The sequence below is a fragment of the Hevea brasiliensis genome, chromosome 2, assembly GCF_030052815.1.
Source record: "Hevea brasiliensis isolate MT/VB/25A 57/8 chromosome 2, ASM3005281v1, whole genome shotgun sequence".
NCBI classification, from domain to species: Eukaryota; Viridiplantae; Streptophyta; class Magnoliopsida; order Malpighiales; family Euphorbiaceae; genus Hevea; species Hevea brasiliensis.
In genome coordinates this window covers 3,943,636-4,014,245 of record NC_079494.1, presented here as the reverse complement: position 1 = coordinate 4,014,245, position 70,610 = coordinate 3,943,636, and the positions used below count along the sequence as shown (strand labels likewise).

General features: G+C 33.5%; 5 protein-coding genes, 3 long non-coding RNA genes and 2 pseudogenes across 15 annotated transcripts; 5 read left to right on the top strand and 5 right to left on the bottom strand.

The window, feature by feature from the left end:
* Positions 1–14,973: 14,973 nt before the first annotated feature.
* LOC110638086 (probable methyltransferase PMT28) lies at positions 14,974–21,701 on the bottom strand. Of its 2 annotated transcripts, XM_058132702.1 has the most exons (9): positions 21,132–21,701; positions 20,044–20,956; positions 19,813–19,962; positions 18,905–19,175; positions 18,676–18,768; positions 17,930–18,104; positions 16,164–16,406; positions 15,882–16,076; positions 14,974–15,495 (listed from the first exon to the last, which is right to left on the bottom strand). In XM_058132702.1, exons 2-9 carry the CDS (start codon positions 20,914–20,916, stop codon positions 15,297–15,299), a joined length of 2,199 nt encoding a protein of 732 aa, XP_057988685.1. In that variant the 5' UTR covers positions 20,917–20,956; positions 21,132–21,701; the 3' UTR covers positions 14,974–15,296. The 2 variants fall into 2 exon arrangements, with proteins under 2 accessions (XP_057988685.1, XP_057988682.1); XM_058132699.1 differs by having other exon boundaries at positions 20,044–21,701.
* A 144-nt stretch (positions 21,702–21,845) lies between these two features.
* On the bottom strand, positions 21,846–27,411 carry LOC110638087 (DUF21 domain-containing protein At1g47330). Of its 2 annotated transcripts, XM_021788520.2 has the most exons (12): positions 27,131–27,411; positions 26,528–26,604; positions 26,338–26,421; positions 26,121–26,234; positions 25,893–25,979; positions 25,568–25,707; positions 25,388–25,475; positions 24,308–24,381; positions 23,932–24,119; positions 23,217–23,482; positions 22,785–22,831; positions 21,846–22,236 (listed from the first exon to the last, which is right to left on the bottom strand). In XM_021788520.2, the coding sequence occupies exons 1-12, from the start codon at positions 27,306–27,308 to the stop codon at positions 22,020–22,022; spliced, it is 1,560 nt and encodes a 519-aa protein (XP_021644212.2). In that variant the 5' UTR covers positions 27,309–27,411; the 3' UTR covers positions 21,846–22,019. The 2 variants fall into 2 exon arrangements, with proteins under 2 accessions (XP_021644212.2, XP_057988690.1); XM_058132707.1 differs by lacking the exons at positions 26,121–26,234; positions 26,338–26,421.
* Positions 27,412–30,310: 2,899 nt separating this feature from the next.
* Positions 30,311–31,944, top strand: LOC110638117 (uncharacterized; annotated as a pseudogene).
* Positions 30,364–31,084, bottom strand: LOC131171970 (uncharacterized). The gene is made up of 2 exons (XR_009142668.1): positions 30,939–31,084; positions 30,364–30,845 (listed from the first exon to the last, which is right to left on the bottom strand). It is a non-coding gene; the product is annotated as an uncharacterized LOC131171970 (long non-coding RNA).
* Positions 31,945–32,560: 616 nt separating the features above from the next.
* On the bottom strand, positions 32,561–37,172 carry LOC110638116 (uncharacterized). Of its 3 annotated transcripts, none has more exons than XR_009142667.1 (7): positions 36,786–37,171; positions 36,596–36,703; positions 36,366–36,496; positions 36,125–36,225; positions 35,866–35,925; positions 33,430–33,543; positions 32,561–33,083 (listed from the first exon to the last, which is right to left on the bottom strand). XR_009142667.1 is itself a non-coding variant. In XM_058132685.1 (7 exons), the coding sequence occupies exons 1-6, from the start codon at positions 37,108–37,110 to the stop codon at positions 33,442–33,444; spliced, it is 834 nt and encodes a 277-aa protein (XP_057988668.1). In that variant the 5' UTR covers positions 37,111–37,172; the 3' UTR covers positions 32,561–33,083; positions 33,430–33,441. The 3 variants fall into 3 exon arrangements, 2 of the variants coding, with proteins under 2 accessions (XP_057988668.1, XP_057988671.1); XM_058132685.1 differs by having other exon boundaries at positions 33,430–33,550; positions 36,786–37,172; XM_058132688.1 differs by lacking the exon at positions 33,430–33,543 and having other exon boundaries at positions 36,786–37,168.
* A 5,495-nt stretch (positions 37,173–42,667) lies between these two features.
* Positions 42,668–48,731, top strand: LOC110638074 (uncharacterized). 3 transcript variants are annotated; one of them, XM_021788494.2, is made up of 18 exons: positions 43,162–43,308; positions 43,541–43,631; positions 44,389–44,684; positions 44,759–44,836; positions 44,945–45,165; positions 45,584–45,676; positions 45,770–45,853; positions 46,022–46,138; positions 46,415–46,520; positions 46,593–46,655; positions 46,780–46,833; positions 47,042–47,099; positions 47,202–47,278; positions 47,487–47,557; positions 47,810–47,870; positions 47,956–48,015; positions 48,120–48,182; positions 48,440–48,731. In XM_021788494.2, exons 3-18 carry the CDS (start codon positions 44,418–44,420, stop codon positions 48,560–48,562), a joined length of 1,596 nt encoding a protein of 531 aa, XP_021644186.1. In that variant the 5' UTR covers positions 43,162–43,308; positions 43,541–43,631; positions 44,389–44,417; the 3' UTR covers positions 48,563–48,731. The 3 variants fall into 3 exon arrangements, with proteins under 3 accessions (XP_057988650.1, XP_021644179.2, XP_021644186.1); XM_021788487.2 differs by lacking the exon at positions 43,541–43,631 and having other exon boundaries at positions 42,671–43,308; XM_058132667.1 differs by lacking the exons at positions 43,541–43,631; positions 46,022–46,138 and having other exon boundaries at positions 42,668–43,308.
* A 974-nt stretch (positions 48,732–49,705) lies between these two features.
* LOC131171967 (uncharacterized) lies at positions 49,706–51,124 on the top strand. Its single transcript, XR_009142665.1, has 2 exons — positions 49,706–50,558; positions 50,789–51,124. It is a non-coding gene; the product is annotated as an uncharacterized LOC131171967 (long non-coding RNA).
* A 2,837-nt stretch (positions 51,125–53,961) lies between these two features.
* On the top strand, positions 53,962–57,026 carry LOC110638112 (uncharacterized; annotated as a pseudogene).
* A 264-nt stretch (positions 57,027–57,290) lies between these two features.
* Positions 57,291–59,246, top strand: LOC110638091 (uncharacterized). The gene is made up of 3 exons (XR_009142664.1): positions 57,291–57,495; positions 57,657–58,602; positions 58,681–59,246. It is a non-coding gene; the product is annotated as an uncharacterized LOC110638091 (long non-coding RNA).
* A 482-nt stretch (positions 59,247–59,728) lies between these two features.
* On the bottom strand, positions 59,729–64,929 carry LOC110638090 (probable LRR receptor-like serine/threonine-protein kinase At2g16250). 2 transcript variants are annotated; one of them, XM_021788523.2, is made up of 5 exons: positions 64,194–64,929; positions 62,024–64,102; positions 61,804–61,932; positions 60,876–60,898; positions 59,729–60,667 (listed from the first exon to the last, which is right to left on the bottom strand). In XM_021788523.2, exons 2-5 carry the CDS (start codon positions 63,976–63,978, stop codon positions 60,066–60,068), a joined length of 2,709 nt encoding a protein of 902 aa, XP_021644215.2. In that variant the 5' UTR covers positions 63,979–64,102; positions 64,194–64,929; the 3' UTR covers positions 59,729–60,065. The 2 variants fall into 2 exon arrangements, with proteins under 2 accessions (XP_021644215.2, XP_021644214.2); XM_021788522.2 differs by having other exon boundaries at positions 62,024–64,096.
* Between the last annotated feature and the right edge of the window lie 5,681 nt (positions 64,930–70,610).

Sequence of the window (70,610 nt, the reverse complement as noted above, 5' to 3'; positions counted from 1 at the left end):
ACTCAAGCCGTGACTACCCATCCTATCCATAGTCCACACCACATCACACGCACGCCAACGCATGCACACTGCTCCAAATTACCACAACAACATACATGACACTTTCACAATTATGAATGCAACAAAAATCGTGCCTAGGATTTATCTACATAGATATATGCATATAAGTGATGCATGGGCATGCTTAAACATATAATAATATCGAAATTACAATTAAAATTAATATTTTACTCACAGACTTGACAACGGTCACTGTGGCGGCTGGGCGAAGGAAGAAGGCTGTCCCGGCTCACCTGACAATTACATTACAATTATTTAATATAATTGACTCAATACAAATCAAGAAAAGACCAAATACGTCCTAAGTCGTGCCGAAAATCCGGCAGAGTCTCCCCTATACCTAGGACCTACCCAACCTGTAAAAGGGCTCAAAACACACTTCTATATTCGCAACTCATATATCCACAATTCAATCACATCACACAGCCCCTCCTGGGCCCATCAAATCAGTCATCCATCATAATATGTAAAATTTCAATTTAGTCCTTATAATTGATCATTTTTGCAAAAACTACCCAAACAAGCTCTAAAAATACTAAAAATTTGCCCTGCGTTCCTTAGCAATATTACTAGGCTATTGCAAAAAGAATCATAATTTTCTGAGCTACCAAGAATATTTTATGAATTTTTTTTTATCCTATTTAAGCACTAGAAAATTACAAAAAGCAAGGTTCGGGTTTACCTTTGCCACTCGACTTCGAACGCGCCGATGTCCGACAATGGGGGTAGCCAAAAACTCGGTCCAATTCGGAGACTTTTACGTAACGGTCCTGTCGCCGGAATTACGCACTCGACAACTGTCGAATTTCCGCGAAGTGAGGATACCTGCACGAAGCTCACAACACGGGGGTTAGTACATAAATTTTTCGGAATTTTCTAAGCTCATTTAATGCTCGTAAAAACACTGCGAAATTCTGTGGGACCCACCGTAAAATGGTGTCGGAAAATTTTGAAATTTATATCCCCGCGAAGCTCTCGACGAAGTGGAGCGCTCTGGTACTCTCGGTTTTCTCGTGGGTTCTCGGTTTGCGAGAAATCTAGCCTGAAAGTCAAAATGGGCTAAAACTTCCCGGGCAAAAATTGGACAAACCGCTCAATGGATTTCGGTGTTCTTGGTGTCTATGGAAAGCTCTCGACGAGTAGATGAGTTTAGACACAATGAAGGAACGGAAGCGTGAAAAACACAATTTTATACCATTGAATTCAAAAATTTTCACCTAGGGTCACATGCATCATACAATATTTATTTTTATCTATTTGATTTCAATGATAAACAACATATTAAAACTCTTTTAATATGTTTTTTGATCTGTATTTGCCATTTAAGATTTTAAAATTAATCAGATTAATTTTAGAACCCTAGATTAAATCAAGAACGATTACACTAACCTCTTGATGTGCTGCAGCGTGTCTGCGCCTTTGAGATTCGTCTTCAGGACACCAGATGTTGTCCCTCTAGCTTTTCCACACCAAGAACACCTATGGCAGCCCTTGAACAGCTTCTAAAGCCTTTTTTATTAATTAGAAATTCAAGTTCTGCCTTTTAAGAGATTAGAGATGTAAACAGGACACTAGAAACAATTTCTAGTGTTCTTAATTCAAGAGATTGATGGCTAATCTCTTTGAATTGATGAGAGATGAAGAGAAATAGCTGGAGAGGCTCAAAGTGGCGTGACAATTGAGAGGAGAGGCTGCTGGTTATGTTTTCTTTTCATAACCCCACTTAAATAGCTAGGTTAACACATTAAACCCTAGCCACATGTCACCTTTTGATTAGCTCTAGGTTTAAGTGACCCAATCACATTGTGCCAAGTGTCAAACCTATATTTAATCTTGATTTTAATCATCTTACATGATTAAAAATATTTGGCAAGCTTATGTGTTATGCCATGTGTCACCATCTCATGGTGCCACATGTCACAATCGTGAAATGACCAAAATGCCCTCAGATCTTAATTTTGAGTTCTTAACCCAAAATAATTATTTTCTTCTTCTAATTAATTTATATCAAATATAAATTAATTAATTAATCTCTATTAATTAATTTCTCATCAATTAAATTTATATTTAAACACTTTAAATATAAATTTAATTTATACTACACATCCAATAATCTAGATTTGGTTTCAAGTCATGCTAGGGACTTTGCAATTTAATTGCAAACCAAATCTATTTAATTAATCAATTAAACTCTTTAATTAATTAATTAAATCATATTTAAATAGGTGATAACTTGTGTATGTGTGTGACTTACTAGGCTCATCACTAATTGGCAATGAGACATGATATCAACTCTTAATATCATCAGAACTCTTTCTTACCATAAATGATTTCTCTAAATCATTTTATGAACCTCATAGACCATGGTTAACACCTAGCATAGCATGCCATAGCCACCCAATTAGTAATAAGGTTTACCTTAAATGAACCTATAATCATATGTTACCATGCACTAGAATCTCTTTGTTACAAAATCCCAACTCAAGCTGGAGTCATGGTTTATGTCAAACTCCATTTGCTATGAATATTATGTTCTCTTTTAATTCCATTTCTTGATTAAAAAGATTTTCTCATCGAAACTCTTTTCTCAATAAATCTATCTGTCTGCCAGAACTTGAAACATCAAGAACAATTAAATGAACATAGGATTTTATCTCTATTTACTTAGAGGAACAGATTCCATCTTGATCAACACCTACCTCCATATATAACTAGTAGGAGCCAACACATGCCCATATACCCATACACAAGACAAGTATGAAAGCAGATCAAACTCAAACTACCTATATACAAAATAATTGTGCTATCTCGTGTCTAAAGATTATATGCACCGATATGATTTATGACAAAACATTGACAAGAGTAAACTCCATGTGCTTGTCATAAGTGTCACTGGTTCGGCCTACTTATCATTTATAAGTGCCTATCAAGTTTGTTATATGGCATGAGACTCACCATTCCATCTTATTTATATCTCATATAAATAACTTGGGAACAAACATGAATACAATCTTTCTGGATAAGTCATGTCCTTATTATGAAGTATCCTCGATTGTGAACCTATTTATGATACTTTGTGCTAGAAATATTGTCACTCATATTCTTAACAACTTAAGAATAATATTTCTAACAAAATATCAATGGACCTTTTCTATTACACATAAATATATTATGTAAACGGAAAAGTGGAAATGCCTTTTATTATTAAAAATATGTACAAGATACATACTAAATGATATGCTCTAGGGCATACTACTAACAATCTCCCACTAGCACTAGAGCCATTCATTACAATATCTTAGACCTATCTTCTCAAGATGTCGGTCTAACTGAGTCTGTGACAAAAGCTTAGTGAATGGATCAGCTGGATTTTTCAGCTGATGTTATTTTTCTGCATGGCTATATCGCCTTGCCCAATTATATCTCTGATAATGTGGTAGTGCCTTTCTATGTGTTTGGATTTTGGGTGAGACCTTAGTTCCTTAGCCTGTATGACTGCTCCATTATTGTCACAGTGTAGTGGAACTGCTAACTCAATGGAAGGAACTACTGTAAGTTCTATCACGAACTTCTTTATCCAAACAGCTTCTTTTGCAAAGATCTCGATGCAAAGAATATACTCACCTCGTGAGTGAAATCTGCAGTCGTGCTCTGTTTGGAACTCTTCCAACTGACTGCACCTCCATTACAAATGAACACATATCCAGAGGTAGACTTTCTATTATCGATATTTGATTGGAAATCAGAATCAGTATAACCATCAAATTGCAAGTCTCCACCTCCATAAATCAAGAATAAATCCTTAGTTCTTCTCAAGTACTTAAGGATATTCTTGACAGCTATCCAGTGTTCCAAACCTGGATAGGATTGATACCTGCTAGTCAAACTAACAGCATATGTGATATCCGGCCTAGTACACAACATTGCATACATTAAACTTCCAATAGCCGAAGCATATGGAATCCTAGCCATCTTATCTCTTTCTTCAGGTGTCTTTGGAGACATCTCTTTAGAAAGATGGATACCATGTCTCACTGGTAACAATCCTCTCTTGGAATCAAGCATGTTAAACCTCTTTAACACCTTTTCCAAGTATAGACTTTGGGATAAACCAATTATTCTTTTCGCTCTATCTCTATAGATGCGAATCCCAAGAATATAGGTTGCCTCTCCTAAGTCTTTCATGGAGAATGTATTTGACAACCATACCTTTATAGTCGTCAACATACCTGTATCATTACCCATCAACAGTATGTCATCCGCATATAAGACAAGGAAAGTGATAGCACTATCACTAACCTTCTTACATACACATGGCTCATCCTCATTTTTGATAAAACCAAAAGATTTAATGGCTTCATCAAAACGGATGTTCCAACTCCTCGAAGCTTGTTTCAACCCATAAATGGATCGCTTTAGCTTGCATACCTTGGAACCATCTTGAGATTCAAATCCCCTAGGTTGTTCCATGAAAATGTTTTCTTCAATGTATCCATTGAGAAAAGTCGCTTTTGACATCCATCCGCCAAATCTCATAATCATAGTATGCAGCTATTGCTAATAAAATCCTAATTGATTTAAGCATGGCAACAAAGCAGAAAGTCTCCTCATAGTCTATTCCTTGCCTTTGGCGAAACCCTTTCGCTACTAGCCTTGCCTTATAGGTCTCTACCTTTCCATCGAACCAATTTTCTTCTTGAAAACCCATTTGTTCCCTATAGGTACAATACCTTGGGTGGGTCAACAAGATCCCAAACTTGATTCTTATACATGGAATCAATCTCGGATTTCATAGCATCAATCCATTTTGAAGAGTCTATATCTGATATAGCTTCTTCATAGGTAAGTGGATCATCTCCATGATCTACTTCTTCATGAGTAGACAACTCTTGTTCTTCTTCATGAAGAAAACCATATCTCACTAGTGGGTGAGATACCCTGGTTGTTCTACGAGGAACAGCTGTAGATGTTTCATCAATGGTTATAGGTTGACTAGATGGATTTATATCCATCTGATCTGTTGGTTGGTCAGAATTCTCCAATTCTAACTCTATTTGCCTTCCTTTGCCTCCTTCTTGGACAAATTGTTGTTCAAGAAATGTGGCATCTCTACTTATCACAACTTTTGTGAAGTAGGCAAATAAAATAATATCCAAAACTATCTTTTGGATATCCAACAAATCGACCTTTTTCTGATCTGGTCTCCAATTTATCGTTGTTCACTTTTGATATGTGGACAATCCCAAATCTTAACATGCTTAAAACTTCGCTTTTCTTCCATGCCATATCTCATAAGGTGTGGAAGAAAGCGATTTTGATGGAATCCTATTCGTAATATATAAAGTCGATTCTAATGCAAATCCCCAAAAGGAGATTGGCATATCAGTATAGCTCATCATACTACGTACCATATCCAATAGGGTACGATTTCTCCTTTCAGATACACCATTCAGCTGTGGCGTTCCTGGAGGAGTCAGCTGAGAAACAATGCCATGCTCTCTCAAGTATTCATCAAATTCAAGATTTCAAATATTCACCTCCACGATCCGATCGAAGAGCTTTAATATTCTTTCTGTTTCATTTTCTACTTGATTTAAATTCTTTGAACTTTTCAAAGATTCATGTTTGTATTTCATCAAATACAAATACCCAAACCTTGATTTATCATCAAAGGTAATAAAATAATGAAAACCCCTCTAGCCATTTCTTTAAATGGACCACATACATCACTATGTATTAGCTCCAAAATATTTTCAGCTCTTAGCCCTTGTCCAACAAAGGGTGATCTAGTCATTTTGCCTTGAAGGCAAGATTCACAAGTTGGAGTAGGCTCAGAGCCCAATGAGGATAGAATCCCCATTTTCTCTAATTTTGCAATCCTATCTTATGCAACATGACATAACCTTAAGTGCCAAATATATTTTGAACTTGAGTTGGTTTTCACCATGGCATTGTATTCTTTTAGATCACTTGCATTCAATTTGTGTTTGTCATTATTATCCAAATAATAAAGACCATCATTCATATAACCCGAACCAACATATTTATTTCCAAAATAAATATTGCAAACATCATCTGTGAATCAAATTCATAGCCATTTCTAGTCAAACTAGATATAGAAATGATGTTCTTAAAAGCATCAGGTACATATAAAATATTATCCAAACACAAAACATGTCCAAACATGTAAAAAGATTTAGATCCTATGGCTAAAGCTTCAACAGTTGAGCCATTGCCAATCCGGACTCTAATATCTTGAGAACGCAAGTCGCATCGCTTGCTAGTTCCCGCATATCATTAGAAATGTGAGAACCGCACCAGATCTAAAACCCAAGTGTAGATGAACTATAAGTATCATCAGAATCTAAATAACAAGATATGGACATACCTTCCGAAGGTGTATCCTTCTTGTCCTTCAGAGAAGCAAGATACTCTGGGCAGTTCCTTTTCTAGTGCCCATCCTTTTGGCAGTGGAAACACTTTCCTTTGCCTCCATCAGCTTTAGTCTTCCTTTTCTGTTTAGCTATTTTCTTGGAAGGACCAGGAATATGAGGTTTCTTTTTCTTATTGCCCTTCTTCTTGTTGGACTTTCCAGCAGAAGAAGATGCAACCAAAGCTACCTCTTTTCCTTTATTGCCTTGCATATTCTTTTGGGCAATAACCAGCATGTTGAGTAATTCAGCTAAGGTGCATTCCTGTTTAGTCATATAGAAATTTGTTACAAAATTCCCAAAAGACTCAGGAAGGGACTGAAGGATCAAATCCGTTAGTAATTGGAAATCCACGTTGAAGTCAAGATGTTCCAACTGCTCAATCAGCCGAATCATCTTGTAGACATGATCCCCAACATTCTATCCCTCAGACATCCTCATGCGGAATAGCTGCCTAGATATCTCATACCTAGCATTTCTGCTGTGCTCACCATATAACTCTTGTAGGTGAAGGAGGATCTCTCTTGCACTCTGTATGTTTCCATGCTGCTTCTGTAACTCATTACTCATGGAAGCAAGCATGTAACACTTAGCTCTCATATTATGCTCCTTCCACTTGTCCAAAGTTTCATGTTCCTCTTGTGTGGCCTCTGGAGGTAAGGGACCAGGAACATTTGAGTCTAGAACATATCCTATATGTTCAAGGTTCAGGACAAGTTTCAAAATTTTTAGCCAATCATAGAGATTAGGTCCTGTCAACCTATTGCGATTAAGTATTCTTGCAAGAATATATGGTGGTGGTTGTTCTGTGCTCAATATTATCAGAAAATTAACTGCAGAAAATAACCAGATTAATTAGTAAATGTATCATGTAATTAACCAAATATGATTATGGTCTTTTAATCAAATTGGTCCTCCCACTAACTTAGCGAATCCTACACTTCCAAAGTAGAAAACGGAAATCCTAGTTGGATGGATTTCTAGTGGGTGATTGAATTCTTATAATTCTATTGATCATCCTCAGGTACATCCATTATTGGAATTACAATAAACTATAAGTGAGCAACTCCTTGCCCATCACATCTCATGTGAGGTTCAATCCTTTACCTAGCCCCTAATGCTCAAAATCTCAGGTACATCCATTATTGACTTATCTTATATTAGTTAAGTTGATCCCATTGAGCCAGTAATTATGCAAATAATTTTAATGTCCTCAGGTACATCCAATATTGGCCACCAAACCATTTACATATTTACAACATCTCATGCTTAACAATTATTCTTAAGAAAATCTCTTAAATTAATTGCATCTCATGCAACTATTTAAAATTTCTTAAAATAATTGCTCCAATGGAGGGCTTATGTTATAATTACTTTAATTATAGCATTTCCAACTTAATCATTTGTTTGGAAGATTTTATAGCCATCCTAATTACTATTAAGGTCTCACTTTGCACATTATCCATTTAGCATGCATATATCATATAATTGCATACATTCCCATACATCTCATGCATTCATGGATAATCAGTAAATATGGTATGATCATGGACTTTCTAAGGGATTCAATTCTGAGCCACCAAGAATTGAATCAGGGCATTCCTAGGTGCATTTCATTCATTCATTTTACAAGAGTTGCTGAAGGAGTACATAATCAACACTTGATATTGAATTCCTCCCACTGGTCCCACCAATGCTCTTGACCTCCTTGAACTTCTTGCAATCCAATATTACATAGTAATCCTTGGCATACCAAGGCGAATTTACAAGAACTTAAATAAATGAAATTACAACCCAAAAATATTACAAACTTAATAATACATGCCCAAAATAAATTAATTAATTTACAATCCCAAAGAAACATAAAAGAAATAAATCCAATCACATTGGTCTTTTATAGTCCATGATCATCCATCATGCATATCACTATTTAACAATTAAATAAAACATACATACTTAAATTAAATTGAATATCTCATATTCAACTTAAAAATCCAGATTTGAATATGATTCAAATAAATTTAAAAATTCAGATTTGAATCACATTCAAACAACTTCAAAAATTCAGATTTGAATCACATTCAAACATTTTTTAAAAAATCAGATTTGAATCACATTCAAATATTTTTTAAAAAAATCAGATCTGAATTTTATTGAATCAATTTTAAAAAATCAGATTTAAATATGATTCAAACAACTTTAAAAATTCAGATTTGAATCACATTCAAACAACTTTTAAAAATCATCTTTGAATCACATTCAAACAATTTTTAAAATTCTGATTTGAATCATAATTTAATTGTGTGATTAAAACAACTAATTAAACACTTTAATTAGTCAAAGAATAGGCCTTAGATCATACAACAATTGCAGAATTAAAAGCCAAACCTTGAACCACCCATGGAACCATTGTTGCCGCCACCATTGGTGGCTTCACCATGTGTGACGCCACACCTCATGATCCAACCAGCAATGAATCTCTTGATCTCATGATCAAACACACAATTAAATTATATAATCAACAATCTAAATGGCAAATATAGTGGCTCTGATACCAATTGAAGGAACGGAAGCGTGAAAAACACAAGTTTATACCATTGAATTCAAAAATTTTCACCTAGGGTCACATGCATCATGCAATATTTATTTTTATCTATTTGATTTCAATGATAAACAACATATTAAAACTCTTTTAATATGTTTTTGGATCTGTATTTGCCATTTAAGATTTTAAAATTAATCAGATTAATTTTAGAACCCTAGATTAAATCAAGAACGATTACACTAACCTCTTGATGTGCCGCAATGTCTGCGCTTTGAGATTCGTCTTGAGGACACGGATGTTGTCCCTCTAGCTTGTCCACACCAAGAACACCTATGGCAGCCCTTGAACAGCTTCTAAAGCCTTTTCTATTAATTAGAAATTCAAGTTCTGCCTTTTAAGAGATTAGAGATGTAAACAGGACACTAGAAACAATTTCTAGTGTTCTTAATTCAAGAGATTGATGGCTAATCTCTTTGAATTGATGAGAGATGAAGAGAAATAGCTGGAGAGGCTCAAAGTGGCGTGACAATTGAGAGGAGAGGCTGCTGGTTATGTTTTCTTTTCATAACCCCACTTAAATAGCTAGGTTAACACATTAAACCCTAGCCACATGTCACCTTTTGATTAGCTCTAGGTTTAAGTGACCCAATCACATTGTGCCAAGTGTCAAACCTATATTTAATCTTGATTTTAATCATCTTACATGATTAAAAAACATTGGCAAGCTTATGTGTTATGCCATGTGTCACCATCTCATGGTGCCACGTGTCACACTGTGAAATGACCAAAATGCCCCTGTGTCTTAATTTTGAGTTCTTAACCCAAAATAATTATTTTCTTCTTCTAATTAATTTATATCAAATATAAATTAATTAATTAATCTCTATTAATTAATTTCTCATCAATTAAATTCATATTTAAACACTTTAAATATAAATTTAATTTATACTACACATCCAATAATCTAGATTTGGTTTCAAGTCATGCTAGGGACTTTGCAATTTAATTGCAAACCAAATCTATTTAATTAATCAATTAAACTCTTTAATTAATTAATTAATTAAATCATATTTAAATAGGTGATAACTTGTGTATGTGTGTGACTTACTAGGCTCATCACTAATTGGCAATGAGACATGATATCAACTCTTAATATCATCAGAACTCTTTCTTACCATAAATGATTTCTCTAAATCATTTTATGAACCTCATAGACCATGGTTAACACCTAGCATAGCATGCCATAGCCACCCAATTAGTAATAAGGTTTACCTTAAATGAACCTATAATCATATGTTACCATGCACTAGAATCTCTTTGTTACAAAATCCCAACTCAAGCTGGAGTCATGGTTTATGTCAAACTCCATTTGCTATGAATATTATGTTCTCTTTTAATTCCAGTTCTTGATTAAAAGATTTTTCTCATCGTAAACTCTTTCTCGAATAAATCTATCTGTCTCTGCCAGGAACTTGAAACATCAAGAATAATTAAATGAACATAGGATTTTATATATATTTACTTAGAGGAACAGATTCCATCTTGATCAACACCTACCTCCATATATAACTAGTAGGAGCCAACAGATGCCCATATACCCATACACTTTACAATTATGTAAGCAGATCAAACTCAAACTACCTATATACAAAATAACTGTGCTATCTCAGTGTCTAAAGATTATATGCATCGATATGATTTATGACAAAACATTGACAAGAGTAAACTCCATGTGCTTGTCATAAGTGTCACCGGTTCTACTACTTATCATTTATAAGTGCCTATCAAGTTTGTTATATGGCATGAGACTCACCGTTCCATCTTATTTATATCTCATATAAATAACTTGGGAACAAACATGAATACAATCTTTCTGGATAAGTCATGTCCTTATTATGAAGTATCCTCGATTGTGAACCTATTTATGATACTTTGTGCTAGAAATATTGTCACTCATATTCTTAACAACTTAAGAATAATATTTCTAACAAAATATCAATGGACCTTTTCTATTACACATAAATATATTATGTAAACAGAAAAGTGGAAATGCCTTTTATTATTAAAAATATGTACAAGATACATACTAAATGATATGCTCTAGGGCATACTACTAACACACAAGACCCGGTCCGATTGGTGGTCGGATCGACCGAATTTTGGCCGGGAAGACGAACGGTCGCGCGCGCCAGGGAGGGGCGTTCGCGCGCGTTTTCCGGCATTTTGGGGCGGCGGCCACAGCAGTGGGGAAGGTGGGCGCACGGTGAGTCGGGGAGGTGGGTGGCCGTGAGTGGAGGAGAGAGAAAACGGGAGAAAGAGAGAAGGAGGAGGAGACGCGAGCGGGAGAAAAAGAAGAAGGAGAGGAGCCGGTCCGATTCGATCGGTCCGATCCGGTCCGATTCGATCCGGCTGGTTCGATTCGGTATACAAAATTTTAAATTTTTACTCTGTCTCGGGACTGAAAACGAGGTCCAAAAATTCCGAAAAAATTTCAGAAAACTCAAAAAAATTCGTAGACTCCAAATATATTTTTAGTTTTGCCACGTGGTCTTTAAATAAATTTTTAAAAATCATCAAAGTTTATATTTTCGGAAAATCGAACCCGATTTTTAAAATCCGAAAAATCTCAAATAATTTCTTAAAATTTAATAAAATTAAAATATCAATAATACTCATAAAATAATAAAATTTAAAATTTTGGGGTGTTACAATAATTTACTAAATTCTAAAATATTTTATAATATAATCAATAATTTTGTATAATTTTGAAAACAAAATTATTTTATTTATAGTAATATTTTTCAATAAAAACAAACAATAAAAAATTTTAACATAATTTAAAGAAATATTATAAAAATTTTATTTTTATATGATTTAATATAATTTATTTTATTTTGACAGTACATATGTAAATCATTTCAAATTATAATTTATAAAAATTTCTCAAAAATTTTATTTTTAAAAATTATATTGCAAGTTCAATTTATTTCAATCAAGTTATTTAATTTCAAAAATAATTAATTTGAATGAAAATTTTTATTTAAAATTTAATTCTTATGGAATATTTATAAATTATTGATGTTAAAATCTATGTCATGCTTATTTTAATTAAAATCATTTTTTATATATATACTTCAAAATTTAAAAAAAAAATTAATTTTATTTCATATTATATTTTATTAACATATTAAAAAAGAGTGTAATTTTACTCCTCCTAAGAACATTAAAACTACCCTCTTGCCTCATCTTTTTCTCTTTTTTCCTAATTTCTATTTTAAATTATATTTTTTAAACTCTTTAATTAATTTTTACTATTCTTAAAAATATTATATATACATATAATTATTTTTCTCATTTTAATTTTTTATTTCAATTTCAATTGCTTTTAAACTATTTTAATTATTATTTTTTCATTGAAAGAATTTTAAAATAATTTTATTTGTAATGAAGTGAAATTCACTGTTTTAATAACAATGTTGGAATTATTTTACCTTGATGAGTTTCTTATTTTTATTGTCTTTATTTTTTAATTTTTTATTTTATTACTAAAAGATAGAGTTTTTTTTTTATGATATATAGAGATTTTTTTTAAAAAAATTTTGTTTGATATATTTTGGAATTTTTGAAATTTTACCTTTTTTTTCCTTGAGTCTCATTTAAATTTTTTATTTAGGTATTTTATTTTATTAATTAAAATTGAAATTTTCATTTATTTATTTATTTTAATTTTAAATCATCTAAGTGTTCATATATGAATTCTCTTAATTGTTAATTATTTTAAATTATTTAAGTATTAAATTTATGTTAATTATTATTATCTTTTTAAAATTAATTTTAAAATGATTTTATTTAATAATAAAATAAATTTTAATTTATATACTCAACTCAACTCAACTAAGCCTTTATCTTAAAAATTTAAGGTCGGCTATATGGATTTGCTTTCTCCACTCTAAATAATTTTGGGTTAAATCCTCAGAATTTTGTAATGCTTCAAGGTCATGTTGTACGACTCTCCTCCAAGTCAATTTAGGTCTACCCCATTTTTTCTTTCTATCCTCTAACCTAATTTGCTCTACTTGTCTAACTGGAGCCTCCGTATGTCTACACTTCACATGACCAAACCACCTCAATCTCCCTTCTCTCAACTTATCCTCAATTGGTACCATTCCTACCTTTTCTCTAATACTCTCATTATGGACTTTATCTAGTCTAGTATGGTTACTCATCCACATTAACATTCTCATCTCTGCAACTCTTATCTTAGACGCATATGACTCATTCAATGCCCAACACTCACTACCATATAACATAGCCGGTCGTATAGCTGTACGGTAAAATTTTACTTTCAACTTATTGGGAATCTTGCGATCATATAAAACTCCTGTGGCACGTCTCTATTTCAGCCATCCGGCTTTAATCCTATGACTAACATCTTCCTCACATTATATTAACGAAATATCATATTTTCATTTAATTATAAGAAAGTATAATAACAATAAATTGTTCATTTATTTTAGTAATATTTTTTGCACTTATGATTTGTTATAAATACTGCTTTAAAATAATAAAATTTTGATTAATATTATTACTCTTTTGTTATAATATTATACTTAATATTATTATTATTATGTAAAAAATATTAAAAAAAAATATGTATTTTTTTTATGAAAACTATTTCGAGTTGTTACTCTATTAAATGTGAAAATTTGATTTATAACCGGCAAATAATTAAATTTACTTTACTCTTAAATTTTGATATAATTTATAATACATTTAATTTATTTTTAATAATTAAAAAATAATTTCAAAAAATATACATTTACATTATTTTTATATACTAAACTTTTTTACCATAAAAATAGTTTAAAACTTTTTTTGTTAAGTTAATTAATTTTACTCTTTTAACTATTATTATTATTATTATTATTATTATTATTATTATTATTATTATTATTATTATTATTATAACTAAACTCTATGAATTAAATATTTTTTATTATTAATATCATTTAGTCTTAAATTAAATTATATACACATAATTAAAATGCAATATGGTGAATGGTTAAACTTTTATTTCAATTGAATTGGCTAAATAATTTTAATAATTTTGGTAGATAATAATTTTATTTATTAGATATAAGTATATTATTTTATATTATTATAAAACAAAATTAGATATACTTTTATATAAATATTTTGTTATATATATATATATAAACCACAGCATCGCGCGGCTCCTAAGCTTGTTATTATCTAATTAACATTTTTTAGTTTTTTATACAACTCAACTCAACTAAGCCTTTATCCCAAAAATTTGGAGTCGGCTATATAGATTCGCTTTTTCCACTCTGAACGATTTTGGGTTAAATCCTAAAAAATGTGTAATGCTTCTAAGTCATGTTGTACTACTCTCCTCCAAGTCAATTTAGGTCTACCCCTTTTTTTCTTTCTATCCTCTAACCTAATATGCTCTACTTGTCTAACTGGAGCCTTCGTATGTCTACGCTTCACATGACCAAACCACCTCAATCTCCCTTCTCTCAACTTATCTTCAATTGGCACCACTCCTACATTTTCTCTAATACTTTCATTACGGACTTTATCTAGTCTAATATGGCCACTCATTCACCTTAACATTCTCATCTCTGCAACTCTTATCTTAGATGCATACGACTCTTTCAATGCCCAACACTCACTACCATATAACATAGCCGGTCCTATGGCTGTACGGTAATTTTTTTTTTTTAGTTTTTTATATTTTAAATAATTATAATTCTTATAAAATTATTTAAATATAAAATAAATAATTATTTAAAAATAAAATTTAGATATAAGACAGTTTTTTGCCTGATCATAGGGGAGTGGAACCCATATTTTGCGTATACACCATATGCACCTAAAACTCAGTTCCCACTGATCCACATATACCAAATAGCATTTATAAAATGAATCCATTCAGATAGATGAATTTGATATTATGTTGGATCATTCACAACACAAATTCAACTCCACCTTCATCTAATTTCAAAATCCAAAGATAATTCAGAAACTCAATTCAGAACTACATGTTACATACGACTAAACCATTGAGAAGGTGATTATCCAATTAGTTGGTTGTTAAATCATATACTTAACTAAAAAATGATGAATCTGTATATTCTTGCTCTGCTATGAAGGCAGCAGAAAAAACTTGCCTTCACCTCCTACTTTCCTTTTGCAGTTATACTCGGAAAACAAGAACTTTATCATACACAGAGATTCTAAGGCCGCCACATGGTTTTCTGGGCACATAATATACCCTCCTTATCTTGAGCATAAGTCATGCGAATCTCCCAATGCAAGCTTTTCAGTATTCCCTCTAGTGGATCTAGTATCTCCACCTTCTCACGTATAATTGCCCACCCGCCAGGCCGCAATATTCTATCCATCTCCACCACAATTGATACTGGATGCTTACACCTGCACATTACATTCAAGGGGTTGAATTGAACAATATTAGAATGCACAAATGGAACATCTCATCATTCTGGCATAGCCTTTCTAGAGATACCAATGTTTCGACAACAAATAAAAGCTGTTCAGTGGATCATGACTAATGTGCATAGAAAGGAATCATTTATTGAATCATGATGCACTATGTATCTGATTGTCTAAATCACATATAAATTCCTATGTCAGAAACTTCCGTGTTCTGTTAAGATTTAGAAACACTACATGGATCATGTTGGCATACTTTGGGCGTGAGCTCATAATAGAAAATGTGTAAAGAATTAATTCCAATACATTAGTAATGAATAGAATCAAAGATAATTAGAGCAAAGGGAGAAGTGAAAAGTAACTTTAACCTGTTCTTAAGCCGTGAAAAAAGATGATCGGCGTGCAAAAGGTCATATGATCTTGGATATGTGCCAAAGGACTCACACCAATCATGGTAGACACCAAAAAACCCACGCTCATATATGATAGGAAGTGTGTCTGGTGCATGGACAGGGACCACATTCATTACCCAAACCTTCTGTTGTGAGAGAGCAGCCGCAAATCTGTATTTCATATGAATGTCATTATGTTCAAACAAATATTTTATATGCAAGTAAAAGGGGATGATAGAGATTATGCAAAGGTCATACCCTCCATTGATGGCTTTCATGTCCATTACATTCCGGATATTTGACCAGTCAATACCAATTCCTGTCAGATAAGACTTTTCAACTATGGCTTTCCAGTGGTTGGTGTCTGAAATCAACTTTTCCTTATCATTTATCCAGTCCGGATAAGTTTCCAGCCTCTTAGGCCATTCTTCGGGCCAATCTGTCCCATGCTGTTCAATTGAAGATGGAATAGTATGCAAGCAACTCTTCATAGGAGCATACCTGACGAGAGAAAGTTGCAATTATCTACCACAAGGCCGGCAAATTTTGATTTGGGATCCAGAAAACCAAAATGAGCTAGGAAGCCATGTATATTACATAACTTAAATAATGCGCCTGAATAAGAAATCAAAATGTTCATGTCTTAGTTCTCAGGAATTCTTTCCCACATTAACAGTCCAATGATATTGTGCTTTCATTCCTATTAGGGTGTAAAACTGCTTCCACCAATGAGAAATAGCTAATTTTATACGTTGGCTGAAATGGGCAGCTAAGAGAGAGGTTATCAAGTCTTAACTTCTGTTACTTCTCCATGAGTGTGATTATATTATAATGATATTCAAAGATAAAACTCATTAATAGAACTAACCAAAGATGGAGTTGCTAAGTTGACTATGTGTCAGACAAAAACAAAACTTCATTTTCCAAGCAGAAATCAAGGGGAGGGTGAGAATTGTTCTGGGCCATGTAAGACAAAGCATACCGCACTCTCCTCAAATAGACAAGGGCCAAGGAGAAAAAAGTATGATGCATCCCGCTACTCATACTAACATGTACAGGAATAATCCTAAGGTGCATCTATTATGTCCAAATCAAATTTGTGATCTTAAATTTGATCTTCGAAATGAAACAAGCTGTTATAGAAAGTCAATCACTATATTATTTCTCTGTATATTCTGTATTCTGTATTCCTATTTAGGATTTCTTATTTAGGATTTCTTCATAATTAGTAGAACACAATTATAGGAATCAATTGTATATATATACCCATGTACAGATTAATTGAAATCAATGAGAATCATCTCTTTCTACATGATATCAAAGCAGGTCATCAATTTAGGGTGACTATTTGTTCTCACTACCCAACTCAGGAGAGACCTTGGCCGCCGATCGGCCATTTCAATCCCGATCAACATCGCCGGCATCGTCTCAACCCCCTCATTCCACCACTGCGTGCTGTTGCCTGATCCAGTACACCATTAAAGGACTTCTGAGGTTTGGCTCTCAGATCCTATTTCGGTATTTGCTTGATTTGTGATTTTGGATTATTTTGCTGCTATAAGCACTTTGGATTAGCGTTTCGGTTAGTTTTCTTTATCTCAACAAATGGCAGACAATAAAAATGTTATTTCTGATGTGATTCCGGTAATGACTAAGATATTTTCACAAAAGCTCTAAATGGAGCTAGGATTGACTACATTTGTAACAAGTTGGGCATGATTAACATCTATGCTCCAACTTGAGGGGGAGTGTTATGGAAAGTCAATCACTATATTATTTCCCTGTATATTCTGTATTCTGTATTCCTATTTAGGATTTCTTATTTAGGATTTCTTCCTAATTAGTAGAACACAATTATAGGAATCAATTGTATATATATACCCATGTACAGATTAATTGAAATCAATGAGAATCATCTCTTTCTACACAAGCAAAGTTTCATGTACCAAAAATCAGCACAAGAATTGATAGCTATTTTGCTTAACAAGAAAATCTATTTTTAAAACAAAATTGCCTAGGCTTACCAGGCTGCATCAGGATTTTCATTTTCCTTGCAAAGAGGTGGATTTTTCTTTCTTCTCAACTCATATATGTCATTTGACTCCGGCTTCTGGTATATTTTAACACCCACTTCACTTACTTCATCAGTTGTATGAGCCAAAATATTCCAACAGATAGATGCTGTGAAAGTGATCATGGCTGGAAAGCAAAGAAGTGTCAGGGTAAAATATGAAGGGAAGGCTTTCTTCAATACATAATGTAGTTTTCAAGAAAGAGAGAGAGAGAGAGAGAGAGAGAGAGAGAGAGAGAGAGTTGTGAAGCAACTAATATGCAAATATAGATAATTAGTCACTTTTTCTTTAGTGCACTGCATCTGGACTAGGATGTTGGAACCCAACAAAATAAAATTTGTTTTAAGTAGTGAACTATGTGCACAACAAAGAAGAAAAAGAATATTAAAATAAATAAATAAAATAAAATAAAAACCTAAGCAGTGGTTTGACTTGATTGTTGGATCTAGCTTGCCTTAGATACAACACAATATTGGAAGTTCTAGATAATGAAGACAGACTGTTAGGTTCTTCTGTAGCAGCCTCCGCCTACAATGTATAGACAAATGGACCAGTTAAGCTAGTCCATCCATCAAAAGAGATGTCAATCTAATGAGTTAAAGAGGTGATACAAGCAATAGTTGTCAAGCTTTTCAGAAAGCTATTTGCTCAACAGAAAAAGAGAAGAATAAGGGCTTCAGAAGGATACAGGAACAAACCTTCTTCCTCTTCAACATTGTCATGTTTAGTTGACAAAATGAAGTATCCACCAGGCCTTAAAATCCGATTCATCTCCAGAAGAAGCTTATCTCCTGAAAGTGTAAATAAAAGAAGTTGCAATGTAAATCCAGCAAACAAATTGTGACTCCTAACAGAAATTAAAGAAAAGGAATAGCAAGAAAGGAATGAAAATGGGAAAAAAAGAAAACAAGATTTTTAAAGACAAACCATGGGAATGCCAAGGAATGTTGCACTCTCCACAGTGAATTGCATCAAAAACACCACTAGGAAAAGGAAGCCTCCTAGTTCCAAAGGGGCTAACTATTGCAGGAAAACCCCGCTCTAGTGCAACTTGGGCTAGATCAACTAGGTCATCCTTCAAGCCAAGTGACAATGTCAATACGTCTTTATCAAGGAGTGAAGCCCCAAAGCTTGAATCTGCACATCCCATGTCCAATACTACACGAATATTCTTTCCCCATTCAATGTCTGGTACCATCTATTAAACGACATTGATAACAGGGATTAGCTGTTTTCCACTTCAGATTTACAACGATATTTGATTTCATTGTTACGAAGTTATTAAAGTCTGTATTACATAGTGGAGAGAGTGGCAATTTTCAGTGAGATGGCCATTTAGGCAAGAGGAAATGTGTTCTGTTTGGCTGTTGCATCTCACAATGCATAATGCTTTAGATCAAACATAAAGGGGGAGAGGCATCAAATGGATGAAACTTCATTGCACAAATGAACTATGCTTGAAGATTTCACTACCAATACCCTCAATACAAGTAGATTAATTGTCTTCGTAATTATTTGTACTGCAATTTGTATACTTTGATAGATGATCTAATAGGTTTAAAGATTGAAAGATCGTCTATGATTGAAAATGGATCAAGTTCTATGAATTTAGTATGTTATATAAAATTTTAATTTAATAGATATAGAGATTTGTAGCATAGATTTTGTAGGTCTCTAAGTCATGTCTATTCCTAGGATAGGATAGAGGGATGGGTGTGATATTAAATGGTATTATCCTAAATATACACTGTTTGATAATAGTAAATGTACATATGGTTGCAACTTAAAGATAGATGGATGTTAGTCCTTGAGATGAAAAATATAGAAAAACTCACCGCTTCAATGGATTCAAGGTAGTGCTGAACTCCACCCTTGAATTCAGATTGGTTTTGGGGAAAGGTAATGTACTTCCCTGACTGCACCAACCAACTATTTTTCTTAATAAATGCATCAAGTTTTGGATGCGCTAAATTTTTATACAGTATCTGCAAACAAATAACGGAACATAGCCACATGAGAACATCAGCAGACCTCAGCCTTCCCTAAAATTCAAGAGAGAAACAGACCTTCAACTTGCTCTCAGGCCAGAGCACAGGAAAGCCATAACCCTCATGAGGGAGTGGAACAAGACACATTGGAGGTGTTCTCGGGCAACTTCTCTCAGTATGCCTATAGCTTTGCAGCCTTCCAGTACCACTCCCAATGTCGATACAAGGAATGTAATTGTGCTTGCTTCTTGTGCTACATAATCTCCAACTATAATGTGCTATTGGATCAAATAAAGGACCCCTTATCTTTCCCCTCTTTCCAGCACTTTTTGACCCACCACTTTCATCTTCCACCTTCTCTGTAGCTTCTTGATCTATTGTTTCAATCAAACCACCTTCTCCTTCCACTTCCCCATTTCCTTCACTTTGACCATCAGTTGCCTCTTCCCTACCATCCACTACTCCTCCCTCCTCCTCTTCCTTTACTGATTCTTCGCTCTCAGATTCCTCTTGCGAATTACTATCTTTTGCCACCCCATTCGGCAACTTTCTAGCACTATCTTTCTTATTAGATGATTCTTTCTTACCCTTTTCCCGAGACTCGTGCTCATTCATAGACGGATAAGCAGACCCATTAATCTTTTTCTCATCCTTTTTCGATTCCAAATTAGATTCAACTTTCACCTTTTGATCTTCTCTACTCGATTCATGTTTTTCTGGTTCCTTCTTTTTAGATTGGGTCTTAGAATTGCTTACCCTATTGTTAGCTGGTACTGGTTGAGCGATATCGTCGAAGCTTTCCCTCTGAATGGTTACTGACGAAGAAGAGGAAGAAGAAGAGAACATAGACCAAACAAAAATAAAGCAGAGACCCATAATCGCTACCGCTGTCACCTTCGCACATAACCCGTAAGGACGTTTCGCGTGGCGAGCAAGCCGAGCTATAGCCATTACTCTAACGCTCAATGTTCTATGCAGTAAATAAGCGGAACTGCACATATGGCAAGTAAATCTACTGACAACTGACAAACCCCACTAAAGGAAAAAGGACAAAACGATCTGTGAAAAATCTTTACGGAATTTGAGTAAAGCAAAGAAAGAGGAGAAGATCCAAATCTGGGTAAGTCATAAATAACAATTTGAATCAAAGGAAAGAATATAATTACCCTTGTGAAGTAAGCAAGGCAAAGCGAACTTCAAGTGCGCAGATGAGGAAAAACAGGTAATGATGAGCTCTCAAGCTGGGTTTGTCTAGTGCAGGCACCTACCCAGCTCATAACTTACCACAGACTCCATTAACCAAATAGATGAGCAAATTCATCTGAGACAATTTTGAAAATTAAAAAAATAATAAAGGGTCAACTCAAGTGAACTTTTGAGTTTATGGATTTTTTTTTTTTTTTTTTTTTTGAGGTGTAAAGGTTTGGGCAGAGCTGCTGTAACCTCGGAGTATTAGAGGACAACTGATCTGGCAACGCGGATTAGGTAACAGGAGAGAGTGCGCTGTCAGCGGATATGACTGTACACCAGATAATGTGCGGGTCTTTTATTGTTTTTGTTGTTTGGCGCTAAACATCGGTATTTGCTCTGACAATGGTAACATGTGATGCTCCGAGATTTCACCAGGTGGCCCGTCGATGGAGAGCTTAGTATTGGACTATTTGCGATTTGCGCTTCATTTGCAATTGCAATCTTGTACATTAGATCGTTAGGGCCCAATTCTAAAGTTCGGGGACGTAGTTCTCTTAGCCCTTTTGACTTCATGCCTTGTCAACAATGATGGGGAGTGTTACCCAAGCTGGAGAATTTTTTTGTATCCGTATGCCTGTTGCTACTCTCCTCAAGTAATTGTTTGTTTGAACAAATTTTTCAAAAACAAATGAAAGTAATAACCTTTTCCTTACATACTTATAGCCCTCAAACCACATTGTTCACATGAATTTTCCGTGACAAGATATATTTATACAATAGATCAACGACCAAGTAATTTAATCCCTACTACCTATGTCCTTGTGACTTGATCTATGTTGAATGTTCTATGATGACTAAATGTATCATTGATCTTTCAACAAGTCTCCTTCAGAAACTTGATTTGTAGTAGGTGGTGAGCCAGCCAACGAAGTGCCAGTTGAGACGGAAAGAGTCGGTGTTGGACCTGTGGATAATGTGGATGTTGGTGTTGCATTGCCTGTGACAGAGGTGCCATAGACAGAAGGCTGTGATATTGAGTTAGAAGCCTTCTCTTGAGATGCATGCATGTTGATCTTTATTCTGCATTTCAATGAAATGTGTCATTTTCCTACATATTCCTACAATGGAATTGCAACACAGCATATTAAGGAATTGAGAGCAGAGAGATTCTCTCATCAATTTGCTCAGAAGGGACATTTTAGTGATTCAGTTGCCCCTGCAGTCTAGCAAAAAGATGAATGAGCCTTTGCTCCTTCATGTTGATGATTAATTGCTCATTTTTCTTAAAAAAGCGTTTAAGTGCAACAAAGCTTGTTACAGAAATAGACAACCAGTTTGGAAAATAGAAATTTGCAAAAATTCAATTAAATTTATTTCTTTTTTGTCAATTCGCATGGTTGGAAACATAATAAGTGAAAGAATTCAATTTTTTTTTTAACTTGAAAAAAGAATTCATTTTAAAAGAAATAGAAATCAGGTGAAAAGTTGTATGATTGTGTGAAAATTCAATTCAATTTTTTTCTTGCATATGATTTATTCCAAATGAAGCCAAAATGAAAAACCCATTGATCTCCAAATTTCATGTATTAAGTGCAACAAAACAGAATAAGGAGAGATTTAATCATTACTTGTTGTGAATATTGACATACTCATCAGTTTCATCCAATATTTCCTCCTGCAAAGACAAAAGTTAGCAGAATGAGATAAGCATGAAAAAAAAAAAAATATATATATATATATACATATATTCAACGAAGGCACAACTACTAGAAGTATGCAACTACAGGCAACAGTGTCTATAAAATTTGGCTTGAGTATGGAGCATATGCCCCTTTCTAGCAGAATAAACTGAAGCTGTACCTAAATCCCTGACCAGGTCTGTATTCAAGGAGATGAAATTTTATCATCAAAACAGCCACTATCATATCATCATCATCCTAAGGAAGGTTTCTATGGAGACCAATATGCACAGCTGGACACTGATGGGTCCAAACCCTTGTTTTTTGCTCCCTATATGTGCCAGGATATAATAAGCTGTGCAATACAGATTTTATCTTTACCTGAAGAAGTTCTTCAATTACATCCTCCATGGTAATTACACCAACAACTTCCTCACCGGATAGGAATTGTGGAATGGGGGAATTCTCAATGTCCAGAATGCAATATGAACAACCTCTGTGACGCTTCTTAAAGGCAGGAGTAGGTGGTGGACTCTTTTGTCTCTGTAGACCTTCATCACTCTTCCCGATAGCAGTCTTAGAATCACGTGACTCCAAACCAGCCTTCATATTCTGGACAGCAGCAGTGGGCCCAACCGAATTATCATCTGGTGGTTACCACTAAAAAGATTATTTCAGCAAAAACAAATCATAATCCTACAGAAAAGAACCGAGATATGCTAGTTTCATATTGCAGTACTAATTTTGATAGTCATAAGTAAGCTATAGTTGAGGCATTAGCCGTATTACCAGTAAGAAAATGGAAGTTTTTTGAATTTGAAGTCCATAGTAAAGATGGACAGAATAATCAGAAATTTTAATTCCACCAGTATTAAAGTGAATTTTTTTTTTTACTCAGGTACTTAAGGACCCAATATTAATCAGTTAAGGACAACGAAATAGGGTCTGGACATCACTGACCAAGGCAAAATTTTCTGAGACTTTTGGCAACATATAGATATTATTTTAAATAATCAGCTTTCAAATCTAACCCAAAAATAGTTACTGCATACAAAGCATTTACAGCCTTCTTCTGTTACTGTTTCTTCATCCTCACCTTTCTTAAATGATGTCTCTGTGCCTCTCTGCTTCTTGCAGCTGTCCTTAAATTCAAGCTGTTGACCGTCTTTGCCTTTCCTTGATGTGTCTGTTTTTGCACTTAAATCTTTATATACAACAGCAAGGTGGCTGTGACCTTTCTGAAATTCGTTCAGAATGTCGTATAGAGGCATGTCTTCTGAAACCCTGTAAAGTGAATGCAAGACCAAGAAAAGAATCAGTAAGGACCTTACTGGTAGCAACGAATAAAGAAGTTCATTCAACCAATTGGCACCAGGCTACAACCAAACTTCATGTTTCAAGCAATAACCCAGTTAAATCATACGTCATTTTCTCATCAGTAAAGAGAAGCATAGAAAATGTAACTGACATACCGAGGAATTTTCCTAATGATCATTTTTCTTAGAGGAACTGCACCTTTTGGATCAACTGATAACAGATTTTTAACCTGCACAAGTTACATAGATAGCTAATTGTTCAAGTGAAAAGCATAAAGAAAACAAAGCGCCAATATAAAATGAACACCTAAAGTTAAACACGAACTATGTTCATGAAACATGCTTTTGCTACAGAACCACCCCCATCGGCTCTTCCAAACAAATAAAGGAAGAAGAAGAGGAAAAGAAAAATTTAAGTAAAAAGTGTTCTTCAGCATGCATTGCTTCAGTTTGATATAATGTTTGTAAAATGTTGCGTGCATCTTATTACAACAGATGAAATCAACTAAAACTTAGCTCCAAATTGGTTTCTGTTATTTTATGGCATTGATCCTCAACTTGGACCAGTTTTCTTTTCCTTTTTTTTTTTTCCAATTTTATTTTTAGTTAACACCATAGATTGGATACAAAAACTTCAGAGTATGATTGTTAGGAGTGATGCGTACATGATAAGGAAAAAGAACCCTACACAAGTTAATATCTAACTTGTAGTTCTAAGCAAAGCACTGCTAAATTATTAATTTTATACAGCAGTATATTACTTCAAGAAAGTTATTTCTCCTAGAGGAATCACTAGCTCAACTGCAAATTATATTGAGAGAACTTAAAGAAATACATATCAAAATTAATGTACTTTGTGGCAAAATGGAAAACCGAAAACCTTTTATGAGATTTAATTTCCCTGTCTGGTTTCCCTTTGCTTTTAACATTTATTTATGTCTCGACAATTATATGTATGTATGCCAAACACTGGGGATGCCTCTTTCTATGTCCAATATTAAGGTGATATGTACATGTTATATATCAACAATATCAGAACACTGACAAGAAGGGGGAAAAGTTCAAGAAAAAGAAAAGAAAATTTCAGATTCCATTAATCAATCGAAGACAAACAGAAGATATGATCACAATTGTTATGTAAGCACAGTAGCTGTAAAAATAAAAGTCAAAATATTATCAACCAGATAGAAAAAAAGGGGAATACAGAATAAGTCCCTACAGAAAGAAATGATATACCAGAATAAGTCCAATTATATTTTTTGGATCTCCTGCATAAACTGGGACTCTACTGTGACCCTTTGTCATTATTGCATTCAATGTGTCCCTACATTGCACAGATAGAGAAACAATGCAGGGTTAAAACATCAGAATGAGTGAAAGATGGCTACAAGAATTAACAAGAATCCACAAACGCACAAATTAAGAGTTGCATCCAGATCAAGCGAAAATGCTTTCGATATGGGAGTCATGGCATCTTTTGCTGTCTTTTCAGTCAATTCAAGTGCCCCAGTAATTATAGTAGTCTCATCATGTGTCAAATCCCCGCCTTTTCCTGCCTATATGATGAAAAAAATGTGTGCACTATTTCAGATGAAAATCTGAAGTGGTTGGACTGGAGTGTGAGGAAAGCATGTTAGAGCAAGGAACAAAAGCCCTAGGTTGGATATCCCCCTTAACATCACTCACTTCTTTACATTCCAAACTAGAAAATTTTGGAAATAGTTTAAGTTAAATTCAATACCTCATTGCCATGAAAATTAACAAAAGTTTTGAGCTCTGCTCTCCGTAAAAGGACAGCATGTCCTTTGCCCAACATCCAATCCAGAACCTGCATGAGACATGGATTTGTAATAATGAAAATAATCCATAAAACTCAAACCCAAGAGGACAATAAAAGAGCCAAATCAGCTAGCCAAGAACATGGCTCATACATAATAAATGCAAAAATAGGATCAAACATTGAGCATACCTTACTAATTGGATAAGAAATGGGGTAGAACAACATAACAAGAACACGAACAAATGGTGCCATTATTGCTCCGACTTTCAAGCCATAACGAGTACATACTGCTTGTGGCAATATCTATTATCGAATAAACAATTACAAAAATATAGAATCTTCTTCATGTATAAAAAGCATATAGCTTCTAACAACTCAACAAAGCTTAAACAATATAATGATCTACCTCTCCAAACATTAGTATGAGAGTTACTGATATCAGAATTGCAGCCCAAGGAGGCACAATCTTGTCCAAGAATATGGGAAGAGCCTAAAGGGGAGAGAAAGAGACAATGGAAGAAAAGAAGTTTACAAAATTAGAGAGACAAGTAGTAAGAACTGTTGCACAAAGCAAACAAAAAACCATCCATTTTTACCTCCATTGCTAAAGAGTTGCCAATCAACAGAGTACATAGCAGAAGATGCTGATTCTTTACCACTGGCAATATTTTAGCTGTCAAAAAAAAAACACATCACAGATCACTTGAGAGTTGAAATAGTTCAAACTTCAAAGTCCATCATAAGTCAGTGAACTGTAAATTTCTTTTCGTTAACAAAGGCAGCACAATAATCGGCCAGCTAGAGAGTCAACTCAGTAGTCGAGCCCGAGTAACCCCAAGCCCCAGTCCCCAACTACCCAAATGATGGAATAATAAAATAATAACACAAATACAATAAAGAACCTTGTGAGTGCCAGCTTGTTGTCCATCGAAGAACCACCTAAGCTTAGACTCGGAACTCAGTGAGTTGACTCGATTGCAAAATTTGGAAAAGGAACTATACAAACAAATACAAACATCTCCCAAATTTTTTGAACAAGGCCATTAAACGAAGGAAAGGAACAATTACAACGCATAGCCACTACACAAAGAGCCGTATTAAGCATCAATTCACAACAATCAGAAGCTGAAACGAGCTTAATTGCAAAACAAGAACAGTAAGATAGAATAGAAAAAGAGAAAGAGAGAATATGTATGTACCGGCATGTATTCGATCCTTAGGACGACCAGAATTCTTGAGGACTTCAAGGTCGACGAGGCCTAAAGACATGAGACCCAGCGTTAGGCCAGCCATGAGGCCAGCAAATACCACTAGCCCCATTATTATGAGCACATACAAGGAGAACTCAGTCCCACAGCAGCCAACGTCACTCGCCATCCGTGTCTGTGTGTTTATCAGAGAAGGAGAAAATTACCTTTTTCACTCCTTTTGTTCTTTTGGAAGTTCAATTAATTCCCTCAGTCTGATCACTCGCAGGATAAAATGAAATTTGCCAGCCCCTTTTTTCCCTCTGGTGGTCCTGTTGGCCACCTTTTTTTATTTTGAATATTTAAAATTATAATATTTTTATTAATAAAATCATTTTTATTAAAATTATTATTAATTAATTAATTATAATTGAACTAGTTAATTTAAGTTAAAAAAATTAAATTATTAAAAAAGAATTAATACAATAAAAGCGAAAGTTAAACGTGAAAGACCCATTTATAAAATGAGGAATAATGCATTTACGCAATTCTGTGATCTTATTAATTTATATTTAATTATTTTTTTCATATATTATGAAAATGCAACATATTATCCAAAGATATTTTTGTAATAATCTCGTTCTTAGTTTTATCGAAACTCTTTTATATTCCATCAACTCAAACTCCTATGTCTTATTAATAAAATAAATTTCAAAAAATAATTTATTTATTAAATTATAAATTAACCCTTTATTTTTTGTTTAGGGTATGGATTCTCACCTATATGCAGTATCAAATATACAATGTGTCAAGGAGTAGGGTTGGAGTCATTGGACCCACTTTAACAAAAATTCTTAAATTCTTACCGGTCCGATGCTTGATGCGAATACGGAATCTCCCGCTTGATCACGTGAATTGTAGCCGTAGATGACAGATCCGTTTCTGTAAGATAATCTGTATCGCTCGATTTAAATAATTGAGAATATTGAGACAAATTCCTACCTAACATCAATCTCAATGTATGGCTATAATTTTAATAAGCTTTTATTTTTTTTATTGAATTATGAGTATAATTTAAATAAGATTATTAATTTTAAAATTTATTTAAAACATATAAATTTAATAATAAAATTATTTATAAAAATATAATTATTTAATTTATTTTATTTAATAATTAAAAATATATCACTATTTAATAGGTATTAGATTTAAGTCTCACTTTCCAGCCTCTATCGCTCTATGAAAAGAATTATTTTAAACAGAACAAAGGGATAAAGTGTGGATTATGCAGCGGGGAGTGGCAACTGGCAACGCAGTTTGTTTGGCGGCGGATGTGGATGTATCCAAGTATATAAAAGTGAAGTGTATTAAACGCAACTTCAAGAAAATCGTGGCGCGGATAAGGAATTCTCTTTTTTTATAGTGTTCCTGTATCTTTAAACATATGAATATATCTATATTTTTCTTTTAATTCTAAAGGAATGTTGTTTATACAAATTTGAGTATGGGCTTAAATTTAATTAATGATTGCCTTTAAATATTTAAAATTAGTTAGATTTGTGCAAAAAAAAAAAAAAGTGAATGAAAAGAGTCTGACTCATAACTCATCCATAGTTCAAAAAGTCATAACCCAACAATAATAATTAGACAGTTGTTTGAGATGGTAAAGAGTTTATTAACTGCCATCAAGAAAAATTATATAAGAAAATTAATATATATATAATAATTTTATTATAATTATTAATTATAAAAAATTTTAAATTTTATCATAATTAATAATTATAATTAAATCATTATATATTCAATGATTATAACAAATAAAAATTCCACCGTCAGATATTTGCAGTAGCATGCACCCAGCATCGAGAAGAATCCCCCCCAAGCACAAGGCCATGACCACCGACACCGTCTCCGAAACCACGAGAGGATACAGTGACCAATATGCAGACACAATGTTCTCAATGAAGAGTGTAGAATAACTTGCCTTTTATTTTTATAACAAAAAAAGTAACAAATATCAAAAAATTTCAAATTCTAACAAATAATTTGGTCACGTTTACAAGAATATTATATTTCATTTCAATAAAATTAGAATAAAAATTTAAAGCTTAATGACCATATAAAAATGATAAATTTAGTGACATGGCTGAAATCATTCTTGAAAATAATGGCAAACAGAACGGAAAATAGCAGCTACAAACATTTAACATTTCCTTGTGCAACTTATACGAGCACACATATAAGCTTCATCTCAATATCGGGCCCATGCCAAAGGATAGCATGTGTGAATAACTTAATATCCAAGAAATATCCAAACGGCCTATTGGGTTCCTTCCATCTTGGCCCGGACATTGGGCTGTTTCTAATACGAACCAGTCTGAAACTATTGATTCATAGTTCATCAAAAGGGTGAACCTGAACTGTCCCTTAAATTCTCAAGGTTCCAATTTTGATTACGAGTCAATCTAGTTCAATTCGGTCTAACTCAAATCCAATAGTCTAATTTTTTTAAAAAAAATTTTTAATTTTTTAGATGAAAAAATCGAATTTGACCCAAAACCCAACTGAAAGGTTCCAGTTCATTCATGGTTCGCGTCAAACATGAGTTTGACCAGTTCTGGTCCTACCCTAGTCCAATTATGGTTCTGAACCAACCAATAGCAGGGTCTACTTCTATCAGGTTAAAATTTAAAATAGGCTCCTTGTCTCAATCAGAACCACCCAATTGCCGATGTAACCCTCTTGGAACCTGCACTCCTGGAATAGGACTTGATCACTGCCATAAGTGACCCAAAGACAAACAAGTACTTGTTTGGACAAAGCAATGTTCTTCACTATTATAATCCAAGTCCAATGCGGGGGTTGAGAGCCACCTACAGCTGATAATAAGTCCTATTGTTGTGCGTAGTGGGATCAATTCAAAATTCACAGCGTCTTGTTTCAACAGAAAGAGGCAGCAGAAAAGGAAGGGTGCAAAAGAAGTGGTCGTACCCTGTGGACTAAATTGCTGCCTTCCTTTTTCTCTAGGCAGAGAAGCTGGATACGATTTTGCTTGATTCTCAAAACGTTGGTTATACGTGTTCCTCTCTTTTCTTCTCTCTTGCAACAACGCCTGATTCCTCCCATAAACCCTTCCACTTACATATCAGTATATCACTTGCTCTCCCATTCTACTATCTTCCATTACTATTCATGTTTCTCTGCAAATCCAGAAACATGTCAGACCAAGAAAATGGCTCGCAGGAAGAACCGAAATGGCTAGAGCTAAAGCTTCCACATTTATTATATAATGAAACGGCTAAAGAGCTCCACACAACAATTCAAAGTGAATGGGATTACAGTCAGCACGCCAAACAGCAGCTGGAAGAGCCTTGTGGAGACATGTGATCCATGACCCACTTGCAGACTTACTAGCAGGAGAGACATACCTCAAAAACTTTCATGAGAAGATAAAGAATGATTGCCTCAAAAATGCACAAGATATTTCAGGAGTGCTTCTCGCCATTCGAAACCTCTGGTTTGATTAAAAACTTGAGACTGCTCTCAATTCCTTCAATGGCGAAGCACAGGTTGTTCTCCTTGGTGCAGGTTGGTCCCTACTAAGCACATTTCTTAATATGTTCCAAATAATACAGATATTTGAAACCAAACCTGCCAATTAAATTTCTGATTTGGAAAGCTCACACTATCAATGGTTGTGTTGTCTTAAGCTGGCCCTGATACTTTCCTGTTCAAAGTTCAGCAACATTAATTATTATTAGAAGTTCAGGTAATAACATATTATGCATATTATACATTGGGAATGGATACAAGGGCATACCGTCTAAGCTGCTTAAAGGAAAGCAGTGTCTTTGAAGTTGATTTTTCTGAAGTCTTTGAAGTGAAAGCCATTCTTCTAGAGGCAGCAATGGGATCCATTGATGAATACAAGCATCCAAAAATGATAGCAAAATCACTAAATAGAGTAGCAGCTGGCATCAGAAATAATGACCGGCTCAAAAAACTACAGATATCAGGGTTTGTATCAGAGAAGAACACAGTCTGGGTTCCAGAAGGTATCCTCTACTACCTTTCTCACTCCCACCCCATGCAAGTACTGAAGATCATAGCTGAGAAGTGTGCCCTTGCCCACACAGTTCTCTTGGCAGATTTCATGCATAAACCATCCACCACTCTATCCAGTTCCATCTTCCACTTTTACTGCAATTCGCCTGATCATCTGCTGCCATCTCTAGGGTTTTCCCATGTCAAGCTTTCACAGACCGGTGACCCTGATGCTCATTTTGGGCTCTTGGACAATCTGCTAAATCTGTTCAACACGCTCTGCATCTTGCCAAGATCAATGCAGACCCATCCAGAAAACGGAAAACCTTGTTGTCACTTGTACTTGGTACAGGCTTCCAGTGTGCCCAATCAAGAGAAAGAGTCATTTGAAAATATTGCAGATATTACAAGTTCCAGCCCCCAAATATAGAATGAATGTACGTGTCATTGTTTGTAGAATCAAAGGAATGCAAACTGCATTTAAGCTGTGTTTAGTTCTCCAAGCAACTCCTAACTATATGCTAGCATACATCAGATTTCATCCCCAACAAACACATTTGCACAAATAATTTCTTTTAGGAAAAAAGGATCCATTTTAGCAGGGGACAGCTGAAGAGAAAAGAAAAAGGATACTCGTATCACACACACACAGCCACATTTCCCACTCCTGGCTAAACAGGGGCTATGCTTGGTCTAATCCAGCAGAAGTTTTCTTTTGATCCTATCCATATATAAAAGCCAAAACCACATGGAACATGATGTCCAGGAATCCACCCAGCATTAATTTCTCCTTGCATCTTTTGACCATATGATCCAAACAATGTACTCAGAAAGTATATATCTACTACTGACAGCTGTTAATTTTGAACAACAGTTCAAGCAGGCACGAGACTGAAGCACTATATCACCATTCATAAGAAGGAAGCATCACACAGAATTGGCATCAGCCAGAAAAGAGTCTGTTAATGAACACAGGATGACACTTATTCAAGAACCTCAAATTCGTGACTTTGATGCATTGCATATACTCCATTAAAAATATATAACTAGAAAACAAAACTAGGCAACTTCCTCAAATAGTTGCAGGATACCATGCCAGAAAAGTTGCTCATACCTTTATTCATTGTATTACCTTTTTCAATTGTTATTAGTACATAAGAAAGTTAGATAATTGTTTATACATGAATTTTCAACAAGCAGACATACCATAATAACCAAGTAACTAGAAAAGGATATATATTTAAACCAGTGAGTTTCAAAACACATGATCTGTAGAATAGCTTTTCCTTTATACTAAAAAACGATGGCATTACTAATTGGCAGATTTCATTAATGGAAAATCTAAAATATCAAGTAAGCTATCATCCATGGTCAACATTAAGCAAAGCAACTCTGCAATTCTAAAAGGGGTGCAAAAATTTAATCATTGGAACGATAGGACAGATGCAGAATGTTTAACTAATCCAGAAACAACATGGAAAAATATTTTTCTTGGGGGAGAGAGAGAGAGAGAGAGAGAGAGCAAGCTTTCCGTGTTTATGTCACAAATTCCACAATTTGCATATGTAAGAACCTAATGCAACAAACTAAGGAAAAGCAAACTGCACATAACATAAGAGCTAAACCTGAACTAGACTTCATTCCAATCAGACCCTAAAATACAGGTACCCTGCCTGTACTAAAATTGGGCAAAATAGTGTGGAAACACGCACAACAAGAGAGAGGGAGAGGGGGGTTGGGGGGGTTGTGTGGGGGGAAGAAGCTTTTGCAAGATCTTCAAGCACAGCATACGCCTGAAAGTTTTACTTTGATTCTGGGATTAAATAAAGTAATTGACCAAACTTAAAGGCAGTCCTTCACACCCAGCTCAAATTTGTTTAGTGAAGATATGGTATTCGTGAGTGCATCAGCTACCTTCTTTCTGCAAAACAGGGAAGAAAGGGACAGTTGAAGAGGCATATTAGGAGATTCTTAGAAGGTATATGGAGTGAATTCGTGTATACTGTTGTGAAAAATATACTCACAATAACAAAATAATCGGAACACAAAATTTAAGTGGTTCGGCAATTTGCCTACTCCATAAATCAATCCACTAATAAGAGGAAAATTATTACAACCACTAATCACACAGTCACTCACAAACCCTTTTATCCAATACCCCTAATGGTGTTTACCCTCATGAATTATTGCTCTCCAAGCATTCTCTCACAAAATACTCACACAACTTAGCTTTCCTACCTATGAGATTTGGTCACTCGCTCACTTACCCCCTCGCTTGATCAACTCAATCTTGAGAACTTCCTGCTCTTTGAGCCATGCAAATGACTCCTTATGTAGCCATACAATGCTCGGTTTTCCAAGAAGTGGCCATGTCCATGCATCTGCAAGCTTCAAGAAGCTTCCTTCTAAATCATTTCTTTCACATTTTCACTAAATAATATTATTTTGTTGTTTCGTTTAATTATGGATTGGAATTAACATGTACAATTGACACTCACTCAAGAAGCATACGTGAATATCACATGTCAAAAGTTTGAAAATAAAGAAAAAACAGCATTAAGGAAAAAATTACCAAAATAACATATACAACTTGGTGTACAATGTCTGTGAAATTAAGAAAACTTTAATGCTCCCAAATCCCAATTCATAGTTGAACAATGAACAAGAACTAGCTAACTTAATCATCTTTTTTTTTTTTGACTCCTAATTTAATGATGTACAAAAAGTTAAGGTATAGCAAAAACAACCTCATTCAAAAAAGAGGCAATCTAATAAGATCTTTCTCCAAAATTTCATTCCCCTCACAATTTGTGCCACTGAAATTGTGGTGGCGATATAGACCTAGCATGGGAGACCGATCAACTGAGCTGAAGGGAGGTCAACCAAGTGAAAGGAGGTTGGATGATTGACCGGAAGGAGGTTTAATACAGACCTAGCAAGGGAGACTAATCGATGGGCTTGAAGCGAGGTCAACCGAGAAAAAGGAGGTCAGATGACCAAGTGAGAGGAGGTTGGATGACCAAGTGGAAAGATGCTGGATGTCCAACTAAATAAAGTAGGGAAAGCAAGTCGGCTCAATGGAATAGGAAAACAAACGTGATCAGGGAAGATATTATGCAGGATAATGGGTTCCGTAATCACAAAACTTTACCAGTAATTTATTGTTTTCAATCCCAGAATTATAGTAGTAGATTAAGCCAATCCTGTATAACTTCTAGTTTTTAATTATGTTCTTCCAACATGTATACCTATATTTCCAATCTGAGTAAAGTGTGGAAAATTTCATATCATAATTTTTTTTCTTTTGCAAAGGTTGCTAGCTCCCTCATTGAGTTTGCAAGGTTAGAGCTCTGTCAGAGAGCTCACAGTTAGGCATAATAGGTAGGGGAAAGAATAAATCCAAATCCCATTTTGTTTGCCTTTATCCAACGACACGATCTGTAATCCAAGACCACATCAGACGAATCTCTGGTGGGCTGGGGGTGGCTGCTTCTCCTGCCCCCCACCCCCAACAACCCAAACATTTTTGAAAACCCTTTAATAGATATTATATGTTATAAAAAAAGACTACGGTTTACAAGTAATTGCCCCTCATAATTTGAAATATATATACATATATATATTTCATCCCCTCATAATAAAAGGTATAATTTCTTTAGTTGGAAGACTATTTTGCAACTCATTGATAACTTGCATTAAGAAAGATATTGCTAGAAAATTTGATATTATTCAATTATACAAATTCATTTGATGTCAAGAAAAAGTCCATGAACAATTTAAATATCTAACATAGGTAGATTGTCGATAAATATTTTATTTTACAGTTATTATTTTAGTTGACACATGGAGAATATAACTTTCTTTTTATTTGCAATTATTAACATTAATCTCTATTAAATAAAAGATTTTGTTATTTTCCTAAATGTAAATGTTTTATTTAGATTTCATGGTAATTATTTTATACAAGTATATTTTTGCTCTCACAGATTTAAGAGCCTAGATCCCTCCCCCAACACCCCACACCACACACCCCCCCCCTCCCCAACCCCCCAACTCCCCCAAAATTTAGGAGCAGAGAACTGAAAGATATGCAATTCATCTGACTTTTCCAAAGTAAACTCACTGCCATATTGAATTAAAACCAAATATTTTCTTTCTCAAATTTCCTTGGACTAAAAAAAAATCATAAAATTTAAAATGTTAAATTTCAGGTAATTGGATCCAGATATAGTCTATTAACAGAATTCATCTACTCCTTACTCAGTTTGTGCTCCCCCCTTCCCGGCCACCACAACTCCCCCCCGTCCAACCAAAAAAAAAAATCCAACTTTTATCTAACTTAAGCAAGAAACTTACCTTTCTAAAATCTAACCTAAACATTCATGTAGCAAAATGTTGACAAGAAAGCCTGTTTTAAACCGTGTCCTTGTTGCTTTGGAAATTAAGACATTGACAATAACCAAGAAAACTAAAGGAAACACATTCTAATACTTCACTTCTTGGAAAATTTGATAAGTAGTGAGAAGAACCATTTTTTATAAGAACATTTTTATCATTAGTAAGAAATTCAGATTGATGAAAATAGACTTCTCCAAGTAGAAAACAAAGCCTTGTCACAATCATTTTGCTTGGAAGGTGGAGTAAGATGGAGACAGAAATAGAGACACACATGGTTCTTGCATGACTTAATTTGAGAGATATACCTGTTGGAAGTAACTTGAATGTCAGTTTCATTCGCCAGACCATTAAGAGAAGTGAAAGATCTGCAGTACAAAAATATAAGATATGTGCAAACCATCATAAATCATACATTATATAAGATCATAATTTCTCTAGGCTCACTTTGCGTCTAACAAAAAAAAAAGCTCCTAGCTGATAATTTTACCCTTCCTTGCAATACTCTTGGAAAGGCCTGCAACACCCCTTTTAAGGAAAATATTATAAAAAAGGGAGGTTCATTACCTTATAAGATCATTTAGCATAGCTTCAGCTTCCAACTTTGCAGGATCCTCTTTATCAAGCAAAGAAGATGCATTTTTCACAATCAACCGGAAAGTGCAAACCTGTGCATCATTATAACCTCATTAACCTAAAAGTAACTTTTAATTCGAATATAGCGAATTTGTTTCTCTTTTCTTATAAAACTGCAATCATATATTTCCTTGATCCTCCGCTTGATTTTAAATGCTACGCAAATATATACCTCAACTCCTGTATTGGCCTGAAACGCAACAAACGAATTCCTTTCTTGCGGAATACAGTCCCTGGCAGCAGATCTCAACAGCCTTTGAAATTCCTCCAATTCCTTAGTCGTATACTCCACTTCACTAGTCGCTGTCAGTGAAGGAAAAAGAAAAAAGTTAGCACCAATTAAAGCAATTAACCCATAAGGAGCAGAGAGGGAGAGAGATTGGCCGGGGAAAAAAAACGCACTGAGTAAGAGATAGGCAGAGCGAAGGATTTCTCGGGAGGCATCGATAGGTGCCAAGAGGAACTTCGAGGCCTTCTTCTTTTGCTCCTTAAGCCAGTCCTTGGGTCCTGCTGCGTAACCACTAAGAAATTAGGGTTTCTGGAGCAATTAGCCAAAGTTTATTAAATAAACTCAAAATTTAGTGGCGCGTACAAATGCCGATGGAAAATGCAGTAGCAGGAGCAGGTTGCGAGAGGAAAGGGGCAAGAGTGAGGAACGAGAGCAAAGCAGCGTCTCTCCGAGAGATGCTGATTCGAGATGTAAGATAGAGGTGATTTTCCTGGCGCTTCGTGAGTAGTTTTTGCTTTGAGATTGGAGGTTTCGAAGGGGAAGGGAATGGTAACATAAAAGAGCGAGTGGAGCTAAAGTTGGAGGTGAACCGGAGCAACGGTGTCATGCTGAAACTCGGAACTTTGAACCCGTTATCTATGTTGGGATTTGGCGCGGCCTTTTTGGGTGCTCCACATCTATTCTCCATTGGTTGGTAAATTGGAGGGCGGAGCCATAAAATTTTAATCGGACCCGTGGTAATACCGCAATAAAATATTTTTCACACACAAATTTATAATTTTTTTTTTATAAACTACATATCATATATCATTAATTATAAAATATTTTTTTAAATAACAATCTATTTATTAATTTGTTAGCTGTCACTCATTTAATTTATATTAGTTTTTCAAGTGCATTATATGTTTTCTGTATTTATTGAATATATTTATAATTTAATATTTTTATATATTTTTTATATAATATTATTATATTAATTATTATTATTATTATATAATAATTTTTTATTTTTTATAATATGCATGTTATATATACACTTATAATTTTTAAATTAAGTTAATAAAAATAAAAAATTATAAAAATAAAATTTATTATGAAAAATTTATTATTATAACATTATTTTATAAGTAGTATTTTTTAAATATATAAATTTAATTATTTATTATTTTATTTATTTATAAAATTTTAATCAAATCCCATAGTTATACAACAATAAAATATTTTTCACATACAAATAACATAATATAAAATATATAAGACTGAATATATATATTATAAATTGTGTATCACCTATCATAATTTATAAATTACTTTTTTAAATAACAATTTATTTATTAATTTATTAGTGTGCACCCATTTAATATGCATTAAAAATAAAATTCAGTATCTTTATGGATAATCCAGTAATATAAATTATTTAGTATTTAATAAATTAAAAAAATACTATTTTAATTATATTAATTATATTTTTTTAAATTATATAAAAATAAAAGTCTGTCTCTCTCTCTATATATATATATATATATATATATATATATATATATATATATATATATATATATATATATATATAATGTAATAAGGTTCATTTTGCTCATGTATTTCTCGAGGAGGTTCAATTTAATTCATTTTTAACTTTTAATTCAATTTAACCTATAAATTTTAATTTATGCTCAAATTAGCTCAATTAACAAAAATTATAATTATTTAATTATTTAATATAAAAATATTTTTATATTTTTATGTAATTAATTAAAATTAAAAATTATTACTATTCCAATTAATAATATTAAATAATAAAAAAATATTTTTATTTATTATTTATACACTATAAAAAATAATATTTTATTATTAAAAAAATATTAAATATTAAATAATTTATTTAAATAAATTATTTGATATATAAACAAATTAATTAATTAATTATACAATATAAAAATAATATTTTAATATTAACAAAAATTATTTTTTAATATTATTTAAACAAAATAATTAAATATTTTAAAAATGTATTTTTATATTGTATAATTTGAGGATGATTAGAGTTTATAAATAATATTAAAATGATATCAGAGTCTATAAATATATTTAGTTATTCAAATATTTATATTTAAGCATGAATTAGAATGAAAACTTTATATTAAATATAATATATTGGATAAATTTTATTTTTTATAGCTAATTTTTAAGACGAAACTAGATCTAAATTATTTTTTCTATCTTATATTTGTACATTTATTCTACATATTATGTAGAGAGTCTCATCTCAATGTGAGAGAGAACACATACTCTAAAAACATTGAATTTGGCCGCATGATCCATCACATTGTATTTTTGGATTAAGAAATTGTGATGGAGATGAGTCGTTGTCTATAAATGTGAATATTGTGATTATGTGCTAGTGGAGGGGAATCGCTCGAGAATCACATCTTGGAAAAATGACTCTTTTTTTTTTTTTTTTTTCTTTTAACTTAGTGGAGAAGTCAAAAATGCCAGTGAATCAATTCGTGCGCATGATTCCCATTTTATGCGCACCGTATTACCTAGCAGTGTAATTTTCAGAATCCACTATCACAGCAAAAATAATAAAAAAAATTTTATATAAATAATAAAAAATTAAATCCATAATTATATGAAAAATTAAGTCCATTTTTTATGAAGCTTCAACTCCATGAGGTTTATAATATGAAAAATTTATATAAATTATGTGAAATATATATGTTTTAATATTATATATTATATATTGTGATAAATATAATAAATCGAGTTTATATATGATTATTTTTTTTTCAGTTGTTATACATTAAATTTTTAAAAAATTTATTAATGAGTCTGAATTCTAATTAAAAAAAATAATAATAATATGCATAATTCTATAATCTTAATATTCTCTTAAATAAGAAGAAAAAAATTATAAAGAAAAAAAGAAAAGGAAAAAAAATTATAAAGAAACTATCATATTTTCCTTCTTCAACTTCATGAAGTTTGCAATTGAGAAGTGAGATAAATGAAGACGTATTCTTGGTAAGGAACTGGATGATTGAAGTCAAACTCTTCTTCACCATGATTGAGCAAGTTTATTGGTGTTGCCGTGGATTTCTTGGATACTGGATTTAGTAGGATTGAAGGTCTCCTGAATATCAAAAAATTGGTGAGGTTCGGTGGTGGTTGACAACTATTCCAATGTTCAAGTTAGTAATTGAATTATAAATTGAGTATTTAGTATAATAGGAATGAGAGTATTGTTTGCATACTTTTCTGAAACTTTATCTTATTTTTATAGTAATTGGAATAAAATCTTGATCAGATTATTGCCGATTATTTATTTAAGTTGTAATGGTAATCATCATTAAATTATGCTATGAATTAATCAGTGACATGATTGGTAGCACGATCTCCGTTTAGTCTGAGTTTAAAGATAATACCGATCTCTCCATTATTGTCTAATATCGGAACGCTCTTTGGGCTTTACTCAGAGCTCGATATTGATCTTTGAGATCGGATGGATGAATTCTATCTAGTATTAAGCTAGGATAGGAGAACTCTGCCTCGCTTTGAGTTTGGATGGACGAGCTGTCTAATTCTAAGTTCGGACGAATGAGCTCCAGCTGGATCGATTTATTAGCCTTTTTATATAATCTATGAATAAAGGATGATTTATGTATGAAATTAGAATCACAAATAGCTTCTTCTAGTATTATCTAATGTATATTTTAATGTAACGACCCAACCCAGCCCAGTCAGTATTGTCCGCTTTGGCCCGTGGGCCTCACGGATTTGTCCCTTGGGAGGTTTCGCTCCCAAAAGCGCGCTGACCAGTTTAGGCTGACCCCCACATATATGGCCCAGATTCCCTTCTCCCATTTCCGATGTGGGACGGCACTGCAGCGTCGTATCGCCGTCCCCACAGTTACAACCCACCAACGGGGCGTCCTCGCACCCACTGCATCGGAGGAGTCCGGCCTGATACCACATTTGTCACGACCCAACCTATGGGCCGAAGACTAGGACAGGCGACCTAAAGCCCCGAGGCCTGTAGTAAGCCTTAACTGCTCATTTACCCAATTCTAAGGCCCATTGGGCCCAAATTCAAGAAAACAAACGACAGAGTCCGCCATAAAATGGACTTTCCAACGGGAGTTTTCACTCACCCGACTGTAAACACAATATATAGTCAATTGGGGAGCTCAGCTCACCCTCCACATACTCATCAACATAAAATAAATGGGAGCTCAGCTCCCTCATCCAATACATCAAACATGCATAGCACATTTAAGTTTATAGGTCCAAAAATAATAATTTAGTTTACAGACCCAAATCAAATAAACATTTCTAACACATGCGGAAATTCTAAGATTTAACAAGTTTATACAAACAGTAGTAATCGACCTGCGAGAGAAAGCGAGTTAACCTCAAAAATATCCTCCGTGGCTGTAAAAATTTTTGAACAGGAGTGAGCGTTCGACTCAGAGAGTAAAATATCAATTTTAACCATAATCTCTATAACTATCTGTAACTAATGAACCCTGTGGCGTGAAATGCAACATCAACATCATATTCACATCATAGCATCAAAAAGGTAATTTGGAGCACTCACGCACTCGTAGCATCAATCATAATATATTGGGAGCCGATCCTATACTCTCTTAGATCCAACAAGAACTCAAGCGGACTTTCGCTTAATAAACCAAATCGAGGTCCCAGAAGAACTCAAGCCGTGACTACCCCTCGAAGGAACGTCCCGAAGAACTCAAGCCGTGACTACCTATCCATAGTCCACACCACATCACACGCACGCCAACGCACGCTGCGCTCCAAATTACCACAACAACACTCATGGCACATTTTATGAATGCAACATAAATCGTGCCTAGAGTTTAACTACATAAATATATGCATATAAGTGATGCATGGGCAGAACATATAATAAAATAGAAAATATAATTAAAAATAATATTTTACTCACAGACTTGACGACAATCTGGCGGAGGAAGAGACAATTACATTACATTTATTTAACACAAATGACTCAATACAAATAAAGAAAAGACCAAATCGCCCTAAGTCATGCAGAAAATCGAGTCTCCCTATACCTAGGACCTACCCAACTGCAAAGGGCTCAAAACACACTTCTATATCCACAATCCATATATCCACAACTCAATCACATCACACAGCCCATCCTGGGCCCATCAAATCAATCATTCATCACAATATGGAAAAATTTCAATTTAGTCATTATAATTGATCATTTTTGCAAAAATTGCCCAAACAAGCTCTAAAAATTATAAAACTTTGCCCCGCGGTCCTTAGCAATATTACTAAGCTATTGCAAAAAGAATCGTAATTTTCTAAGCTACCACGAATATTTTATGAATTTTTAATCCTATTTAAGCACTAGAAAATTACGAAAAAGCAAGGTTCGGGTTTACCTTTGCCGATTCCGACTTCGAACGGCCGATGCCCGACAATGGTGGGGTAGCCAAAACCTCGATCCAATTCGAGACTTTAATTTCGCGAATTGAGGATACCTACACGAAGCCCAATAATAATATATAAAAAATCAGGGGTGTTACATTTAATGTGGCCTTTGGGACATATATTTAATTTCAAAATTACAATTTATGTGCAGGAAATCTGTTTGATTTCAAAATTGCATTTGATTTCAATACTGCAATTTGTACATTTGAGATTAAAATAAAATTTGAGATTAAACTACTTTTTAATCGATTAAAGTGATTTGATGTTATAATTTATACGAGGTATATTCTTTTTAATTATATATATATTTTTAAAATTATTCTGTATAAAGTTATAGATTTATTTTTATATTTTATATTTAAATATATAAATTTCTTTGGCTTTATTAAAATATAACTATATTCATTTTAATTAATAAAAATATTTTTAATATAAAATTTTAATTTAAAAATATAAAATATATTTTCTTTATAATAAATTAACTATTTTATTAATTAAATAAAATTTTATGTATTACATTATAATTTACTATTAACTTTTCAAATTCAATTAAAAATTATTTCATATAAAATTAAAAATTTTAAATATAATGATTAACCTTTAGCATTTTTAGTTTAATTGAATTAAATAATTTATAAATTAAAAAATATAAAAATTAAATAATAATTTTAAAAATAAAAAATTAAATAATTAATTTCAATACAATATAATAAATAATAAATTTTCATTACTGTTAATGCATAATTTATCCTTGATAAGAGATCAGTACGACTCCCATTCGCTTTCACCATGAACTCATCGTTCCCCACCGCAAGTTAAAGATGCTAGCGGAAACAACACCACCAGGCGCCAGTCCACCACCAGCACCACCACCAGCACCACCACCAATAATCTTTCCTCCACGTGTCAGCAACGCTTCACATTCTTCTCTTTCTATTTCTATCTCTCTGGCGCGCGCACAACTGGGCCAAACCAAACAAGATTTATGTTATTTATCCCTGTGTTGCTGATGAAAAGGAACCGCACTAGGAATTAAATTCTGTTAATTTCCCTGTTATGGATAATCCAATTCTGGACGGGAATAATGCTTTCTTTCGAAATTCCGAGTTAAGGATTTGTTAGATGTCTCGTTCCCCGCTTACACCTTCATTGCCTACTTTTATTCGCACATATCTTCTGGTATCCGATTCTTCTTCTTCTTTATTTTCTCATCACCTCGCCACTCCGAGATGCCTATATAAATCCAGGATGCGAATAACCAAGAGGCCCGTTTCCTTCAGCCTTTCTCTCTTTTCTCTAGAGTTTAGTATTACGTCTCCTTACTGCTCCCGGATTAGCCTTAATTCGGGATTTCTTGGGAAACCGAATTGCTTTGTTTCAAAAACCAGAGGAATTCACACCGGAGGTCAGTTTACTGGCTTTTTTTTTTCTAAGACTCTTAATTCGAACTGTCTTCTTAACTTGGTTACTCTTTAGTGCGTGGAATCTTGCATGATTTTCTTGGTTTTGGGTGTTCGTGAATGTGTTGTTACTGTCTAATTGGGTGAAAATTTGGGATTTTGAGTGGAATTAGATCTGTTGGGCTTGATTTTGGGGGCTAAGGAGACTGTTATTTAATGGAGGAATTGAATTTTTAGGTGTTACTTGGAGCATATGTTGAAAGATTCTTAGACTTGGAACATAACGTGGTGCACTTTCACTGTGCGCCCTTTTGATTGTCCTTTGCAGGTAAGAAGTAAAGGTTTCTTGTTAGTCAAGAATTGCAATCTTTTCTTTGTTCTTTGAAGTTTTTTGACCAGAATACGGTCTCATTGTTCCTGGATGGGTTCTATTAACATGGGGAGGAAATAATGAGTAGTGTGCTGCGGTTTTGCCTGTCATTTCATCTGTCATTTTCTCCTAAAGTTTGGATCATGTAGATTGCTCAACTTGATCAAAGAACACTTCAAACTTGATTCTTTCCACTACTTCATGCATTATTCTTCATGGAACAAGTTCATGTAATTCTGTGTTGCGATTGTATTTAAATGCACCTTTTAAACTGGAGTTAGCCCACTTAAATGTACGTGTCTGGATGAGTTTGACTTATGAGCACTTGTTAGAAATGAAATCGCTTGACTTTTTTCTTCAAATATGTAGAAATTTTGAGTCATATATGTACAAAAGTATTAGGTTGTCTTGATCTTTGCAATAAATCATTTGCAAGAAAAAATTAATTCTATTGAATTCTGACACAATCATACTTGATTTCTATTTTTTGAAAAAGATTTTTTATTCTTTCATTCTATACAAGAGAATTAACCAAAAAGAAATTAATTGAATTGTATTTTTGTAAAATTCTAGATTTCAACAGGAAGTTGCAGAATTTGTGGCGGTAATTGACATCATATGTGTTGTGTGCACATAACTGCATCATCGGCGTATTTTGAATCTGTCTTGTCAGCAATGGAAGTTAAGCGATTTGAGTAATTTTTACATCTTTCAGGAGTTAATCAGTTGTATGCCAGCTATACAATGGATGACAAGACATCTCAGTTTCAGCATATGGCTGGCACTGATTGTGTTCAAGAACCATGTATATGGTCGTCTCCTGAAGGAGGGCGTCCAATCGAAATGGGAAAACAGATCTTCTGCAACAGATCACTGAATATGAGGAATATTTTAGCTGTAGGCTTTGATATGGATTACACATTGGCACAGTATAAACCTGAAACCTTTGAGTCCCTTGCATATGGAGGCACAATCAGAAAGTTGGTGTATGATCTGGGTTATCCTCAAGAGGTATGTCTGAGTCAGCATGCATGTTTCCTTGCTCCGAGTTGATAATATGGTGACTAAAAAAGACGTCTCTGCAGTTGCTAGGGTGGTCATTCGACTGGAAATACATGGTCAGAGGCTTGGTTCTTGATAAGAAGAGAGGCAATATTTTGAAGGTTAGCATAGTTTATTTTTTGCAACAGCTATTTGCTAATTGTGATCGATTTTCATTTACAGCTGTTTGTTGTGAGAACTATTTATTTTGGTAATTCTGCACTTTATAGATGGATCGCCATAAATATGTGAAAGTTGCTTACCATGGATTTCGAGAAATGTCTAAGGAAGAAAAAGTCGGTACTTATGGAAATACACTGATACGAGATTCTTTTGATGAGCCCGATTATGCACTCATTGATACTCTTTTTTCGTTAGCTGAGGCCTACTTGTTTGCTCAGCTTGTGGACTTTAAGGACAACAACCCAGGAAAAATTCCTGAGGGAGCTGAGTAAGAATATTGATCTGTACTTGCCTTCGGTTGTTTGGTGATAGATTAAAGAAAATTAGTTTTGCTAAAACGTTTTTCATTCCATGCAATCCACTGCTTCATGTGGTATAGTTACAGTGTCTTTTCCAATGGAAAAATCTGTTAGCAGTTCAAATTAGATTTCATTTTACAAATTAATTATCAATATTTAAAAGTGATTGAATGTTAGTTCTGATTGATACTAGGAATGTGTATTGCTAAATTATGTATGCTTATGTGACCTGAAGCTCTTGCCATGCATAAATGGTCCATGACATGAATATTTTTCCAAAAAAAAGATGGCTTTAGCAGTAATCGTTCTTCTGCTGTGTTAGATTCTGTAACATATAAATTGATGCAGCTATTTTTAATTTCCATGTCCAATGATCATCTCCTTCAGTTATGCTCGTATGTACAAAGATGTTCGAGCTGCAGTTGATTTGTGTCATCGTGATGGAACTCTAAAGCAAATGGTTGCAAAAGATCCAAAAAGGTAATGATGGAATGAGCAATTTATTCCATGAGTTAGAGTGACAGATTTGAGTTGTTCCATTCTCTTGCCTCAATTTTTTTGGTTATCTATCAGGTATGTCAATGAGGATACATCTATAGTTCCCATGCTCAAAATGCTCCGAGATTCTGGCCGTTCAACATTCTTGGTGACAAATAGGTATTACTGCCTTTTCTTCTCCTTTTCCCCCATTTTCCCAAACAGTGTTTTTTATCTGAGTTATAAAATGATGTATTTGTAATACATCTATTCTTCTCTAATTCTCTCCATGTGACTTTCTCATATATCACTAGATCTGACTCAATAAGTTATTATTAACTTTTGCAGTTTATGGGACTATACAAATGTTGTGATGAATTTTTTGTGTGGATCCCACATCTTGGATGGTATTAGAACTTGCAATTTTGATTGGCTTAAGTACTTTGATGTTGTCATCACTGGCAGGTCATTTTTCCCTTCAAACATTTTATTTCAACTCATATTTATGTATTGGTTGTATATTTTGAAGACCTTCATCTCTTAGCAAGTTTGATTTAATTTTGAGTTGCCTTTTTTCTTTGTTAATTATGTATTGGTTGTATATTTTGAAGACCTGCCTCAAACCACGTGAATTTTATCTTATTTCAAAATGTGAAATTTTTAATGTGGTAACTTAAGGTGGTGTTTAGGTCATAGATTCACACAACTCTTTGACTTCTGACTTTAAACCTATCCATGCAGTGCAAAACCAGGCTTTTTCCATGAGGAGAATCGTGCTAATCTTTTTCAGGTTGAACCTGAATCTGGAATGCTACTCAATACTGATAATGGCACTCCAATGCCTCAGGTTGTGCATCTTTGCTAGACTCATATCGCTACTTATATGCTTTTGCTAATTCAATTTGTATTTCGTAAAAAGGTTGGAAATAGTTCACCAAAGATAGTATTGAAGGAATCAAATGCGCCTTGTCGAGTTTTCCAGGTAAGAGAGATTTCTAATGCGTAATATAATCTGCTTTGGCTGCTGTATGCTAAATTTCATCTTCAACTATACCTAATAAGTATTAAAAGACACTTGATTACGTTTCTAAACCTGCCCTTTCCAGGGAGGCAGTGTTGGTCATCTTCATAAACTGCTCTCAATCGAGTCAAGTTCACAGGTGATTCTATATTTGTTTCACTGATTCCTAAAAGTTCTTATTGAGCATGCTTAGCACGTTATATGGGTTTTCTGTTTTTGTTTCACGGGCAAGGAAGTCTTGATAGCATAAGCAATTAGCCATACCCTTATTTTGTGTTGTGCCACTAGTGTATTTGTGAACCTCAGTTTTATGGAATATTTAATCTAACAATTATAGAATTTTGTAGGTTCTTTATGTGGGAGATCATATTTATGGAGATATTTTACGCAGCAAAAAGGTTCTTGGTATAACATTCCTACCTAACGTTCTTGAAAGCTTCATGAGATTAGCTTTGGCTTACAGGATGGTTATTGTTTGCCTTCTGTCTTTTTTGTCTTTATGATCAGGTTGGAGAACAATGCTTGTTGTTCCAGAGCTTGAGAGAGAGGTTGAACTGCTTTGGGGTTTAAGGGACTCACGAAAGGTATCTGGGTGTGGGCTTGGGTTTGGTATTGATGTTCTCAGCTGTTTAGGTAGTTTTAGGCATGCAGGGTGATTTAAATTGTCATGACCAAAAAATGTCCTGGATTGAAATCAAAGACGATTTATTATAGTCTATTCAATTGACATATTGAATCGTTTATGCTGGTTAATGAGTTGGCTCTTATTTTCATATGCTTTGAAATTTCCAGCAACTTAGATTGATGAGGAATGAGCGTGATCAAATTGAAGACCAAATACACCATCTGAAGTGGTCTCTTAAGTAAGCAAACGTGCAAAATTCCCTATTATATTTTTACGAAGTTTTTAGCAGTTAATGTTTACTCCAGTGGGATGCAGAAGTCCTGTCACCCCTAATTTGTTTTGGTTGTCGAGCTTGTGAATTGTATGAATACTTGCTTACCATAGAGGAAGACCTACAAGTATCAGGAAAGCCTTTTTTAGAACTTGATGAAACTAAATTGTTATTATTTACTTCTTTTCTAACTTTACTATGTGTTATTCGTTACTGCAGATTTGATGATCTTAATGCTGATCAGAAGGAGAAGATGTCTGTTGCTATGAATGAATTGGAGGTGTGTCAATAGTTCCCTGGATAGCAGTCAAATTCTTCAGATGAAATGTATGAAGTTTACCCATGTTCTGATTTTCTTTTAACAGTTGCAAAGGGATCAGGTAAGAATAAGTCACCAACAGGCGCAACGGGAATGTCACCAAAAGGTAAACTCGTTTCTGCTTGCATGTTTCTAAACTCTGTTGCTGATCTAATATAAATAGTTATTTAACTAGTCAAGACGACTCATGTTGGTAAATAAAATTAACAGTTTCACAAGATCTGGGGTCAATTAATGAAGACTGGTTATCAAAATTCTCGGTTTGCACATCAGGTAAGATGTGTTTTTAATTACAGTAGTCTAAATTGTGTTTGTGCGATTCCTCTTTTGTCAGAAATGTTAGGCCATGTGTCTCCCAATCTAATTCAAGAACATATTTTCCCCATTTGACACTAGATGTACGTGCGCGCCATTTTTGTTTCCAAATGCGCATTTGGATGAAGGGTTATTCTTTTTGCCTTGTCAAAATGGTCTTATTGCTGTCGTCAACATTAAAACAGACAATTTTCTGTTGTTTCTTATGCGTGCAGGTTGAGAGATTTGCCTGCCTTTATACTAGCCAAGTTTCCAATTTAAGCCTGTATTCCCCTGACAAATATTACAGACCAAGTGAAGACTTCATGCCACATGAATTTGGTATTCTGCCCCTGTGATCCATATTTTGAGGGAGCTTAATCCCCTTTCTGCCTGGATGCTTTAGTTAAAATTTGCTGCTGCACCTCTGTATTTAAATCGCACATCAAAATCTTTTTTGATGATATAATTGCTTGTAACTGTATCAAATGTTAAACATTTTAACTTGCCCTCATACGTTCTATTTCAGCCTTTATCTTGTTATCGTCACACTTCATTGCACCGAGTTCAAGTGATACAGTAAATTTGAAGAAGGAAAAGTTACTTTTTAGTCCCTGCATTTAATGAAACTAACAGTTAGTCTTTATTTTGAAAAATTAGCTATTTTAAAGCAATGTCATTATTTTAAAGCAATTTTAAGGAGAGAGATTAGATGTATTAATTAAATTTTAGAGATTAAATAATTGATAAATTTAAAATTATGGAAATTAAGTAGTTTTATTATTTAAATTTTAAAGATTAAATAGTTGAGTTGGGAAAAATTTTTGCTTTAAAATAGTAGTAGAGACTAGATAATTGATGGAGGGAATTAAATAGCATATTTGTTAAAATAGAGTTTAAATAATTAATTTTATAAAAAATATAAAGATTAAAACGTAATTTACTTTTTAAAAGAAAGATTAATAAATAATCCAATGGAAAGGATTAGGGCTGAGTAAAATTCGGTTCAAACTGAAAAATTGAACAAAATTAAGTTAATTCGGTTCAATCGGTTTGGTTTTAAAATTTAATCAGTTCGGTTCGGTTTTGAAAAGAAAAAAATTAGTAAAATCGAATCGAACCGAATAGTGATTTATATAGTCAAATCGAACCGAATCGATTTTTGAATTAATTTATTTTTATAGAAAATTTATGAATTATATTTAATTTTACATATATTAATTGTTTAATTTCATTGATTAATGGTTATTAGGTTTAAACTAAAGTTAAAATTAGACCAAATAACTTGAAAATCAAGTCTAAATTAAAAAATCAATTAAAAATCAAATCGATTAATTTAAATCAAACCAAACCAAAATAAAGCGATTCGATTCGATTTTTCATCAATTTTTATTCGGTTCGATTTCTAAAATTAACGATTCGATTTTTATAATTTAATTCGATTCGATTTGAACCGATTGCTAACCCTTAGAAAAATTAATATTTTAGTATAAAAAAAAAGAAAAAGGAAATATAGATGAAAGAAAATATATACGTGGCAAATACTTATTTCTTTAGAATAAAGGAGAATATATATAACCTCAATGCTTCAATGTGTTAATGTGAGACTATGTATTAGCATTAAACAACATTTAGTATTAAGTAATTTACATCAAGATAAAGACAGAATTTTTATCTCTAGAAGCCTCTTCCTCTTAGCCTCTTGGAAAAGCTGAGCGTCATCTTCGGTGGTTTTTCCTTATCTTTCAGGATAAGGGAAGGCTTGCCTCCGACTAGGTTTTTTAGGGTCTCTCTCTTTTCTTGGTTGGTTTGTATAGTTTTGTTTTGTGTTTCGTTTTGCACATCTGGGTTCTAACTGGTGAGGATGGTTTGAAAGAGGATCTGCTTTGAGGAAGAGGTGGTTTGATTTGTTGTGTGGTTCCTGCTTCCTCGGTTTCGTTTCCCCTATTTGGTGTTTGGCTTGTTGCTTTTGGAGAAGTTGTGGAAAGGTTGGTGATTTGTAGATCTAGCGTTTACATGAGATAGTTGGCGTCCATGGTTATAGGAGACTACGATGTCATGGCCCTGCCTTTCTTTCTCCTAAAGCGATAGTGGTGTCCTGTGAGTTTATCTTGAAGAGTTGATCTGTCTTTGCTTTGGTTGTGGAGTATCTTCTTCCTAGCTTTGGCTAGTTTAGTTATGACTGCTAGTTTTTGGAGGATGGTCTCTACTGATTTGGCTCTGGTGGGTTAGTCTTGCTCGGTTCTAGTGGACGGTAGTTTTTTGGATTGCTGAGCCAAGTTTGCTTCAGCCAAGTTTGCTGTCAAGAATTGGGCTTGTTGTGGGGCCCCTACATTGGGTAGGGTTGTGTTCTGAGTAAGGCCTTGTTGAATGTAATTTGCTCTTTTTGAGTTCCAATGTAATGAAATGTGCAATTAAAAAAAAAAAGAAGCATTTAGTGTTAGAAAAGAAAAGCATATCATATTTATTTGATATTTCTCATATTATTATTAGATATTTTATGAAATATTTATAAAAATGTCCGAACTTAAATTTAATTTATTTTTTTGAATTTTCGTTTGCCGGGTGAATGGGTTACTAAGAAGACTGCTGGATCTACCAAGAAGGCAATAATGGACGAGACTCAAAACCAAAGAATCTTGGAGTGAAGAAATTTGGTGGGGAGGTAATTTTTTTGGCGATGAAAATCGCTTGCGTTTGTTATGCTAGACGCACAGGCTTAGCGGCCGCAAGTGGGTGCATGTTGAACCCAAGGATGGATATAAACTTCACCCAGTCTATGAAAAAGCAAGTGCTGCCTCATCTCAGCTCAAGACACGCTCTTGAATTGTATTTTTAGGTGCATCTACAACTTGGTTTTTCACATTTGAATAACTAAAACAGTAATATTTGGAATCAATCTTCATATTACTTCGTACTAATTCAATTTTTTTGAGTGCGACTGTTGGAACTGTGTCTTGTTAGAATGCAATTGCCAACAAACCTCTTTGAAATGATTAGTTTCGTGGGGCTGTGATGCTTTGGCATGCCTGCACTTCTATCACCGGGAAGTACCCTGGCAGATTGGATATGAGCTATAGACAATTAGAACCAACTCTATTGCTTAAAGATTGGCTATAAAGGATTTGAATGCATGGAATGAATTTTAGATATAATTTCTGTGTAGACAGAAATACTGGACCACAATATAATTACGGCAAGGAAATAAAAGAAAATTTCCAGGAGTTTCTTGTAATCCAATCTAGGGACTGTACACTGTCATCCTCAAAATCACTTACCCTATACAAGCAACTAGCCAAGTCTCCATTTGGCATATATTTATAGAGCAGAAGTTTGTCATTGGCATATATTTCCTTCTGGAACAGGTCTCACATTGGCGCTGCCTGTCTGATTTGCAATGGTCTTATCACACCTGCGCATCACAACTATCATAATCAGTATCAAAATCACAATGAAGCCAAGTCCACCAAACAATAAGACCAAAATTTAAATCCATCGTTCCCAAATGAAGAAGCTAGAGTTCCATATAATTAGCAGAAAGATATTCTTTGAAATTAGCAGAAAGATCAATCAAATTAAAATTCCCATATGAAGAAGCCAGAGTTCCAAATCAAGACACCACTAACAACGCAGCCCACATTCTCTTATCTTTTTCGCGCGCGCTCAACTGAGCCAAACCAAAGAAGATTTTTGTTATTTATTATCCCTGTGTTTGCTGATGAAAAGGAAATTAACAAATTTCCCTGCTATGGATAATCCAATTCTGGATGGGAATAACGCTTTCTTTCCAAATTCAGAATAAAGGATTTGTTAGATGTCTCGTTCCCCGCCCACACCTTCATTGCCTAATTGTCTTCGCACATATCCGATTCTTCTTCTTCTTTGTTTTCTCATCATCTCGCTACCCCGAGGTGCCCATATAAATCCAGGATGCCAATACCCAAGAGGTCCCTTTCCTTCTGCTTTTCTCTCTATTTTCTTGTTTCAAAAACCAGAAGAATTCGTGGTCAGTTTCCTGGCTTTTCTTAAAGTGTCTTGTTCCTTCTAATGTGAACTGTCTTCTCGTAGTCACTTTTTAAAGTGTGTAGAATCTTGCACGATTTTCTTGCTTTTGGGTGCTAATGAATGTGTTGTTGGGTGAAAATTTGAGGTTTTGAGTGTATTTTGGGGGCTAAGGAGACTGTTGTTTAATGGAGGAATTGAAATTTTAGGTGTTACTTGGAGCATATCTTGGAAGATTCTTAGACTCGGACATAACGTGGTGCATTTTCACTGTGCGCTTCGGAACATAACGTGGTGCATTTTCACTGTGCGCTTCGGAACATAACGTGGTGCATTTTCACTATGCGCTCCTGATTGACCTTTGCAGGTAAGAAGTCCAGGCTTCTTGTTAGTCAAGAATTGCAATCACTCTCTCTCTCTCTCTCTCTCTCTCTCTCTCTCTCTCTCTCTCTCTCTTTTTACCAGAATACCGTTAATTGTTCTTGGATGTCGATTAACTTGGGGAGGAAATATTGATTAGCGTGCTGCGATTTTGCCTGTCATTTTCGCCTATAGTTTGGATCATGTAGATAGGTGAACTTGATCAAAGAACGCTTCAAACTAGATTCTTTCCACCACTTTATGCATTATGCTTTATGGAACAAGTTAATGTAATTCTGTGTTGCGGTTGTATTTAATTTCACTTTGTAAACTGGAATCAGTCCACTTAAATGTACATGTCTGGATGAGTTTGACTTATGAGTACTTGTTAGAAATGTAGTTAGTTTGCTTTTTTCTTCAAACATGTAGAAATTATGAACCATATGTGTACGAAAGTATTAGATTGTCTTGATGTTTTGTCTTCGCATGGAATAAATAATTTGCAAGAAAAAAATTTAATTAATTTCTCATACAATGATACTTGATTTCTGTTTATTTGAAAATGAACTTTTTTTTCAAGTTAAAAAAAAAAAAATTGAATCCTTTCATTCCAAATAAGAGAATTAACAAAAAAAAAATCAATTGAATTAAATTCTTGTAAAATTTTAGATTCCAAATGGGGGGTTACTGAATTTGTGGGGGATAATTGACATCATATGTGTTGTGTGCACATAACTGCATCATCGTTGCATTTTGAATCTGTCTTATCAGCAACGGAAGTTAATCGATTTATGCATTTTTTACACCTTAAGAGGTGTTAATCAGTGGTATGCCAGCCATACAATGGATGAGAGTTACCAGAATGTTTCAGCTGACAAGACATCTCAGTTTCAGCATGTGGCTGGCACTGATGGTGTTCGAGAACCGCATATATGGTCATCTCCTGAAGGAGGGCGAACAATCAAAATTGGAAAAAAAAAAATCTTCTGCAACAGATCACTGAATATGAGGAATATTTTTAGCTGTAGGCTTTGTTATGGATTACACATTGGCACAGTACAAACCTGAAACCTTTGAGTCCCTTGCATATGAAGTCACAATCAGAAAGTTGGTGTATGATCTGGGTTATCCTCAAGAGGTTTGTCTGACTCAGCATGCATGTTTCCTTGCTCCAAGTTGATAATATGGTGACTAAAAAAGATGTCTCTGCGGTTGCTGGGGTGGTCATTCCATTGGAAATATATGGTCAGAGGTTTGGTTCTTGATGAGAAGCGAGGCAATATTTTGAAGGTTAGCATAGTTTGTTTTCTGCAGCTGCTATTTGTTAATTGTGATCAATTTTCATTTACAGCTGTTATGAGAAATATTTATTTTGGTAATTCTGCACTGTACAGATGGATTGCCATAAATATGTGAAAGTTGCCTACCATGGATTTTATGAGATGTCTAAGGAAGAAAAAGTCAGTACCTATGGAAATACTCTGATATGGTATTCTTTTGATGACCCTCATTGTGCACTCATTGATACTCTTTTTTCGTTGGCTGAGGCCTACTTGTTTGCCCAGCTTTTGTACTTTAAGGGCTGAGTAAGAATATTGATCTGTACTTGTCTTCAGTTGTTTGGCCATAGATTAAAGAAGTAACTTCTGCAAAAACTTCTTTTATTCCATGCAATCCACTGCTTTTTGTAGTTTAGTTGTAGTGTACTTTTCCAGTGGAAAAATCTGTTAGCAGTTTCAAATTAACTCTTATTTTACAAATTAATTATCAGTATTTAAAAGTGATTGAATGTTATTTCTGATTGATACCAGGAACATGTGTTGCTAAATTATGTTCACTTATGTGACCTAAAGTTCTTGCCGCTCATAAATAGTCCTAGACATGAATATTTTTTCAAAAAAAAAAAAAAGGTTTTATGCAGTAATCCTTCTTCTGCTGTATTAGATTCTGTAACATATAAATTGATGCAACTATTTTTAATTTTCATTTCCAATGATCATCTCCTTCAGTTATGCTTGTATGTACAAAGATGTTCGAGCTGCAGTTGATTTGTGTCATCATGATGAAACTTTAAAGCAAATGGTTGCAAAAGATCCAAAAAGGTAATGATGGAATTAGAAAAAGAGTGACGGATTTGAGTTGTTCCATTATCTTGCCTCAATTTGTTTGGTTATCTATCAGGTTTATCAGTGAGGATACATCTATAGTTCCCATGCTCAAAATGCTCTGAGATTCTGGTCATTCAACATTCTTGGTGACAAATTGGTATAACTGCCCTTCTTTTCCTTTTTCCTCCATTTTCCCAAACAATGTTTTTTCTCTGAGTTATAAATGATGTATTGTTAATACATCTATTCTTCTCTGACTCCCTCCATGTGACTTTCTAATGTATCACTAGATCTGACTCAATAAGATATTGTTAACTTTTGCAGTTTATGGGACTATACAAATGTTGTGATGAATTTTCTGTGTCGATCCCACATCTTGGACGGTAATGGAACTTGCAAATTTGATTGGCTTAAGTACTTTGACTTTGTCATCACTGGCAGGTCATTTTTTCCCTCCAACCATTTTACTTCAACTCAAATATACATTATTGGTTGTGTGTTTTGAAGACTTTCATCTTTTAGCAAGTTTGATTTAATTTTGGGTTGTCCTTTTTTTTTTTCCCTTTTTAATTACTAGCTGCCCTGCCCAAACCAAATGAATTTTATCATGTTTCAAACTGTGAAATTTTCAATGTGGTAATGTGAGGTGGTGTTTAAGTCATAGATTCACATAACTCTTTGACTGCTATACCTATCTATGCAGTGAAAAACTAGGCTTTTTCCATGAGGAGAATTGTGCTAATCCTTTTGAGGTTGAATCTGAGTCGGGAATGCTTCTCAATACTGATAATGACACTTCAATACCTCAGGTAGTACATCTTTGCTTGGCTTATATTGCTACTTATATGCTTTTGGTAATTCAATTTGTATTTCTTAAGAAGGTGGGAAATAGTTCACCAAATATAGTATTGAAGGAATCAAATGCGCCCTGTCGAATTTTCCAGGTAAGTGAAAGATTTCTAATGCATAATATAATCTACTTTGGCTGCTGTATGTTGAATTTCATCTTTAACTACTTTTATTATATACTTAATAACTATTAGAAGACACCTAACTATGTTTCCAAACCTGCCCTTTTCAGGGAGGCAGTGTTGGTCGTCTTCATAAGCTGCTCTCAATCAAGTCAAGTTCACAGGTGATATTTGTTTCACTGATTACTTAAAGTAGTTATTGAGCTTGCTTAGTATATTATTTGGGTTTTCTGTTTTTGTTTTATGGGCAAGGAAGTCATGATAGCATAACCATACCCTTTATTTTGTGCTGTGCCACTAGTGTATTTGTGAACCTCTGCTTTATGGAATATTTGATCTAACAATTATACAATTTCGTAGGTTCTTTATGTGGGAGATCATATTTATGGAGATATTTTACGCAGCAAAAAAGTTCTTGGTATAACATTCTTGACTAACGTTCTTAAAAACATCATGAGATTACCTTTGGCGTACAGGATGGTTATTGTTTACCTTCAGTCCTTTTGGCATTTATGATTAGGTTGGAGAACAATGCTTGTTGTTCCAGAGCTTGAGAGAGAGGTTAAACTGCTTTGGGATTCAAGCGAATCACGAAAGGTATCCGGGTGGGCTTGTGTTTAGTATTGACGTTCTTAGCTATCCAGTTGGTTTTAGCCATGCAGGGTGCTTTAAATTGTCATGACCAAAAATTGTCCTGGATTGAAGTCAAAGACGATTTATTATAGTCTATTCAATTGATATATTGAATTGTTGCTGGTTAATGAGTTGGCTCTTTTTTTCATTTTATTTGAAATTTCCAGCAACTTAGATTGATGAGGAATGAACGTAATCAAATTGAAGACCAAATACTTCATCTGAAGTGGTCTCTTAAGTAAGCAAACGTGCAAAATTCCCTATTATATTTATACAAAGTTTTTGGCAGTTAATGGTTGCTCCAGTGGGATGCAGAAGTAATCTAATCATAAAGGAAGACTAACGAGACAACTATAAGTATCAAGAAAGCGTTTTTTTAGAACTTGATGAAAATAAATTTTTATTATTTACTTCTTTTCTAGCTTTGCTGTGTGATCTTTATTGCTTCAGATTGGAAGATCTTATTGCTGATAAGAAAGAGATAGTTGATGCTATCAATGATTTGGAGGTAGGTCAATAGTTCCCATTATTGCATTCAAATTCTTAAGATGAAACTTATGAAGTTTACCCATGTTTTGATTTTCTTGTAATAGTTCCAATGGAATCAAGTACGAAAAAGTTATCAACAGGCACAACGAAATATCACCAAAAGGTAAAAGAACTCGTTTATACTTACATTTTTTCTGAACTCTATTTCTGGACTATTATAAATAGTTCTTTATAACTAGTCAAGAATTCTTATGTTTTTTTTTTTTTTTTTTCCAAGACAGAATGCATTGAAAGCCTAAGGAGGCATAGCAGAAGTTACAAATAAAACTTGTCCCTAAGGATTATATAAAAAGGAAAAGTCTTTCAGGGCTTTAGAGGCCAAAGAGTGGGCCGCCCTATTAGAGCATCTTCTAACAAAGGAGAATTGGACATAATTGAAATTGGAGGACAAGATCAGTTTGTCATGAACAATTGATTGAATATCTAAGGAGGTTGGCTTCCCATGAAGAGCTGAGATAGGGAGTCTCCCTCTATTATAATATCCGACAGTTCTTTAGATTTTGCAATGACACAAGCTTCCCAACAAGCTAAGGCTTCTAGAATAAGCAGATCAGAAATGCAGGAGAATTGCTTGCAGGACCAACCAATGGTAAACATGATTAACAGTTTCACAGGACCTGGGGTCAACTAATGAAGACTGGTTATCAAAATTCTCGGTTTGCACATCAGGTAAGATGTGTTTTTAATTAGTGTAGTCTAAATTGTGTTGTGCAGTTCCTCTTTTGTGAGAAATGTTAGGCCACATATTTCACTTTTGTCTTGTCAAAATGGTCTAATATATATGATCGACATTAAAACCGATCATATTCTGCTGTTTCTTATGTTTGCAGGTTGAGAGATTTGCTTGCCTCTATACTAGTCAAGTTTCCAATTTAAGGCTGTATTCCCCTGACAAATGTTACAGACCAAGTGAAGACTCCATGCCACATGAATTTGGTATTCTTTTTTAGGGAGACCAGTTTGGCTGCTGGCTTACTTTTTGAGGGAGCTTAATCCATTCATACATACAAATCTAGTTGTTTTAGCTTAAATTTGCTCTGCTCTGTAGTTAAATCACACATACAAATCTGTATTGATGATATGATTGCTTGTAATTGTACAGTATACAAATATTAAACATTTTAACTTGCCCTCATACGATGCCTGAGTAGGTGATTGTTGCATCTCACGTCCTATTTGGGTATAAAAAGAAAAACGTACATGAAAGAAACCTGTTTATTAAAATAATTTTTTTAAATAAAAATGACGTATTATATATTTATTAATAAATATTTTTTTAAATAAAAATAATAAATTATATATAAATATGAAGGAAAATGCATATGCTCCGAATAGTTTCGCGGTTGTACAAATGGAAGGATGGATTATGTGTACCTAGGTGGAGCTGCCAAATTTACGTTTCGCAATCGAAACGGGACGTTTAGGAAGCGTCGGGAAATAGTAAAACGGTGCGTGCAAACTGCAAACCAATGCATCCTTTTGCTTTATATATTCCCTGGGCCTCCTATCCCTAATCGGCGGCCAATAAAAACGTATCAAAGACACAGATCACAGAAGAGGAGGAAGAAGAAGAAGAAGACGACGACGACGACGATTCGGTGGGCTTTGCTGATTGACCATTTCTTCGATTATAATTCCAACCTCATATATAATTACTCCTTTAGCAGATTTTGAGTCTTGCTGATTGAAAATGCTGAATTTTACAACGATCTTCTGCAATCTTTCTGAAGGTTAGAGAGCTTGTCTCCAATGTTCCTGTGTACGCAAGCATTACAGGTATGTCCGCAACTTCCTACGAACTGGTGGGTGGATGGGTCAGTTTCGTTTGGTCTTTGTCTAATTATTTTGTTTCAGATGGCTCTGCAGGTGGATTAAGCTTGATTTTGAGTCGTTGGGCTACCAAGAAGACGGCTGGATCTACCTAGAATGGACGAGATTCAAAACCAAAGAATCTTGGAGTGAAGAAATTTGGCGGGGAGATAACTTCGTTGGTGATAGAAATCGCTGGCCTTTTGTTATGCTAGAGCATGCAATTTTTGTTTTGATTTGCTTGATCGATTTTTATACAGAGGGTGATACCTGGAAATATCATAGTTCGGCAGGGGGGAGCTCGTTTTCACCCTGGAAACTACTTTGGGATGGGGAAGGATCACACCCTTTATGCTCTAAAGGAAGGAAATGTCAAGTTTGAGACGCACAAGCTTAGCGGCCGCAAATGGGTGCATGTTGAAGCCAAGGATGGATATGAGCTTCACCCAGTGTATGCGAAAGCAAGTGCTGCTTTGTCGCAGCTCAAGACAGCCTCTTGAATTGTATTTTTGGATGCGTCTACCATAACTTGGTTTTTCATATTGGAAGAATAACTAAAACAGTCTTGTTAGAATGCAATTGCAAATAAACCTGTTAGAAATTATTAGTTTCGTGGGGTTTTGATGCTTTTGCTTTTCTGCACAACTGAACTGCTTATAGGTAGCTCCCTGGCAGATTGGATGGATAATCTATAGACAACTAGAGCCAACCCTACTGCTTATAGATTGGCTAGAAAGGATTTGAAGGACGCATGGAATGAATTACGCAAGGAAATTAAAAAAAAAAAAATTCCACGAAATTTCTAGGAACTAGTGTGTACAAATAAAAAGAAAAGTATTTCTACTACTCGGTCGTTGAGGGGTTCGTTGACCCGATTGCAGTTCCAAGTAAACAAATCAATTATCTTCACACTGGAAGAAAACAAACATCTTTATCATCTCTTTTGTTGGGTAAGTCCCGTAGCCCATAGGCTGTTGCCTGAGAGTTTGAAGTTTCAACAATACACACTATAATGAAACCAGAAATATTCAGGCACGTTGGTAGTTGTATTCGCTATATTTGAATTATGAACATTGAAAATGACACCCACTCGAACAAAAATCCTCATCTCTGATAATATGTGTTCCACACTCTGGAGCTGATGAGAAACAATCAATGGCAGGGAAAATTTGGAGCTTGCTGGAAAACTAACAAGCTTTCAAAACCTAATAAAGAAAAAAAAAATCTCACAAAACACCTTTTGTCTTTAGTAGGAACCCTCCTTTAATGATCATTTCGATCATGGCTCGATAGCATCTGCTGCCATCAGCAAGCCAACCAGCCGCTCAATCAATGCCTTAGTCCTGGATGAAAGGCTATCAAAGGGATGTTTAACACTCAACTGCGAACGCCACAGTATGTTCAATGAACATCTGAAAACACCATGCTAGCTAATGCTCATCTTGCAGCTCTATATCTTGCATTTCAAGTGGCTCGGGAAAAATTTCACTGGATAACTTTTTATTAGAATATGTATGTTCAATTCCACAACTGCCATGAGATCCTACTCTTCCTGGCTGCTTTGAGCCACCGACACCTTCACGGATAGTATGGCCTGGAACAGTAGCATTTTCTGATGAGCTGTGTCGCCAACTGCCAAAAAAGGCAGCACTCCAGGATCTCCTAGATGAAGTTGTTCTCAGCCTTCCTGAATTGTAACTCTCCTCCCTCACAACTTTCAACGGGTTTTCTAATGCTTTGAGAATATATTTCATTGGGGGACGTTTTGAAGCCTTGGGATTAAGGCATGATCTGGCCACAATGGCCATGGCCCATACCTCTTCCAACAAATCTTCATCTACGATCAAAGACGGGTCAATAATCTTCGTCACTGGTTCCTTGTCATATATACTGATATATGCCAATGTGTGTTCTAGCCACTCCCTTGTTGTGGCATCATCTGATTTACTGATGCCCAGTTTGCCTGTTATGAGCTCCAATAAGACCTTCCCAAAACAGTACACATCATGAGCACAAGTCACTGATGATGAACCTGTCCATTACCAAGAAAATATCAACATTTTCAGGATTATTTACATCAATTAGATAAATGTGTAGATGTAATTTCACTGCCAGCTCCCCATAAGAAAAAGAAGGCAGCAAAGGTCTTTTGATAATGACCTCAGAATGTCTCAAAATTATTATATTGGCAAAAGTTTACAAGGAACTTTTAAAAATCAATAACCATACAATATACATACCGGAAGGGCATGGTTCAGAGGATCTGCACACCAGAAACAGAAATTGTCATTATATCTCAGATGAAGCATAACAAAAAATAAGAAAAGAAAAGATGAAGCATAATAGAAATCAAGGGAAGCAGTAGTCACAGCATCAACAAAATACAAATATCATGATCATTTCTTTTTTGTTTTCCTACAGATCAAATATTATCCCCAGTTTGATTTCATCAGACCAAATGCCAAAACACAAAATCAAATGCATGTATAATATTTACATCTACGCATGTCTTGTACTGCCTATGACAAACTGAAAGACAACTGACCTGGTGGCATGACCAATGAGCTTTTCATGGCATCAAATCCAGTTAATTGTGTGTTCAAATTCCCTTAAGTCTACTATTACGACATTTAATAGAAAGTTTGGCCTTAAACAAAGCCCAATGGAAGAAAATGATGCATATATGTCATGCATCCAAAAGATTCAAAGTTGAAGTTACTAATGTTGGTAAATTAGCCTTGTTATTTTGTCCATGACTTGTTCACCATAATCTCTAAAAAGGAAGCAAGGTGGGACAAAATGCACTATAAATTATCAACTCAAAGCCATGCACAGCAATTAGCAGAATGCAAGAACAAGTGAGCTGAAAAATGCTTAGCTGCCAGCACATAAATTATGGCCTATCTAAAAGTAGAAGCAAAATAAAAGTAAACCAATTTAACTGCTTTACACGTTAAATGCAAATATGCATGGAAGGCCACTTAAAGATTATTGACAAATAAAAATCTTGGATCAACTTGTTTTTCAATAACCAAACAGCTGAATAAGCTAGCCACATGTAATTCAACAAAAATTGAAGTGAAAAGGGGCATGAACACTACCATAGTTGTTAGTACTTAGTGAAACTTCAAAATGCTGAAAGAAATTAATGACTTGTACAATACTTACTGTGGTTTCCGCAAGAACCTTGTAAGCACCTTGTGGTGTGAATCTCCTCCCTGGATACGGACCTCACTCAAACTTCCGAGTCGCACCTCAAACTTGTCATCAAGAAAGATACTGCTTGCTTGAATATCCCTTTAAATATCAAAATATAATTGCATTTAAGAATTTCAAGAATCAAAATGGAAGGAAAGTGAAGCTCAAAAAAGGCTAGTTTTTGTTATACCTATGAACAAGGGGAGGGTTACATTCATGATGCAGATATGAAAGACCTTCAGCAGCTCCTATAGCAATTTTTAATCTTGTAATCCAATCTAGGGACTGTACACTGTCATCCTCAGAATCACTTACCCTATACAAGGAACTAGCCAAGTCTCCATTTGGCATATATTTATAGACCAGAAGCTTGTCATTATCATTCTCTGAACAATGCCCCAGGAGTGGGACCAATCTTGTATGCGAGTACTTGCTAAATAATTCTAATTCCATTCCATATGATTCCTTCTTCACAGAATGCAAATTCACCTTTTTAACAACTATGGGAGTTCCTCCATCTAGAAAACCACGGAAGAGATCTCCAGAGTGACCAGACTTGATGAAATTTGCATCACCAAATTCACCAGTTGAACAAAGTAATTGTTCATAAGTAAATGAATTTCTTAAACCAGATAAAATAACAGGATCCTTGGGAAGTGACGGGCTATTTCCTTCTGGAACAGGTCCCACATTAGTGCTGCCTGTCTGATTTGCAGTGGTCTTATCACACTTCCGCAACACAACTATCATAATCATTACTAAAATCACAATGAAGCCAAGTCCACCAAACAATCCCACCAAAATGTAGATCCATTGTTTACTTTTCTTTTTAGAAGCAGGTAAAACTTCACGCGATGGGGGTTCTGCTCGTTCTGGGGCTCCAAAATTATCAAAACTTAAGCCTCTCTCAGCATAAAATGATTTACAATCCACTAAACTCCTCTGATTCGACACAGCCTGAAGACAATTCCTGTCAAGGCTAATATTGCTTTGACTACCATCAGGAACCTTTCCTTGGATATAATTAGCAGAAATATCAATCACAATAAAATTCCCAAATGAAGAAGCTAGAGTTCCATATAACATATTATTTGAAAGGTTGAACAAGACACCACTAACATTAACATTTGAACTAAAATTCGACAGAACACCTGTGAAGTTGTTATAAGACACATCAAGAACCCGCAAGTTTGGCAATGATAACAATGCCTTAGGAAGAGCACCATCAAACTTATTCCCACTTAAGACCACAACTTGCAATTTTTTTAGACTGGAAAATAAACCATCAGGCAACCCACCCTCTAGTCCATTATCCCCAATTTCCATGCTTACCAAATTCCTCATTCCTGCTAACTCTACAGGCAATGACCCAGACAATGAGTTTCTGGTAAGAGTAAGCTCAACCAATTGAGAAAGGTTACCCAGGTTCACAGGAATTGAATCCGCGAAATTATTGTCAGATAAATTCAAGGATTGCAATCTATCCATGTTACCCAAAGCCTGCGGAATTGGACCGGTTAAGAAATTGGAAGAAAGGTCGAGCCTTGACAAATTGCTAAGCAATGCAAAAGTAGTAGGTAATTGTCCAGTGAGGGAATTCCTCGAAAGGTCAAGAACTGATAATTGCATTAACTGGCCCAAAGCAGAGGGTATATTACCAGTAAGGTTATTACCAGATAGATGTAAAGCATTGACTCTAGTCAAATTACCGAGAGAATCTGGAATCGGACCGGTCACTGAACTAGACCGGAGATCGAGTACCTGCAGCGAACCAAGTCTGTAACCGAACCAGGACGGTATCCAACCGGGAAGTGAAAACCCAGAAGCATTAAAAGACTCCAGAAACGTCAAATTGACGAGGGAATCGACGCTGAAACTGGGATTTGAACGCCCAATGCGGGTCCGTCTGAACCCGGAAATATTGATTCCGGTGACTCGGCCGTTCTTGCACTGGACTCCATTCCATTTGCTGCATGGGTCGGATTTTATAGGCCAGTCTGTGCTTCTGAGTCCTAAAGATGACCGAAGATCAAGCAAAGCTGTCCACTCGATGCTGGAGTTCAAGAAGCCTTGCTGGGCTAGTGAACACTGAATCAATAACAGAACAAGAACGAGACGAAGCAGAACTCGTCCAGTGTCTTCCATGGCTTAATGTAGTGTGATAATATGGAGATGATGTTTATGAAGGCCTGTGGCGGCCCATCTTCTTCTCCTTCCCGAAACTACTGGTATTGGTGTTGATGTTGACCGGTGCTCTACTTCTCTGTATCTCCAAGCCCAACCAATTGAAAAACAAAAAAAATCAAAAACCCAAAAACTTAAAAAAAAAAAAAAATCTTGTTCGTGTGCGATATTCTTACCTCGAATCACGAGCTTTGATTCTCCTTTCTATGTTGTTGGTTCTTGCGTTTTCTGTTTAACTCAGACCCAGAACTAGGACTCACCAAAAAGAATAATTAAAAATAAATAATTATGAACTAATTGTCTCTCTCTCTCTCTCTCTCTGTATATTCTAAAGAAAAAAATGAAATCTTTTTATGATTTTAATTTCCATATTTTGCGACGAGATTAAGCTAACAGCCTAACACTTATCAGCAACTCTTTGCAAAGAATGGCACGAGCTTTAATGAGCAAAGGCAGGCATTTAAGACCCAAAAAAATAACAGTGGAAATGCCCCCAACCGCCAGGTCTCTAATACTGTGTCGCTTTCCCTATCACCGGAGAGCTTTTAATGAACTCCTCTCCCTTTTTTGGGTAGTGGGGGTTCTAATCGGTTGTTCTTCTGACAGGGCTCTTGGGTTGGGCGGTGGCCGATAAGCTGAGCAAGCAAGCAAAGCAAGAGCTCAATCAAGTTCAGATCAATAAGCAAGAAAGAAAAGAGAGATATGGGTATTGGTTTCACGTTGAGTGGTGGAATTTCTTTCTGGGTTGCCAAGGCAAGGCAACGCAAGGCTAGCTTTAAACCTTCCAAGAAAAGGTCCCCTTTAATGGATCATAGTCAGTGTTTACTTTTATTAGCTCGTGGACGATTGGGATTGATAGATTGCTACACCAACATGCAACCCTCTCTCTCTCTCTCTCTCTCTCTCTCTCTCTCTCTCTCGGGATGTTTGAATTGTCAAGAAACTGTGTAGAATTTAAGCCCCCATTTCTTTTTTTAATTTTCTTGTTAGAGAGAAATTAATTGGCGTACTTGAGCAACCAACAATAACCAAGCGGTTTTGATAAGAATTGCGCGCATAGAGTTCTTGGCTGACTTTCCCGCATGTTCTCGGAATTAGAAATTCTCTTACGAAAATTACAATGAAAAAAATCTAATTTTTTTTTCTAAGCATTTAAATGGATTTTTCTATACATTTAGAAAATATTTATCCTGTTTACCTCAACTTATAAATTGACACGTTATATATTAAATTTTTAAATTTAAAAAATTAAATTATGAGATTATATATTTATAAATTAGTTTAATTAAATATTTAATTATATTATATTTATTTAATTTTTAAAATTTTATTATAAGTCATTTTTAATATATTTTTTTAGCAATTTTAACTAAGCACATTAATTATTTATTTATTTTTTATAAATATTTTAATTAAATAAATAATTACTTAAAATTTTAGATATTTATACGTTCAAATCAGTTTATAAAATACTAGATATTTTTAATTTAATTTTTATAAGTTATACTAAATATTCTTAAGGATATTTATTTTAACTTATAAATTTATAAAATTAATTTATAAACTTATCGAATTAAATTATAAATTTTAAAATTAGATAAATATATTTATTTATAACTTTTAGCCTTTCATTTTTGTGTCTATAAAATTTATACTTTTAAGTTAGTTTGATCATGTATATTACTATATTATCATCATTTAATTTTTAAAATTTTATTTAATATACTTTTTAATTATTTTTAATAATAAATATATTTATAAGTTATTTTTTATCAAACATATTAACTGTTTATCAATCATTTATAAATACTTTAATCAAACATATAATTATTTAAAATTTTAAATAATTATAAACTGAAATTAGTTAATTTTCATAAATTAAATTAAACATTCTCTTAATTTATCATCTCAAAAGGGTCCTTGAAAATTTTAAATAAAAATTTAATTCTAATTTTAAATGCAATAGATTGAGATAAAATGTTTTTGCAAAGCTTATCTATTACTTCTATCTAAAAAATTATCAAAATTCTAACTAAAATTTAAAAAATTAACAAAGTATAAGTTGATCAAGTGGAAGTTATTCCATAATTATCAAGAGTTTGGTAAACTATAATAATAATAATAATGAGTTTGATTCTATATCATCCTTAACGTAGAAGATGGTTCTAACACCTAAGACCCCATTGGTAATGATTTGGAAAAACAGATAATTTTTGGTTAAAAAATAATATTATTAAATATGAGCTTAATTAAAAAATTATTAGTGTAGCGATTATTAATTTAATTTTATTTAAAAATAATTTTAATCGTTTTAAAATAATATTTATGTTAAAATAATGTATTTATTTATTTTAATTATATATTTTTTAATTAAATTTATGTAAATTTTATTGAAAAAAAAAATAGCCAGTTGAAAGCCACATAAATCTAAAATATAATTTTAAATTAAATGAGGAATGAACTTCCAAATTAACGCAAAATAAATCATCTAATAAAATATTCTTTATAATAATAATACTATTTTTCTTCTAATTTTAAATTTAAAGATTATTATTATTATTAAATAAAATAAAAATAAATATTATTTTTTATTTTTATTAAAAATGTTTAATTATTTTAAATTTTAAATAAATTAATATTTTTAAAATAAAAAATAATATTTTATAATAATTTTTAAAATAACATATATTATCACTCTTATTTACATTATTTATTAATATAATATTTATATTAATACTTATAAATTATGAGAATGATTCAAGAAAAATTAATATTTTAAATATTAATAAAATTTTATAATTAGGGTTAATAAAATAATATTATTATTATATTTAATAATTTATTTTAATTATTATATAAATAAATGATAAAAAGTTTATTTAATATTTTTAAAATTTTATTATAAAAATATGTAAAGTAAGAAATATTTAATAAAATATATATTAATGGCACTTAAACTGTTACGGTCTTACAGAAAGTCTGTCAGAGTCAACCATTTTAAATAATAGTCAAGCATCTCACTATTTAACAGGAATCTCCCAATTACAAAAGGACAAATCAGCCATCATATCCATTAATCTTTTTTTTTTTTTTAATTTTATTTTATTTAGAAAATTGTGTAATCAAACCATTCGAATTTGATTTTAATACAAATACAATGACTGAAAAGAGCCACCTGAATGCGACTGACGTGGCTCTTTCCAACGCGGAGTCCTACGTGGATCCCACTACTTCCGCGTTTGGCAGTAGTCTGTTTCTTCCTTTGCTTCTTTAAAAATTATTTTAAAATTTATTACAAATCACAAGAGTAGAATATTCTTAAAAATTATTTTATTTAAATTTATATTCAACTTTAATTAATATTTAAATTTATTTTAAAATATACAAACTAAATTATTAGATAAATTTTAATTGTATAATATATAAGAAAATTTATAAATTTTATTATAAAAATATATATTTATATAAATAAATTCAATAATAAAACTAATTAAAATTTAATCAAATCAAACATTCAAAAATATTTACTTTCGTTAAAGAATATTTTCTTTTGTTGAGGTTATTTTAATAATTATAAAAAAATTATTTATATAGACTAACTTTTAATCCTTAATTAAAGGAAAAAAAGAATTAAAAAAATTGATAAACAAGTGTTTCAATTCAATTTTAGAATTTCCTAAAAAAAAAAAATCAATTTTGAAATCATAAGGACTTACTATTTAAATCTAACTTGAATATTATTCACTCAAATGTTTTACTGTATCTCACAGAATTTGAGTCCAATCAGTAAAACAGTAAAAATTGAATTTGGCATTTGAGTCGCTCCTCTTTCACTTTCACTTTCACTTTCACTTTCATCTCAATTTATATATTTTAAATAATGTAAATTAAAAGCTTATATCATAAATTTCATTTTAAATAAATCATTTATAATAATGAAATTCAACTGAATTTTCACCAAATTATGTGGGATTTCTATTTATTTAAAAATAAAAAAATAATTAAATAAATAATTAAATTTTTTCATTAAAAACATAAGAATTAATCAAAATAAAATTAATTAAATTGAATTCTTATAAAATTTTATATTCAAAATAAAAAATTATGTTTTTATAAATAATGTGTGGAATTATATATATATAATTATTAAACTAAATTAGGGTGATAATTTCAGTTGATGGGTCGTGTTCGTGTCGTGTTATCACGCGACACGAATACGATTAAGGTCGACATGAACACGACACGATTAACAAATCGTATCAAAAATTTAAATACGAACACGAAAATACGAACACGACCCATTTATTATACGGGTTACACAACACGACATGACACGATTAATATTAAATTGTATTAGGTGTATTCAACACGACACGATCCATTTAACACAAAATAACTCATTTAACATGGTTTGACACGACTTAATCTATTTAACACGCTACATAAGTGGGTTCATGGGTCATAGTCGGTTAAACGAGTTAGTGGGTCACGGGTCAATACGTGATATGAATATTAAATTATGTTATAAACATGTCAAGTCGGATTAGCGGGTTAATCCGTGACACGACACGATTATAATTGTATCGTAAATGGATCAATACGAATTCAATACGAACACGAATAAACCTAACATAAATTTTATATTTTCGTATCGTGTTCGCGAGTAGTGTCTAAAATTATCACCCCTAAACTAAATCTCATTATTAAGAGGTGATTTTTATAATATAATTATATAAAGACCAAGTCTTTCATGCAATGTTACCCATCAATGTAGAGAATAATGTAACGTGATGTGATTTTAACTTATTCTTTTAAGAAAATCATTTAATAGTCCAATTATAAGATGGGTTTTAATATATATATATATATATATAAAGAAAAGTAAAAAGGTTGATTCATCAAATTCCACACTAAAAACAAACGTAAAATGGTCCTAAAAGAAGATCCCATTACCTCTTTATTATTGAGGATGACACGACCTGATTTTTAAGCTACTTTATGGAGAAAATGGAGAATTTTCTTTTTTATTTTAAAATAAGAAAAAAAAATAAAGGAAAATGATTTAGAGAGAGAGAAAAAAAAAAGTTGAAGAACATAACGGGTCTAACTTGGCTATCCTACACGTCGGCTGGGTCTACAACTTGTCGTCGGTCGATGATGGGAAATGCTTGTCTAATTGCTAATCTGAAATTATTTGATTAATTTGCAGCAGCCTTCAGATAAAGAATCAATTTGACTCGGTCTAGTGTGGGAGGGCAAGATCAGTTCTCATTTTCCTGGAAAATTTCATAGTTTTTAGTATTTGAAGCATTTAAAAAATTAATTAATAAAAAATATATTTTTTATCAAAAAAAATATTTTTGGACTTAATGATCTCACTAAATTATGAAATTATATATATATATATATATATATATATATAGTTTAATATTACAATTAAATAATAAAAAATATTTTTATGAAAAACATTTATTTAGAGAGTAATTTTTATGAAAAATATTTTTTGACAAAAAATTGTAAAATAAACAGAATCTAAATAATAATTATTCTTATACTCCAGAGTACTGAAAAGTAGTCTACTGTTAGTAAGCAATTGAATCAAATTAGGTTAGGAAAGTATAGGTATAGTAATAAATAGGGTATTCGCGAAAATCATTTAACTTGAACTTGTGTAATTTTATATTTTTTAAACTTTGTAGAATATATATATATATATATATATATATATATATATATATATATATAATATTTTTCTTATTTAAACCCAATTAATCATTTATCCAAAACACAAGATATATTGTCATGATCCAAAAATTCAAGTCGTGATTGGTGCATGAATTATAGTTTTTTTTTTTTTAATCCATGCAAGCCTTATCAGAGTATCACAAATTAAAATAACAAAAAATGTCTTTTATTGATCTAAAGAAAATAATAGTGAAAGCTCATACAAACTCTAAATAACTAAATACTAAACAAATAATAAAATCCTCTAGATAAACTATGGAGTCTCTATGAAATTCAAATAAAACTGAAACTATTCAATAAGTTAAATCAAACGTTAGCCCGAGGAAGCATGAATTCGAGCATACCATGGAAACAAGACCAAAAATTGTCTCTCTCCATAAACCAATCGAACGCTTGGACCAGGAGCGAAAATCTAATAATTTGAAACAGATAACACACAACGAAATAGGAAAAGGTAGACGCTTGATTAATTTCACAATAAATTTTCTATTCAATAAAATCATGCTATGCTATCAAAATAATTAATAAGATAATGTCATAAAACATATATATAAAAGGAATTCATTCAATAAAAATTTATGGTACAGTACCAAAAGCCATATGGTAAGCGCGCTTCTAGATATTAGATATTTTCCTCCTCCTTCACATATATCAATGCATATGATACTAATGCAAATCATAAATTGCAATGATGCATGACTTAACAATGCAATCTAATCCCATAATAGTTCACACAGTAGGGCCAGATAACAGATACAAATACTAAGTATAGGTACCAATTCAAAATAAAAAATTAATTTGTATAAATCAATCAAAATCAACAAAAAAAAATTTAGATAGCAAATAAT

Coding starts and splice junctions, on each gene's coding strand:
- LOC110638074 (XM_021788487.2), top strand. CDS start 43,026: ATGTCTCGTTCCCCGCTTACACCTTCATTGCCTACTTTTATTCGCACA. Junction 45,854..46,021: donor ACATTCTTGGTGACAAATAG/GTATTACTGCCT, acceptor TAACTTTTGCAG/TTTATGGGACTATACAAATG. Junction 47,100..47,201: donor ACGCAGCAAAAAGGTTCTTG/GTATAACATTCC, acceptor CTTTATGATCAG/GTTGGAGAACAATGCTTGTT.
- LOC110638116 (XM_058132685.1), bottom strand. CDS start 37,110: ATGGAGAATAGATGTGGAGCACCCAAAAAGGCCGCGCCAAATCCCAAC. Junction 36,497..36,595: donor CTCTGCCTATCTCTTACTCA/GTGCGTTTTTTT, acceptor CTTCACTGACAG/CGACTAGTGAAGTGGAGTAT. Junction 35,926..36,124: donor ATGCTAAATGATCTTATAAG/GTAATGAACCTC, acceptor TTTGTACTGCAG/ATCTTTCACTTCTCTTAATG.
- LOC110638090 (XM_021788523.2), bottom strand. CDS start 63,978: ATGGAAGACACTGGACGAGTTCTGCTTCGTCTCGTTCTTGTTCTGTTA. Junction 61,933..62,023: donor AACCCTCCCCTTGTTCATAG/GTATAACAAAAA, acceptor TGATATTTAAAG/GGATATTCAAGCAAGCAGTA. Junction 60,899..61,803: donor AGGTTCTTGCGGAAACCACA/GTAAGTATTGTA, acceptor TCTGGTGTGCAG/ATCCTCTGAACCATGCCCTT.
- LOC110638087 (XM_021788520.2), bottom strand. CDS start 27,308: ATGGCGAGTGACGTTGGCTGCTGTGGGACTGAGTTCTCCTTGTATGTG. Junction 26,422..26,527: donor GCAACTCTTTAGCAATGGAG/GTAAAAATGGAT, acceptor TCTCCCCTTTAG/GCTCTTCCCATATTCTTGGA. Junction 22,832..23,216: donor TAATTGAAGAACTTCTTCAG/GTAAAGATAAAA, acceptor TTGTCTTTGCAG/GAGGAAATATTGGATGAAAC.
- LOC110638086 (XM_058132699.1), bottom strand. CDS start 20,964: ATGTGCAGTTCCGCTTATTTACTGCATAGAACATTGAGCGTTAGAGTA. Junction 19,176..19,812: donor ACCTTGAATCCATTGAAGCG/GTGAGTTTTTCT, acceptor GTCGTTTAATAG/ATGGTACCAGACATTGAATG. Junction 18,105..18,675: donor CAATGTTGAAGAGGAAGAAG/GTTTGTTCCTGT, acceptor TTTGCTTTCCAG/CCATGATCACTTTCACAGCA.